Raw genomic sequence first — 55510 nt, 5'->3', positions numbered from 1 at the left:
TTTTTGCCCCACTGTAGGTAAACTTTGAGCACTTCTTATCACCTGAATGTTTTGGCATTCCGGTCCAAAAAGTCACTTTCTGACCACTTCTACCAAGAGCAAACATGTTTGGAAGGCTTCGTTCATTTGCAAAGGGGAGTAGTCAGAAAGTGATTGAATTCATATGGAACGACCAAGTTGTGAAGTATCCCTGCTATTCACAAACGGGGGGAAATGGAAAACCAACAATTTCTCTGCATAATTAATGTCAGAATGCTATTTCCTGCATGCTGCTGCTTCTTTCACAGCTGTGGCTCTGAAGTTCTTAACATGTCATAAGTACTGTAATCTCTCATGCTGGCTGAGCCCTTGATTGAGGTGAAAGCAGTGCAGCCTCTCCCTGCCTTACAGGTGAGTAAACGTTGTGCAATGGACACTGGAAACTTTATCACAGCCAATGAGGACCGTCGATGTGGATGGGGGCGTGTTCTATATGCTGTGTCCAGAAGTCCACGATCAGCTCCTTTGTTTTGTTGACGTTGAGGGAGAGGTTATTTTCCTGGCACCACTCTGCCAGGGCCCTCACCTCCTCCCTGTAAGCTGTCGTTGCAAACTTGATGATTGAGTGTGAGACGTGCATGGCCATGTAGTCATGGGTGAACAGGGAGTACAGGAGGTGGCTGAGCGCGCAACCCCGTGCGGATTCATTGGGTTATTACTTACAGCTTTGTTGACCTGAGTATTAGATGGATCATATTTTGTACAGCTCTAAAACAGTATGTATTCAGTAGAATAATAAGCACAATACTGTAATATCAGAGAATTGTGCCAATTAATTAAAATGGAAAAACACAACCAGGCAAATAGTGACCAGACACAGGTGCTGCAGTTGAGGTATGAAAATAAAGACGTGAGCAGAGGACAGGTGGGTAAATGTTTACCAACAGGTAGTAGACTATGTCAGAGAACAAGACAAAAGTCAGGACAGGGAACACAGGTGTGGTATGTGAGCAGAGAAAGACTAGGTGAGTCAGAGGTGGGTTCCCTCTCAAAACGTTGTCAAGCAGGTGCATAGCGTGACAGGAATGATGCATGTCCAACTCTGAACGTATCCCCCTCTGACGTAGCAACAGCTCACACGTCAGAGGAGGCTGGTGGGAGGAGCTATAGGGGGACGGGCTCAGTGTAATGACTGGAATAAATGGAACGATATCAAACATATGGAAATCACGTTTGACTCCGGTCCATTTCTCCATTCCATTACAATGAACCCGTCCTCCTATAGCTCCCCCCACCAGCCTCCTCTGCCACACATATGTTCAACATCATACTAAACTTTATTTAAAGTGCATTTAAAGTTTGATTTGATTTAGTCCTATTCTTAAAATTGTATTTGTGGTTGAGATAGAGACGTGAATCCAACATATCAATTATTAATTTGTAGACAAACTGGATTTAAAGCAAGACTAAGTCAATGGCACAGATGGAACTATCCATGCAGTAGATGCGTCTTTTAAATGTGGATATTTGGTTGTGTTGTCAACCAAACACAATTCAATATTACTTTTGTAATATACAGTAAATTGCCTAAAGTTAAGTCTATCTTACAAACGTATGTAACGTTAAACTTTAAAACGAGTACCATATCCATGAACACATTTTGATTTTACTCTAACTATATACACTGCTCAAAAAAATAAAGGGAACACTTAAACAACACAATGTAACTCCAAGTCAATCACACTTCTGTGAAATCAAACTGTCCACCTAGGAAGCAACACTGATTGACAATAAATTTCACATGCTGTTGTGCAAATGGAATAGACAAAAGGTGGAAATTATAGGCAATTAGCAAGACACCCCCAAAAAAGGAGTGATTCTGCAGGTGGTGACCACAGACCACTTCTCAGTTCCTATGCTTCCTGGCTGATGTTTTGGTCAGTTTTGAATGCTGGCGGTGCTCTCACTCTAGTGGTAGCATGAGACGGAGTCTACAACCCACACAAGTGATTCAGGTAGTGCAGTTCATCCAGGATGGCACATCAATGCGAGCTGTGGCAAAAAGGTTTGCTGTGTCTGTCAGCGTAGTGTCCAGAGCATGGAGGCGCTACCAGGAGACAGGCCAGTACATCAGGAGACGTGGATGAGGCCGTAGGAGGGCAACAACCCAGCAGCAGGACTGCTACCTCCGCCTTTGTGCAAGGAGGTGCACTGCCAGAGCCCTGCAAAATGACCTCCAGCAGGCCACAAATGTGCATGTGTCAGCATATGGTCTCACAAAGGGTCTGAGGATCTCATCTCGGTACCTAATGGCAGTCAGGCTACCTCTGGCGAGCACATGGAGGGCTGTGCGGCCCCACAAAGAAATGCCACCCCACACCATGACTGACCCATCGCCAAACCGGTCATGCTGGAGGATGTTGCAGGCAGCAGAACGTTCTCCACGGCGTCTCCAGACTCTGTCACGTCTGTCACATGTGCTCATGTGCTCAGTGTGAACCTGCTTTCATCTGTGAAGAGCACAGGGCGCCAGTGGCGAATTTGCCAATCTTGGTGTTCTCTGGCAAATGCCAAACGTCCTGCACGGTGTTGGGCTGTAAGCACAACCCCCACCTGTGGACGTCGGGCCCTCATACCACCCTCATGGAGTCTGTTTCTGACCGTTTGAGCAGACACATGCACATTTGTGGCCTGCTGGAGGTCATTTTGCAGGGCGCTGGCAGTGCACCTCCTTGCACAAAGGCGGAGGTAGCGGTCCTGCTGCTGGGTTGTTGCCCTCCTACGGCCTCCTCCACGTCTCCTGATGTACTGGCCTGTCTCCTGGTAGCGCCTCCATGCTCTGGACACTACGCTGACAGACACAGCAAACCTTTTTGCCACAGCTCGCATTGATGTGCCATCCTGGATGAACTGCACTACCTGAATCACTTGTGTGGGTTGTAGACTCCGTCTCATGCTACCACTAGTGTGAGAGCACCGCCAGCATTCAAAACTGACCAAAACATCAGCCAGGAAGCATAGGAACTGAGAAGTGGTCTGTGGTCACCACCTGCAGAATCACTCCTTTTTTGGGGGTGTCTTGCTAATTGCCTATAATTTCCACCTTTTGTCTATTCCATTTGCACAACAGCATGTGAAATTTATTGTCAATCAGTGTTGCTTCCTAAGTGGACAGTTTGATTTCACAGAAGTGTGATTGACTTGGAGTTACATTGTGTTGTTTAAGTGTTCCCTTTATTTTTTTGAGCAGTGTATGTCACGGCCATCGTCGGAAGGAGACCAAGGTGCAGCGTGGTGAGCGTACATTTTCTTTTCTTTTTGTCAATGTCGGCAACAAAACAAGAAACAAAGAAACAACTGTGAAGCTTAACAGGGCTAGAGTGCCACTAACAAAGATAACTACACACCACCAATATCACCAATGGAAAAAAGGCTGGCTAAGTCTGATTCCCAATCAGAGACAACGATAGACAGCTGTCCCTGATTGAGAACCATATCTGGCCAAAACATAGAAATACAAAACATAGAAATAAAGAAACTAGAATGCCCACCCTAGTCACACCCTGGCCTAACCAAAATAGAGAAAAAAAGCCTCTATGGCCAGGGCGTGACAATATAATCCTTATTACTTAATCATATAAAGAATGCATGTTTAAGATGACATGCCTAGGTTGTCCCAGGTCTGTGGAGATTTTCACAATTGCTGTAATAATCTGTACAGAATCTGAAACGGCATTGATCACTTGCACAATGTACTTTTTAATGTAATCTCAACTACAATCCAGGTCATTTGATTCTGCTATTAGATGAAGCACGGTGATAACGCGTCATTAATCGGTTGTATACATCAAACAAAACATCTGACCTTGTATTCCAATTTGAACTTTACTGTGCTTTTAAATGGTTGAAAATTCAACAAATTTTTGGCTGTCTTTTTGAGTGGGTGATAATAGGTTATCTCATTGATCAATGTCTCAACCAAATATTACCCAATTATCCACGCTGAAATTACATGGTGTGCCCAGTGAGTTGGGTCTAACTCTACATTACTTAGATCCTGTACTTACTTTCAACTCCATTAATATAGAAATAAAATTGAACACCATATAATATTCAAGTTTAACAGGCTAGTTAGTAATATAAGAACTGAAGAGACGTTAAGGGCCAGATTCACTGAGCAGTTACAACCTGCAAACTTTAACACCTGTTATATTCCAGAAAGAATTACACATATAAGTTAAAACAATATCATAAAAAGTTGAAAAAAGTAAGCAGATTGACAATATGTAGGCTAACTTTTCTTTCTTAAAAGTTTTGTTTGTGTCTTAGTCAGGTACATATTTCAGAACAGGCTTTGACGTTTTAGGGGCGTGTCCCACCTGCCACCTAACGATGGTGAGAAAGTCACAGAAACTTCACGTTGGCTCAACAGCCTGCACATTTTTCTCAATAACAGTTGGGAAACATTTGTGATATTATTTGTGCTGTATATGCTTATTTAAGGACCATTGTTGATATTATATTGGCCTGAAAGGGGAAGGACAATCATAAACTTGCTTTATTTAATTATTCTCTCAGGGGGGTCAGTGCTGAAAGTAGCTTAAATCTGGATTGTTGAATTGCCGATGAGAAACAAATGTTTTATGGAGATGAGGACAATCCCGACAAGGTTCCAGCTATGCGGTGTGGTGGAGTACGCTGTGTCCGTATGCGATGCTTTACCAGGTAAAATCTATTCCTCACAGAATCTTTCTCTTCTGTTCAGAACATAGACCTACAGTAGGCTACCTATAAGTCCAGGGGTCATTGACTTGATGTTGACTGTTCAATTAACATTGAGAGTGAATAGCTTTTCTTGTTGTCCTTTATGGCAGTTTTTTTATAAGGATAATTAAATGTGGATATCAAAATTATATTAGGTTGAGGTAGCCAGGATGAGATTACAGTGTTGTTCGTTTTTTCTATCACTTTGGTGCAATTTCCACAACTTATATGGTACATTTTCACAACTGTAAGCACAACAATCAAAACAGATCATCAAAATGGTTTGAAAACTCTAAGCACATTTTCAATTGACTGAGTCCAACAAATCAAATCACTAAGTAACTTGTTTACTGCACTAAATCACTCTTTCAATTTGGATACATATTCAATATGCTTTTCAAAATGCAATATTCACTTTACATTTGATATGATTTTCTTGTCATTTGTTAACAATACAATGAAATATCACTTATTCAAACTGCTCAAAACAGATAACCACTGAACCAAAATGATGTAGTGCCTCGTTAACTGCTCAAAACTGTATATTTCTATATTTATGCCTCATAAATGTATCCTTTTGACAAATTTATGTTGGAAGGTTAAACCAAATAATGTATGGATGTGGCTGTAAAAACTACATCATTCTCCTTCAGCTAGTGTGATTCAATAGGAAAATGTGGTAAAATTCACTCTAAATGCCACCACTTGGAATTATAGTATAGTCTACAATTCACTGCTGAAATACCTGGGTTCTATTTAAAAATATATTCCACTCATTATTTGTATTTCATTGATACACTGTAAGCTGAAGAATTTCAAGCACAGACACAGGCGATACTGTATCAGTTGACAAGTCACGTAGAAAAGGTCATCTTGTACAATATTTCATGGGGCAGAAATGGCATCCAGCATCATGCTGTGCTTTTACAGTAGCCATCTGCTTTAAAATACCCATATTTCTGATTATTTGTCTTATGTACTGTATAAAGAAAATGAAAGGCTAGGAGTTTTTCCTAGCCACCGTGCTTCTACACGGTGGGGTTTTAGGCTGGGTTTCTGTACAGCACTTTGTGACATCAGCTGATGTAAGAAGGGCTTTATAAATATATTTGATTTGATTTGAAACTGTACTGTATAAAGATAATGAAACTGTAAGACGGACATATTTCTCAAATAAAATAAATGTTGCATGTCAAGTTATAGTCAAATAATTTATGGAAAATTATGTTCAGCACTTCAAAAAGAACAGTGTTGAAATGTGTATCTTGTATATTTTGCTATTGGGTTAAATGGTAGTTAAAATGACTAAATGGTGAGCTTATTATTTAGCAACAAAACCGACGCGTGCGCAACTATGAGGCAATACAGACTGAGTTGGCTTAGACTTGACATGTAAAATGTTGTTAGTCTTCTAATGTTTATTGAAAACATAAATACATTTGCACAATGAGCACTTGTCTCTCAAATATATAGTTACAGTTGTTGGTTAGCTAGCTAGCAAATGTTTTGCCATATTAGCATAGACATGGCATCAGTCAAAACACTTAACAACAAGAAATGGTATCAATAACAAGAAACAACAATCTGAAACGAGTCACCTACGATTACCCACAAGGCAGCTTGTCATTGCTGCTAGCCATCTGACCATTCAGAATCATAACCAACGCATCATTTGTGACGTTGTCAGCCAACCCGTCTATAGTTGACTAACAAAATCTCCGAAAATATACAATGCCAGGGAAAAGAGAACGACAATTACCAGGAACTAATATAATTGTACAAATGCATTGTAGATTTGAATGTGTGCTTGCGTATATGTGAGAGATTGTGTGATCAGAGTAATTGTATCATTGTTTCGGGACACTTTTGATAGTGTAAATTCAGGTGTGTCAGAACAGGCAAACAGTAATGCGTTTGCTTTAGAATTATTTACGACTTACTTGTGTTACATAACACATTAGATTAAGGCTTCCCCTATTGTGTTAAATATCCATTTGTAACTGACACAGAAATAGCTACAAAGATAGCACAGGTATTAAAAACAACATTTGTTTATTGTTTGAGAGATCCTGTCACAGTTTAGTGTGAACCCCTTTTAACTCCACCCAACACAGGATTTAATGTTCTCCAGCACACAAACCCAACACAGAAGACCAGGACAGGTAAGTATACTCAAGTAACCTCCCCTCAGGTAGGTTACCCTCCCTGACTACCTCAGGTAAATAGCGGGCAAAAGTGACACTGTATTATTCGGATACAGCACTGCAACAAGATAGTTATTCTAAGGGAAGGCACTTCAAACAATATGGTTAAAGGCACTACAATCTCGCTCTGGTGCTGCACACAACATGGGACCCACCCTTGGCCCTGCTCTACTCTACTCTACTCTGCCAACCCCTCTAATGGATTCTACTGCTATGGGACAAAATAGGGATGGGGAAAGACAGACGAGACAACATATCCAGAAAGGGTGGGGATAGGTTTTTGATTTCTAGGGCCCGACGAGAACCATATCCCCACAAAATACAATAAACGTCTCTGTTTGGCGTTATCCAGATCCGCACAGCTCCCTGTCCTGGAATTCACCCGGTCTGAGACTGCTTGGTGACGTCAACGATGGACCCGGCTCCGCTGAAAAATGAGGGGAAGACAGGTGGCAGGGAATCCTGCCAACAATAGTGGCTTTCAGTTGTGTTGCAAAACGGCCCAGAAAGAGAAAGAGTGGTGTAAGGGGGACACAGGAAGAATCATGTCCCTTACTTGGCGGAGCTAAAGCTCCTTGATGTGTGTTGTACCAATGCCTCTCTCGGTCCTCTGCTCTTGGATTACCACTCAGCTCCACAGCCCCAGTTCATCATCAGCGCAGCTACCCTCTTCCTCACTCGAATTTGCAAATAAGACTTTTCGTCCTGTAAACAATGGTCCAGTGCGATCACAGCAAACAACCAAACAGACAAGACATGGAAACTTGCGTAGGAGACCGATCCCCACAGAGAGAAATTCTCTGCTCAACTCCCAGCCCCAAATGCCACAAAACACAGGGCTTTGAAAGAAAATTACAGCAAATCTCCAGCTACCTGTCTGGTAAGCCAACTCGCTAAAGGTGAGTCTGATCCCCCAAGCCCAACCACAGGTCTGTGGAGTTGCATCTGGGCACGGTCTGAAGATCGGGTAGGGGCAAGGCCGCACATGGTTCCGATGAATTGTCCGCATTGGTCCCCCTTCCTCTGGTCGGATATGAATGACTGGCAGGCAGTCCAGGCCGAAGGTGTCCTAGAATGACAAAAGGCTGTCGTTGCTATCGGGTGGCTAGTTTACTCTGATCACGTTGTCAGAAGTTCCCCAGTAACACCCGTTCACTAGCCATCAATGGAAGGTCCTTTGCCCGCTTGTCGTACCGCTATTTGTCTTGCCCCTGCGAGTCCTTGCCTCAACCTGACTGTAGGCCTGTCATAGCTGTTCATGATGGTGCCTCACCCATCCATCTAGGTCAATCCACAGCATCGGGGCCTCCACACCTGAAATCACATCAACAGGAAGATGGGCATACCTGCCACACATTACAACGGATGGGGAAAGTCCGGTGCGACTATGTTCAGTGTTGTTGTATGCCTGCAGAAGCATGGGTAACTGCTCTGGCCAACGCATCTGCTCATCTTGCCCCAGGGACCCAAGGAGAGATAACAATGTTTGATTAAACCCCTCACATGCCCCAGTGCCCTGAGGGTGGTACATAATGGTTCAGATCTCCTTGATGCAGGGGAGAGGATATGCATTCTTGTGGGTCAGGGCGTTGAGTCGGTGGTAATCTACACAGAACCTTCAGGTCCCATCCTTTTTCTTCACCAGTACCACTGGTGCAGCCCAGAGACTTGAGCTTTCTGGGATTACCCCAGAATAGCATCCCTGCCATTAGGAGTCTCCGCGTACAGGCTTGGTGCAATTGGTCGGTGTCACACTCGGCTATGGATGGCAGTACCTGTGGGAATGTGATGTAGGACCGAATCAGACTTACCAAAATCTTCCTCATGGGCAGAGAACACACTTGACCACCAATGGGCTAGGAGTGCATTGAGCCTTTGTTGCAGTGTTGGCTCCAGTCCCTCTACCAGTGGGATGTTTACAGGGGGTTGGCCACCAGGCTGTAGCTGGACTGTCTGCACATCCACCTCAATATTACCTGGTGTCTGGGTGTGTAGCACCAGGTCTCGCTCTCCACAGATCTGAGATGGCTCCAAGAGGGTCACTGTGGCCAGTGGGGGTCACCTTGGTATCTCAAGGGGGTAAGGTTTTAAGTTCAGCAGTCGCAAGGGTAGCCTTCCTCCTTGCACTCAATACTGTGCGAGCAATTCGCCTCTCAACTCCATCACCAGGTTCCTCCACCAAGGCATGACAGTCTTTGGAGGAGCTCCCTCCAACAACTCTGGCCCACAGCAACTTCTCACTGCTAGCTGGAATCCCATTGGGGTCCCCATTGGACAGGCGTTCAGTAAATGGTCCCCCCTCAGGCTCAATGGTCTGCATGACTCGTATGCATGACTCATCTGCAGACAGCAAAAGCATTCTGCCACTCTTTCCTGGCAACTGCCCCCAAGGGGGTGTTGAACCCAGTGATGCCCTGGGAGATTCCTTGGAACAACTCCTTCCAGTATTGGGCTATAACATTCATCCCAATGATTCCTTAGTCTACCCCCAAGACAGTCATCCTTGACAATCATAACCCCCTTGGCTGGAACTTGCACTCTTCCCACAACAAAATCATTGACCACATAGCTGACATAAGGGATGTGTAGGCCATTGACTGCCTTCAACATGAGCCAGCGGAGGTCTGACAAATCCTGCATGGAGAGATGTCCAAGCCACTTCTGAAAAGAAACTGAGACTGAACATTGTTACTTGGGACTCCGTATCCAACATACATGGTATTTTTATTCTGCTTACCTCCACTTCCACATGAGGGCAGTTTCCCAGTAGACTTCTTTCCCAGCAGACTTTTTTCCCAGCAGACTTCTTTCCCAACAGACCTCGCAGGGCTTTCCTCTTGCCTGGTGGCTGCAGCACTGACCGCTCGCCCTACAGCGGCCGGGGGATTCCTGTTTAAAAGGGCCTGTTCATCTCTCTGGGTGGAGCAGAAGCATTGGATGTGGCCAGGCTGTCCACACCCCAAACAGATGGGTCTGCCCTTCCGGTCCCACTGGAATGGGGCTCTCCTTCCATTAGAGCAGGGGTGTCAAACTCAAATACCCAGTGGGCCAAAATGTAAAACCTGAACAAAGTCGCGGGCCAACATTGAACAAATTAACCTTTTAATATGGACCCAAACAAGTTTTGCTTTAACATTGAATATGGAACAAGCATCGCTTATTACCATACAATATATAATTTAATAGTGGAGACATGCAAAATCGAATTTCAAATGAAAAAACACATCAATGGCATTCATTTATTAAATAAATGAAATGTAAATAAAAATCGTATGCCTCTTTTCTATTTGCAGCCTTCTGATTTAAATACCAAAATATTTTTTTTTACAAATAAAATGATAATAAATCAATCAACCATTCAAGCCCATGCCTTGTAGCAAGAAAAAGTGCACAAAGAAAACGTTAATTATTGCACACTGATCTAATCTGATGTGCCCAAGCCAGATACCTGGCATCTCTTCTTGGATGCTAGTTCATCAATGTCTGGGCTCAGGCTCTGAGCTGAAGAAATCCTCAGTATCGAGCGAAGGTGTTCATCAGTCAGACGTCTCCTGTGAGTTGTTTTGGTCATCTTCATCGAGGAGAAAAGTTGCTCGCATAGATAAGTGCTGCCGAACATGGAGAGCATCTGAGCAGCTTGGGTGCGGAGCTGAGGCATTGTGTCAGGGATGAACCGTGGAAACTGTGCGGCGCCCACAGCATCATACTTTGACTTCAGCGTGTCGTTGCACTGGAGTTCAATCAGCTCCATTTGGATGTTGGTTGGTGCATTTTCCACATCAACTGCGAAGGGATTACTAAGCAGTTCAAACCTACATTTCTGGACATCGAAGTCGGCAAATCGCCGGCTAAACTCAGCGGCGAGAACACTGAGTTTTTCAGCAAACTGTGCGCATGGGAACACGGCGGTAGAGATCTGCGCTTTTATGGTTTGGCAGCAGGGAAAATGACAATGGTTTCCTTGCAGCATCTGATTCTCCCACAGGCACAGTTTAGTTTTAAAGGCCCTCACTGCAGCGTACATGTCTGTGATGATGCGCCCCCGCCCCTGAAGCTGCAGGTTCAGCGCATCGAGATGGCTCGAGATGTCACAGAGAAAGATATTCTGCCTCCCACTTGTCCAGAAAGCTCCTGTTTTCTGCCTTTCTTTTCGCCATTTTTGGGAAGGGATAGCGCGCTGACAGTTGTAGCGTCTATGTTGCTATGACTACTGTCACAGAGGAGAGGGCGTTTCTGGGTCCTGTCCTGATTGGCGCGCGAAAACAACAGCAGAGCATTATGGGATTCGTAGTATTAGCGGTGAATGCGCTGTATAATACCGGCGGGCCAGCTCTAGTAGTAATTTGGTATTGTCTCGCGGGCCAAATATAATTACCCCGCGGCCAAATTTGGCCCGCGGGCCAGAGTTTGACACCCATGCATTAGAGAAAGGAACATGTTGCTCGTCTGTACATGCCCCCTTGGCTCCTCCCTCGGCCGTGGCGGCGCAGCTGAATGAGTCTTCTGACGTCTGATTTCTCTCACTAGGGTCTCTGCCAGGGTGCTCAGCTGCTCCTTCATCTTCTGCAGTAGCTCAGCACGCATGTTTTCCTTCCATTGCTCCTAGTCTGCATTGGTCACAGCGCCTGGGGCGCCACCTGTAGGGGGAACAGTATGGCAAACCTGGCAGTCCTTTCCCACCATCTCTCTGGCCAGCGACTCAGACTCCTGACTAACCTGAGTGAATGCCATCCCTTACTGTTGCCGCGCATACTTTTGGAGCTCCTGTTTTAGAGGGCCCTCCTTTAGACCTTTAACGAATTGGTTCCCGAAGAGTTGATTCATCCTTGGCAGATCCATCCGGTTCTGATTGGAGCCATCGGCTAAACAGCTCTCGTGTGTGCAGGAGGTAGTCTCCCATAGGCTCATCTCCCCTCTGGTTACAGCCAAAGAGCGGCACAGGAGAGTGATTGTAGGGGTGAGGCTGCCCACGAAGAAGGTGAGATCCTCTGGGCTTGACTAAACATGGTTTGTCTTTGCACTGCCGTCTAGAAGCCCCAATGATGAAATCAACGTGCTGCTATTCTGCCAGTCCTTGCGAACTCAATATGTCTTCGATTTGTGCCCCTCACTCCCAAAATCCAACTCCATTACTCTCAGACGAACTTTTGGGAACCTAGTGTGAACACATGAACCATGGCATGAGTATACTGAGGTAGTGAGCCTGCCCCTGAAGGACTAGAGCCTTCTGCCCCCTGTGCTCCATCTCCTAGCTGATCCATAGCCCCCTGTGCAAGAGAAGTGCGCTTGGAGAAATCCTGATGACAACAGCACTTAAAGAGGTGTCACAGTTTAGTGTGAGCCCCTTTTTACTCCACCCAACACAATATTTAATGTTCTCCAACACAGAAGACCAGGACAGGTAGTAAGTGTGCTCAAGGTAAGTTGTATTTTAAATTCATGGGTTAACATGGATTGGATCGCATTTTCTGACCTCCCACAGCAGACTGTACGATTTCCCCAGACTGTGTCGACACAATAGCCTCTCCTCAGGTAGGTTACCCTCCCTCAGTTAAATAAGCGGGCATGCAGAATTTACACTGAAATATTCTGATATGGCACTGCAACAATATGGTAAAAGGCACTACAAATCTCACTCCACTGCACACTGAATTATTCTATGGCACTGCAACAAGATAGAATTGGTGGGTCCCCCATGTGACGGTTGAGCTAATGTAGGCTAATGGGATTAGCATGAGGTAAGTAACAAGAACGTTTCCCAGGACATAGACATATCTGCTATTGGCAGAAAGCTTACATTCTTGTTAATCTAACGGCACTGGCCAATTTACAGTAGCTATTACAGTGAAATAATACCATGCTATTGTTTGAGGAGAGTGCACAGTTATGAACTTGAACATGTATTAATAAACCAATTAGGCACATTTGTGCAGTCAACACAATTTGGAACATAAATGCAATGGTTCATTGGATCAGTCTTAAACTTTGCACGTACATTGCTCAAAATTGCGCCTGGGCTGGAATAATACAGTATGGCCTTTCTCTTGCATTTCAAAGATGGTACAAAATAAATACATGTTTTTTTCTTTGTATTATCTTTTACCAGATCTAATGTATTATATTCTCCTACAATAATTTAACATTTCCACAAACTTCAAAGTGTTTCCTTTTAAATGGTATCAAGAATATGCATATCCTTGCTTCAGGTCCTGAGCTACAGGCAGTTAGATTTGGGTATGTCATTTTAGGAAAAAATTGAAAAAAAAGGGCAGATCCTTAAGAGGTTGGGAAGGCACTGCAAGCAATGTGGTGAAAGGCACAATGGTACAATGCCTCTCTCGGTCTTCTGCCCTCAGATCACCACTCAGCTCCACAGGCCCAGTTCGTTGTCAGCACATCTTATCAGTCAGTTTGGTTTCACCACACCACCACTATCTCAGTAGTGCAGAGTCAAAGTAGTGTGATCAAACTCTAAGTATTTTCTTTCATTTGTGGTAAACGATTGTCTCATCAGAGTTAATACAGAGTTTCTTTAACAATGAAGCCTCTGTATTGCACGCTTGATTTATGAGTTGTTAACATTGATTCTGTGATCTGTCGTTTTACAGAAAGATGACCAGAGCCACAGATCTCCTACACATGGGAACTAGGACACATCCAAGGCTCCTCCGAGTGTCCTTCCTAGTCCTTCTTCTTCATGCAACCATAGGTGAGGTCTTATTATAGGGTAAATCCGTTAGAATTCAATCACATTTTGACAGCATCCCTTTTGATTTAAACTAAAGTTTTCCAAACATGTCTGCCCATTGAAAAAGTGGCCAGAAAGTGACTTTTTGGACCTGAAGTTGGACCCAATTTGCATACCCCCTCATACCATGATACATCCATCACTGGAAAAGATAAATGGTTAAGTTTGATATAATTTAAAAGCTTACAGTGTTAAACTATTTTATAATTTATTTGATCAAAAAATACGCAAACTCCGATTATTATTATTTTTTGCTTATGTTGTAGCTTAAACCCTATTTCACATAATCTGAGGTTTTTCTGTTGTGCCCGCCATTGGTTGAGTCACAATATGCTCTTGAATACGGTGGTGTCATTTCCAAAATCAATATAGAATTCATATCCCTTCAGACCACTGCAATTTAGCTGGTACACCATTGACATTTTAATTGAATTTACATTTGAAATTCCAATTACGAACACCAAGATGACCGCTGGTCCACCCACTGTCGAATTTGAACTTCAATGGTCATGTCTATTCTATTAGCTATATTTATATGATTTCAAAAGGTTGCCTTTGGAGGATTGACAGTATAATTTAAAACAACAGATATTCACATTCAAGTCAACATTCTCTGATGTGTGGACCTCCAACCATCTTTGTGGTACCATTTGTAAGTTTACATTTAAATTGTATTCCCATTTTAGTACATATATCAGCCAAAACAAGACACCCACCCTGTATTCAAGAACATGCTGTGGCTCAACTGATGGTGCGCACAACACAAAAACCTCAGATCATGTCAAATGCAGGTTAAGCTACAACCTATGCAATATTTTTTTTAAATCTACGTTTACAAGTTTTTAGATAATTAATGTTAAAATACATTTTAAAAAAGAAGACGTTTTTTTTCAGAAATTGTAAAATCGTTTGACAACCCTGTTTGTAAGCTTTTAAATTATATCAATCTCAACCGTTTATCTTTTCCACTGATGAAGACATGGATGTCTCATGGTATGGTGGGGTATACAAAATGGGTCAACTTTCAGCACCTTTATCTCCTGAATGATTTGGCATTCAGGTCCAAAAAGTCCCATTCTGAGCACTTCTAGTAGCATAGTTTCTTATGTTGTCATTCGGTTTCATGCTGAGAGATGTTGAATGATCTGTTTCTGTTGTCAGGACATTCATTTGCACAAAGTCTTCCATCTTCACCCTCTCCGCCATCATTAACACATCCTTCGCTCTCTGCAGCCTCTGCCCCACCTCCTCCACCCTCTGCCCCAACCCCTTCCCTATCTGCCCCACCATCTTTGTCCTCACCGCCACCAAATGCACAGCTTAAAACAACAACCATACCAACTACACCAAATACTACCATATCAACTAAAACTACCGCACCTTCTACACCAAATACAACCACAACAATTACTTCAACCACAACAACTACACCAACTACATCCACACCAACCACAACCATGTCAGCTACAACAACCACATCTACTACAACATCTACCACCCAAAGTACTGTGGCATCAACCATGTCACATACTAACACAGCAACTACACCCTATCCAACCACATCAGCTACAACCACCACACCTGCAGCTCCATCCACCATACCATCCACAGCTACGTTAACCACCACTTACATTCCTTCATCTAACACTCTAAACACATCAACAGTCGCGGTGCCCATGTCGAATGCAGCAGCACCAAATGCATCCACCACCCCACCCCCCACATCACATACAACCCCTCACCCATCACCACTGCACACTCCCTCATCCAACATGACTAGTGGACCAATGGCGTCCACTCTGCCATCTCCATCCACTACCTCTACGCTGCACTCAACCTCACCCATCATGCTGTGCACTGCTAACAGTAAGTTAGGTCATTCTTACTACAGTAGCCTATGTTAAAATCTGATCTTTCAGTTACACGCGTTGTATTGTACAGACTCAGCAAGCTAATCGGCTCCTGGCTCTCCATTTCAGTGACCTCTAGAAATGACACATTTCCGGGACACTCCACGCCTTTACCAACAACAGTCACCTCTAACGTCACCACAGGTAAGTCAACAGCCTGAGTAATGGTGTGGAGGGGTGTATCACAATGAGCAATCATGTGATTTATGTCAGATGATGTCTTAGTATAATAGAGGGGTTTGTGTGGAGCTACAGTGCTTTCAGAAAGTATTCACACCTTTTGAATTATTCCACATGTTGTTGTGTTACAGCCTGAATTCAAAATGGATTCAATAGATTTTTTTCTAACCCATCTACACACAATACCTGTAATGACAGTGAAAACATGTTTTTAGACATATTTGAAAATATATAAAAAATTAAATACAGAAATATCACACATTGAGTCACTCCTGAGTCAATACTTTTGTTGATGCACCTTTGGCAGTGATTACAGCTGTGAGTCTTTCTGCGTAAGTCTATAAGAGCTTTAGACACCTGGATTGCGCAACACTTGCCCATTATTCTTTTCAGAATTATTCAAGCTCTGTCAAATTGGTTGTTGACTGTGCTTAATTTGAGCCGGATCTTGCCATAACAGGATCCGGCACCTCTCAGATTTGACTTTTGTTTGTTCCGGCACCTATTTTCCCAGACCCGGTACCTCTTGTAGCAGTAGGTAGCCTAGTGGTTAGAGCGTTGGGCCAGTAACCGAAAGGTTGCTGAATCGAATCCCTGAGCTGACAAGGTGAAAATCTGTCGTTCTGCCCCTGAACAAGGCAGGTAACCCACTGTTCCCCGGTAGGCTGTCATTATAAATAAGAATTTGTTCCTACCAGGCTTACCTAGTTAAATAAAAAAGCTATTGCGCCTTCATTTATTATGATTTATTAATTGTTTCACTGTTTATTCTAATAAAAGCGATCAGTGTTAAATGAAGTTGCCTCCTCGTTATTTCTCCCGCCCCCCAAAAAGACCATCACTTAAAAGTGTGGTGATCCTTCTGCGTAATCATCCTATCCTGCCACACTGATTCCAGACCTGCTCTCTTACATGTACATAGACGTTATGGGGAGGGCCAGTGGGGTAAGTAACTGATCTTGACACAGGTCTTGGTAGTGGTGGTCAGCGAGTGAAGAGGTCCCTACGTAATCATGCCATGTAGCCTAGGCTAGTCATCTCCCTACTGAATTTGAAACGTGGGAAAGCCAAATCAAAAATGTATAAGAAAAAGCTATTTTTCTTATACAAAAAAAATAGTCCAGAGAAAGATTGTGAATCGTGTTCCGATATTATGATATGTGTTCTACTGCTACATTGTTGTCTAGAAAATTAGGCTATAATAAATTCGGACTTAGCCCCAAAGCTATACTCAAGTATGTGGGCATACTGCAGTAACATCTAAAATGCTTTGAATGAATCAGCACCTTGGAGAGTGCTGTCAGTTTCTCCACCATAGATTGTAGGCTACTTGCATTGGAAAACCTCCCTGGTCTTTTTGGTTGAATCTGTATTTGAAATTCACTGCTCGACTGAGGGACCTTACAGATAATTGTATGTGTAGGGTACAGAGATAAGGTCGTCATTAAAAAATAATTGTTAACACTATTATTACACACAGAGAGAGTCCATGCAACTTATTATGTGACTGGTTAAGCACATTTTGACTACTGAACTTATTTGGGCTTGCCATAACAAAGGGTTGAATACTTATTGACTCAAGACATTTCAGCTTTACATTTTTTATTAAGTTGTAAAAATGTAAAAAACAACATAATTTTACTTTGACATTATGGGGTATTGTGTGTGGTGTCTCCCGGGTGGCGCAGTGGTCTAGGGCACTGCATCGCAGTGCTAGCTGCGCCACCAGAGTCTCTGGGTTCGCGCCCAGGCTGGGCTGGGTTCGCGCCCAGGCTCTGTCGCAGCCGGCCGCAACCGGGAGATCCGTGGGGCGACGCACAATTGGCATAGCGTCGTCCGGGTTAGGGAGGGTTTGGCCAGTAGGGAGGGTTTGGCCGGTAGGGATACCCTTGTCTCAGTATGTAAAAATGTAATAAAATGTATGCACTCTACTGTAAGTCGCTCTGGATAAGAGCGTCTGCTCTTGGCCGGTAGGGATATCCTTGTCTCAGTATGTACATTTTTTAAATAAAATGTATGCACTCTACTGTAAGTCGCTCTGGATAAGAGCGTCTGCTAAATGACTAAAATGTAATGTAAATGTAGGCCAGTGACAAAAATGTAAATCGAATCCATTTAAAATTCAGTCCGTGACACAATGTTTTGGGGGGAAAGTCAAGGGTTGTGAAGACTTTCTGAAGGCACTGTAAAAGTTGTATCATGGTTATGCACTGATCCTCACCTATCTCCTCTCCCATCTCTGTTTCAGAGCCAGCAAAGGTGCATTGCAACTTCTCACAGCTCTGTGCCAATCAGTGTAAGTTTAATGAATCCTGCTTATAATATGAATATATGATATTGCTGCAATAGTCTCTCATGTCCACTGTTATTTTACTCTTTTTAAATGTTTTAATTTATCTCTTCATTTTAATATTGTCTATCTAAATGTTTTATTTGTCTAGAAAAGTGTTTTCTTCTTTGCATTTTTTTTGTAAGAAATGTGCTATATAAATATTGTTTGATTGATTATACACCGAACACAAATCTAAACTGTCACATACGATGACGCTGGAAAAACGAAGCAGGTACGGGGAGTCAAACATTTTATAAGGAATGGACATGGAACGAGACCGGAACAGTGTCAGCAAACGAGTAACACAGACAAAAACAATCAATGTAGCAGTGGGGAACAGAGCTGGGGAACTGAAAAATATAGGGGAGGTAATAGACAGGTGATGAGTGAGTCCAGCCTGGCGCCCTCAAGCACCGGGGGGGGTGGGGGGGGGGGCATTTCATGAGCTGTAATAAAAGATCCCAAAAATGTTCCATACGTACAAAAACATTTCTCCTTTGCCAACATAATCCATCCACCTGACAGGTGTGGCATATCATGAAGCTGATTGAACAGCATGATCATTACACAGGTGCACCTTGTGCTGGAGAAGTGTGCTCTTCACGGATGAGTCCCGGTTTCAACTGTACCGGGTAGATAGCAGACCGCGTGTATGGCATCGAGTGGGTGAGCGGTTTGCTGATGTCAACGTTGTGAACAGAGTGTCCTATGGTGGTGGTGGGGTTATGGTATGGGCAGGCAGAAGCTACAGACAATGAACAAAATTGCATTTTATTGATGGCAATTTGAACTCACAGAGATACCGTGACAATTTCATGAGGCCCATTGTTGTGCCATTCATCCACCACCATCACCTCATGTTTCAGCATGATAATGCACTGCCCCATGTCGCAAGGATCTGTACACAATTCCTGGAAGCTGAAAATGTCCCAGTTCTTCATGGCCTGCATACTTACCAGACATGTCACCGTTGAGCATGTTTGGGATGCTCTGGATCAACGTGTACGATAGCGTGTTCCAGTTCTAGCAACTTCGCACAGCCATTGAAGAGGAGTGGGACAACATTCCACAGGCCACATTCAACAGCCAGATCAACTCTATGCGAAGGAGATGTGTCGCGCTGCATGAGGCAAATGGTGGTCACACCAGATACTGACTGATTTTCTGATCCACACCCCTACTTTTTTTTTGGTATCTGTGACTAACAGATGCATATCTGTAAATACATAGATTAGGGCCTAATTCATTTTTTTCAATTGACTGATTTCCTTATATGAACTGTTACTCACTAAAATCTTTGAAATTGTTGTATGTTGCTTTGATATTCAGTGTATAAGAATTTGACATGCGCTATAACCTAATGGAATGTGTTTGTCTTACAGCTGTTTACTACTGGATGGTCCTTGCTGTGGACGTGACTGGAGACCTGAAGAGTGAAACGGACATCAGTGACTGGGTCGGTCACAGGATTGTGAATGATTCTTGACTGACTGATGTGTGATGAATTGTGTTGAAACTGTACATTTGCTTAGTAATACAACAAAAGTGACAGCACTGTTTTCCTTTTCCAGCTGTGGGATCTATTTCATACTCACTTGGACACCTGCGAGCCCTACAAACCTGAACAATCAAATGGCACAAACTCGACAGACACACTGCGAACCACCTCAGTCAGTCCAGCATATCCCACCCCCTACAACATGACAACACGGTTATACAACTTCACCACAGCAACACCATCCCAGAACTTCACCACGACAACACAAACGCTGAACTACAGCTCGACCCCCTCGCACAACTTCAGCATGACGGCCTTGACAACAAACATGTCAACCATGCTTTACAATCACAGTATTACTACTCCTTCACACAACCATGGCATGACTACCACACTCTACAACCATAGCATGACTACACCGTCACACAACTACAGCACGACAACTCATTCTCCCAGTTGTACCATGTCTGCCACCACTAGGTAAAGTACTCAGTCACGTGTCATTATTGTTCATTAATATCTATATAAAGTAGATATATATATATATATATATACAGTAGATATATTCAGTAGATGTGCAGAATATGAACTAACATCTCTGTTCTAAGCTAACTCTGTTCATTAATTGTCTGTGCTGCAGTAAAGAGCACGAAGGTGGAAATATGACTGCCGCCAGCCTGTTTCAAGTAAGACTACATCTCTCTCCAGACAAACCTGCCTTAATGTGCATGTGAACCTAAGGGGGTACTTTTTCTTTTTCTGTGAAAGCATGTGAGTTGAATCAAAAGTCGTATCTTTACAGGACATTGAAGTGACATGCGTCAATAAAACGAGGATCAGGTTAGTTGAATACTAATTTCAATACTACAGTTCAGCATCCTCTGTCTCGCTCCACGTCTTAATACTGCCCCCTTATTCCTCCAGGAGGACTAACTGCACTGTGCTGCTGAAGCTGAGGAAGCCCACACCTCCCTGCTGTGTTCAGCGGGCCATTTGGTTGGCTGCGGAGAACAGCCCCATACGAGCCTATATTGTGGGAAATAGAGTGGGTGAGTGACACTGACCCGAATGTAAATCTGAAATCTCTCACAGAAATGTAAATATCCTTATCAGAGCCTCACGTCTGTTGCTTGTTGATTGTAGGTAAGGGTCTGTCTCATTGCGCAGGCCAACTGCCTCCATGTAATGGTTCTGCGAAGTGCAATGGCTCCCTCAATGGGACCCTCCCTCTCCCAAACACTTGTCAATCTCCAGGGCCTGTTAATATCTCATGGTAAGCTGGACAAGTACATACTATGCTGTTGTTTCTGTGTTTGTAGAATTTATATAGAATAAATAGGGTATCCATCTTCTCATACGAACATGTTTTATCTTACAGTGGACATTGCGGGACTGTTTATGTTCCTCTTGGGAATCAAACCCAAATGGACGATGGCAAGCCCCCTAAACCCCCCATCGGTATAAACGGTTTTATTTACCCATGTGATAATACTCATTATCCACATTTACACTGGCAAACAAATTAATTTGCCGTTTCAACCTTCGGTGGGTTTTTAAAACACATATGTGTCTGTATCTTGATAAGTACCGTATTCCTGCTTTTCAGAGGCGAAGATTTTCTGCAACTGCTCTGCTTATTCCGATGGTACAGGTAAGTGAAATATAAAAAAATCAACTGATGAGTTCGCTGATACTGCGACGGACCCACTTTTTCATCTCCCACCATGTGATAACTCTCTCTCCCTCCCTCTCTTTTTAGCTGCATGCTACACCTTGGACGTACAGATCACAGATTCTGCTATGCACATTTCAAACATCTTCTCTCTGGTGAGTTATGCAAATACAGGTAACTGCCAAAATAATGGAAACACTTGAGTAAATGAGGGATACAAAGTATATTGAAAGTGGGTGCTGCCACACACTGAGTTAATTAAGGAATCAACATCCCATCATGCTTAGGGTCATGTATAAAAATGCTGGGCAGGCCATTATTTTGGCTACCATGGCTATGCCCCCATAGGATGACAATGTTCCCATTCACAGGGCACAAGTGGTCACAGAATCTTTGTCGAGCATGAAAACGTAGCCATCTGTCACCAGATCTCAACCCAATTGAACACTCATGGGAGATTCTGGAGTGGTGCCTGAGACAGTGTTTTCCACCACCATCAACAAAACACCAAATTATGGAATTTCTTGTTGGAAGAATGGTGTCATATCCCTCCAATATTGTTCCAGACACTTGTGAAACCTATACCAAGGTCCATTGAAGCTGTGCTGGCTCGTGGTGGCCCAATGCCCTATTAAGACACTATGATGCTATTTCCTTTATTTTAGCAGTTACCTGTATGTGTATATATATATATGTGTGTGTGTGTGTGTGTGTGTGTGTGTGTGTGTGTGTGTGTGTGTGTGTGTGTGTGTGTGTGTGTGTGTGTGTGTGTGTGTGTGTGTGTGTGTGTGTGTGTGTGTGTGTGTGTGTGTGCTTGCGCACTGTCTGTGTGCATGCATATACACTGAGTGTACAAAACATTAGGAACACCTGCCTAATATTGAGTTGCACCCCATTTTGCCCTCAAGAACAGCCTCAATTCGTTGGGGCGTGTCTTCTACAATATGTTGAAAGCATTCCACAGGGAAGCTGACTCATATTGACTCCAATGCTTCCCACAGTTGTGTCAAGTTGGCTGGATATTCTTTAGGTTGTGGACCATTCTTACTTAACACACACAGGAAACTATTTTTGAGTGAAAAACCCAGCAGCGTTGCAGTTCTTGACACACTCAAACTGGTGCGCCTGGCACCTGCTACCATACCCCCTTCAACGGCACTTAATTCTTTTGTCTTATCCATTTACCCTCTGAATGGCACACCTACACAATCCATGCCTCAATTGTCTAAAGGTTAAAAAATCCTTCTTTAACCTGTCTCCTCCCCTTCATCTAGACTGATTGAAGTGGATTTAACAAGTGACATCGATAAGGGCTCATAGCTTTAACCTGGATTCACCTGGTCAGTCTTTGTCATGGAAAGAGCAGCTGTCCCTAATGTTTTGTCCACTCAGTGTATATATGTGTGTGTGTTTAAAACCTACCAGCCTGTATTAATTACTTCTTCATTCATACCTTCCCCAGGTTAAACAGCTAAGACATCCACCACCCTGTCACAACACCTCAGCGACAGAGTATGTCCTAATTTCTTCATTCGTTTTAATACAGTTTTCTCTCTGCTTAACGTCAAATATTCTCACACTTTCTAATTCGATCATTACAGCCTTAATGAACCCCAACAGTACCTATAGCACCATACCTCCCACACCACGTTTGATATTTTCCTGACATAATTCTCTGTTACAGTCCCCCTTGTCCTCTGCTCATCATATCGACTATCTTTCAGGTAATTTTGCATTGGGATAATAACCTAACACTACAATGAACTCTCATTGTTTTATGTTGCTCTGTAAATAAACCATATGCTAACTTATTGTCACACACTCTTGGTGTGACATCATTTGTGACCTTAAGACCTGTTCTGTGTTCTTTTCACACAGTATGCTAATGTGAAATGCTTTAGCACGGAGACAAAGTGAGTTCCCATAAATCCTTGCAGGCCCAACACCTTTACAGTACATTCAAGACAGCTGCCCTCGATGTGCAGTGACGCTGGTCTTAATACTTATTAATAACTATACTGTTACTGTTTTCTTACCAGTCTCCAAAGCTGCAGGGTTATCGTGGGCCTTGGCCATTCAGTGCCTATAAGTGCAGTCAGTACTGCATTGATGACTGTGTTCAGTGATGAGCATGGCATTGACTATGACGGAAAGGTGACACGAGCAGGTGAGTAGCCCTACCATGGAAAGTGGAGGCAGAGAGCATCTGTGTATTTGTTCATATACATTATACAGTATGTGTCTGGCTGCTTGTTTGTGTCCATATATCTAACACAGGAATTTGTAGCTGGCCAGGATCCAGTGGAGATCTATTGAATTCGACCTTCAGCTCGGCGGAGAGCAGCCTCAACCACTCGGAGTTCTGGACGACTGTAGAGGAGAGCCATGGCACATTTGTCTGGTCAGTCCAATCTGGCGTTGAGTGCTTCAAAGATGGCAAAACCCTTGTTACACATTTTGTAATCATGTAAAACACTGTAAATGATGGAGAGTAAGCACGTTGCACATTGTTATTTGTACATTTAAGTTGTAACACTTCATCAATTACTGTATATGCACTAAAGATGTACATTTATCTGTTCTTTTCTTTTTTTAGCAAACAAGGAGAAATTGTGTGTGTGCTCCCGAATGAAATGTGTGACAGATACCCCACACCTCCTCTCACTTCACCCAGCCCAATAGCCAACATTACTTTACCTGCAACAACAACACTGCCTCCTCCACCCAACACCACTCTACAACAAAACACCACCTCCCTCCCACTGAACACAACATTACCTCCACCAAACAGCACCTCTACAGCGCCAAATACTCCAACATCAGCTCCAAATACTACATCAGCAGCTCCAAATACTACATCAGCAGCTCCAAATACTACAACATCAGCTCCAAATACTCCAACATCAGCTCCAAATACTACATCAGCAGCTCCAAATACTACATCAGCAGCTCCAAATACTACATCAGCAGCTCCAAATACTACAACATCAGCTCCTAATACTACAACATCAGCTCCAAATACTACATCAGCAGCTCCAAATACTACAACATCAGCTCCTAATACTACAACATCAGCTCCAAATACTACATCAGCAGCTCCAAATACTACAACATCAGCTCCAAATACTACAACATCAGCTCCAAATACTACAACCTCAGCTCCAAATACTACAACATCAGCTCCTAGCACCATTGTCACAACACAAACTAACACAACGACAACCACCCACCCCATTCGTCCATCGCTAAACACCTCCACAACCAGGACCATTGCCACAACTATCCTGGGTAATACCACTGCAAACTCATCAACACCCGTCCTTCCTGTAAACACCGCAACAGCCTACCCAACAGCCTCCACCACGACAGCCGTGATAACAACCACCGCAGGTAACCACTGGGATCCTAACCCACTCTGACCTTTGATCTATACTTGTCATAGCTGCTGCTGTTACATTCATTTCCATTGAACATTTAGACCCATAGCCAAAGTTTCCCTCTGATAACATACTTGTTTTTTTTATGTATCCTTTTTCCCACAGCACAAAACACCACAGAAGCCAGTAGTGAAGAGCAGGTCAACCAGTTGCTGGATCTGACAAGTGACGTGTCCAAGCTCAACTCCTCCCAGGTGGACCAGCTGGTGTCCCAGCTAGAGGCCCTGCTGGCTGGGCCCAACGTCAGCCTGGCTCTGGGGAAAACCTCTGTCACGATTGTTAGCAACCTGCTGGGTGCCTCCTCTGACACCCTGGCCTCCTCCTCCACCAAGTGAGCTGACTGGAGCTAAACAATGTACAGTTGTTCAGGTGTGCTGCCTGTTGTGCTGCCTGTTGTGCTGCCTGTTGAGCTGCCTGTTGAGCTAACTGTTGAGCTAACTGTTGAGCTGCCTGTTGTGCTGCCTGTAGTGCTGCCTGTTGAGGTGTACCTGAAATGATTACTTATACAGAGCCTGTAAAGAGACTGTGGCTACATTTTCTAGAAACTGAAAGTTAACTTAGCAATGGCTTTGCTTGGCTGCACATCAGTAACAGTTAATTTTTCTACCAGGATCATTGGGATTGTTGATACTGTGGGCCTGAAGCTGGTCGTTCAGGAAGAGGCTACGATTTTAACCGAATCGGTCGCTCTCGCCGTCAAAACGGTGGACGGCACTAATTTCCAGCGAACATCTTTCTCCATCCGAGACCCCAACAGTGTGCAGGTATGACCTAAACCTTCTAGTAAGGAAACACTGAATAGGAAATACTGTAACCTTGGTTGCCCTCAAAATGCATGCAAATCTAATGTAAAACATCCTTCACTCTGCATGTATTATCTTTGCACAGTACAGTATGATCTGGTATGGTCTGGTAGGTCAACTCATAACCCCTGTTTATTGCTATGTTTTAACCATAGAGAAATGTGTCCCCTTGTAGATCCGTGGAGACAACAGAGCCAGGAGGAGTGTGAGAGCAGAGGCGTCCTCGCTCCCTCAGGGGTCTGTCACGTTCCCCTCTTCCCTCACAGCGAACCTCTCCCCTGAGCAGCAGCTACAGGCCTCCAGACTCCAGTTCAACTTCTACCAGAAGACCACTGTGTTCCAGGTACCCCAAACCATACCATATTCCACTGTACGATCTGCTAGAGTAGAATTGAACCCTGGCATAGTTGAAAAACCCCTACACCCCAGAGGACTAGTGTAGTAATTGTCAGATTCTTTCCATACTGTTTCTCAGGACCGAGCCCTGGGAGACAGCAAGCTGAATAGTGGAATCCTGGGGGCCAGTGTGGCCAACCTGTCAATCAAGTCTCTGCAGGAGGACGTGGTCATCACCCTGAGAAACACTGAACCTGTCTCAGTGAGTCAAGCAAACACACACTGTACATTTGAGTCAAAACCGTATTACCTACGTCCTGAATGTGGCATCTTTGAGAAAAGCATTTCATGTCTGTCACCTTGTTATCTCAATGAATCCTTGACACACTGTCTTCTATGGATCATTTGTCCACACAGGCACATTTCGTGGTGTCATGTGTTTTCTGGGACTTTGGCATGAATGGTAAGTGTTCCGCTTGTGTCTAATCAAAATCAGATGTTACGGTGAACGGCAGCTGGAGACTGACAGTGAAACGCTTACTTGCGTGGTCCTTTTCCACCAACGCAGAGCTAAAGATACAACATATAAAATAGAAATAGTGAGACGTGAAACAAATACACAGTGAATAACAATAAAGATTTAAAATGACATGGCTATGTACAGGGCGTACCAGTTGGTACCGAGTCGATGTGCAGGGGTACAAGGTGATTGAGGTAGCTATGTACATATAGGTAGGGGTAAAGTGACTGGGCAACAGGATTAGATAATAGACTGAGTTGTAGCATCAGCATATGTGGTGAGTGTGAAAGTGTATATGTGTGTGAGTGTGTGTGTGTGTGTGGCGTCAGTATGCATGTGCGCGCATGTTATGGGTGTGCGAGTGTATGTGTGTGTTGGTGTGTGTGTGTGTGTGTTTGGGTGTTAGTGTAAGTATGTGTGAGCGTGTGGGTAGACGCCAGTGTTGGTGCATAGAGTCAGTTCAAGAGAGTTAGTTAAAAAAAGGGTCAATGCAGGTAGTCCGGGTTGCCATATTATTAGCTATTTAGCTGCCTTGTTTAGAAGTCTCATGGCTTGGGGGTAGAAGCTGTTCAGGGTCCTGTTGGTTCCAAACTTGATGCACTAGTACCGCTTATCTTGCGGTAGCAGAGAGAACAGTATGACTTGGGTGACTGGAGTCTTTGCAAATGTTTTGGCCTTCCTCTGACACCGCCTGGTATAGAGGTCCTGGACGGCAGGGAGCTCGGACCCAGTGATGCATGAAACGAAGATTACCTCTTAAAATTAATAGAATTGTTTTAAAAAATCTCTGATAGGAGGCTCAGGAGGCTGGAACCGAGATGGCTGCTCTGTCAGGAACAGCACAGATAATGAGACTGTCTGTGCCTGCAACCATCTCACCTGCTTTGGTGTTCTACTGGTGAGTCCATTCTGAGATAGGGTTGTAATGGGATCTCTCCCATTCAGTCTTTGTCAACAGAATGATTTCATGTGTATAACATGTTTTTGGTGTTTCTTCTCACAGGACATGTCCAGAACGGGCATAACCAGTTGTCTCCAGGCCACAATCCTCACCTACATCACCTACATTGGCTGTGGTATCTCCGCCATCTTCCTCTCCATCACTCTGCTCACCTACCTGGCATTTGGGTGAGTCTGAGTGCAGGATATCCATGATGACACCCACCTGGAGGGCTGCTCTAAATACAAAGACATATAAACAAGCTCGAATCAATGAAATATCAATCTTAATACGTTTCGATGTGTTCCTGTAGGAAACTGCGTAAGGACATCCCATCTAAGATCCTGATCCAGCTGTGTGTGGCTCTGTTGTTTTTGAACCTGGTGTTCTTGGTGGATGGTTGGCTGGCCCTCTACCCTGACGCTGTGGGCCTCTGCATCTCCACCGCCTGGTTCCTGCATTACTTCCTGCTAGCTTCCTTCACCTGGATGGGTCTGGAGGCCGTCCACATGTACCTGGCCCTCGTCAAGGTCTTCAACACATACATACCACGTTACATGCTCAAGTTCTCGCTCCTTGGCTGGGGTAGGTGAAAAAATGATTCTGTCTTTTTTAAATTCTCATTAAAGTGAAGAACAGCCACCGTGTGCAAGTAAAAGTACCAGTTTCTTACAGTTCAATGTAGTCTGTTGTCTCTCAACCTAGGAACTCCACTCCTTGTGGTCATTGTAGTTATTGCCGTTGATAAGGACAACTACGGACTAGTTGGCTACGGAAAGTACATAGATGGCTCCCGCACAGATGACTTGTGAGTCCCATGCATTTTGTTCACTATTTAACAGTCTTTGTATGAATCGCGTGTATGTGCATCATGAAATGCATACTCACATTTGCGTAATAGGATAGCTGATACGTCTACACCTTATTATCCATATATATATATGATTTATACATGTTATATATATATGTTATATCTATGTTATACTGTATTGTAAGCCATATATCTTCTCTCCATTCTTCTCCCACAGCTGCTGGCTGAAGAACGATATTGCCTTCTACGTAACCGTTGTGGCTTATTTCTGTGTCATCTTCCTGATGAACCTCGTCATGTTTGTGGTAGTGATGGTTCAGCTGTGTCGGATAAAGAGGCAGAACCCCGACAACAAGAGGCACCGTGACGGGCTGCAGAACCTGCGCAGTGTGGTTGGAGTCACAGTACTCCTGGGTCTCACCTGGGGCTTTGCCTTCTTCGCCTGGGGGCCCGTCAACCTGCCCTTCATGTACCTCTTTTGCATCTTCAACTCCTTTCAAGGTGAGATTTAGAGCTCCTTCAGATTTGCCTAAATGCTGTATTCTCAGAGAGGACAAACGGCGTGTGGGGTTTCATGGGGAAGTGTGTAACCAGTTGGTACTTCATCTGGAGCTTGTGTCCTCTTGCAGGGTTCTTCATCTTTGTGTTCCACTGCGCTGTGAAGGAGAACGTGAGGAGGCAGTGGAGGACTTCTCTCTGCTGTGGTAGACTGAGACTGGTAGAGAACTCAGGTAAGACCTGTTGACCTACACCTTGCAAATAAACATGTGGTTTATTTATGAAATCACAGTGCTCTAGGTTAAAAGAGCAGAACGTTTCATCTCATTCTTCTTTTCTCATCACAGAGTGGAGCCGCACCGCAACACAGAAGACAGGGAAGAAGTCATTGCCAGTGACCAGAGCCACGTCCCTCCACTCCGACAACTCCTTCCAGTTCAACAATTCCTCCATCTTCTCCTTCTTGTCCAATGACTCCTCAGAGCGACCCAGTGGAGGAATAGGTAGGCATTGGGAACCAGGGAGGGGGAATCAGGGTTTGTTAACAACCAATATGAGTCAGAAAACAGTGAAGAAATATTTATTTTTTTACATGCTGATCTACTCTTGTGTCATGTCATCGTATTAAAACCATTGTATGCAGAGCTGGGGATGGTTAGCAAGCCTTCATCTCCATATCACTAATTACCTATGTAACCTCTAAACTCTGTGACGGGCTCTGAGATGACCTTTTCCCTTTGACATCCTTTTACCCAGAATTGGAGCTAGCTATCTGGTTCGAGCTCTGGCTACAGCTATAGAAGCTCAGTTCTTTTAGCCTCTTACTGATGGTGCACAGTGTCTGGTGTGTGTTTGAATGTTTCCGTATCCGTGCAAGGTTGCGTGTCTATGTGTGTGTGTGGCGTACTCTACAGCAGTGGTGTAAAGTACTTAGGTAAAAATACTTTAAGGTACTACTTAAGTAGTTTTTGGGGTATTTGTACTTTACTTTACTATTTATATTTTGACAACTTTTACTTTTAATTCACTACATTCCTGAGAAAATAAGGTACTTTTTACTCCATACATTTTCTTTGACACCCAAAAGTACAATTTGAATGCTTAGGAGTACAGGACAATGGTTCAATTCACGCACTTGTCAAGAGAACGTCCATAGTCATCCCTATTGCTTCTGATCTAGCAGATTCACTAAACACAAATACTTAGTTTGTAAATGATATCTGAGTGTTGGAGTGTGCCCCTGGCTGTCAAGAAATAATAACAATAAGGAAATAGTGCCGTCTCATTTGCTTAATATAAGGAATTTGATGTATAGCATGTATTTATGACAATTGACTACTTTTTCTACCACTGTACTTAGGTACATTTAAAACCAGATACTTTTAGACTTTTACTCAAGTAGTATTTTACTGGGTGACTTTCACTTTTACTTGAGGTATCTTTACTTTTACTCAATTATGACAAACGAGTACTTTTTCTACCTCTGCTCTACAGTAGGATTAGTCAGCTGAACCAAGCCAATCAAATGGTTACTGCATCTAACTGCACCCCCACCAATACCTCTGGCTTAGTTGCGGCTTCCCTGATTCCATCGGTCATATGTGACACTGCTCCCTTGTTGCTTGTTTTCTTTTCTTCATGAAAAATGCCTGTCATCGGTTCTGCTGCCAGACATTGGAAAGGATGTCATACATTTAGTTATAAACAGTGAATCACCAGAATCAATTGGCCCTTGAATATAGGACACTGGAAGTCTATCCACCATAACTAACTGACTTTATATGTGGTCCTTCAACGCAGAGGAGTTCATCTCAGAAATACATGACCAGAGGTATGTGGACACCTGCTCGTCGAAATCTCATTCCAAAGTCATGGGCATTAATATGGAGTTGGTCCCCCCTTTGCTGCTATAACAGCCTCCACTCTTCTGGGAAGGCTTTCCGCTCGAACATTGCTGCGGGGACTTGCCACCATTCAGCCACAAGAGCATTAGGTTGGCCACTGATGTTGGGCGATTAGGCCTGACTCGAAGTTGGTATTCCAATTCATCCCAAAGGTGTTTGATGGGGTTGAGGTCAGGGCTCTGTGCAGGAACTCTGTCAAGTTCTTCCACACCGATCTCAACAAACCATTTCTGTATGGACCTCGCTTTGTCATGCTGAAACAGGAAAGGGCCCTCCCTAAACTATTGCTAAAAAGTTGGAAGCACAGAATTGTCTAGAATGTCATTGTATGCTGTAGTGATAAGATTTCCCTTCACTGGAACTAAGGTGCCTAGCACGAACCATAAAAAACAGCCCCAGACCATTATTCCTCCTCCACCAAACTTTACAGTTAGCACTATGCATTCGGGGAGGTAGCGTTCTCCTGGCATCCGCCAAACCCATATTCGTCCGTCGGACTGCCAGATGGTGAAGCGTGATTTAACACTCCAGAGAATGCGTTTCCACTGCTCCAAAGTCCAATGGTGGCGAGCTTTACACCACTCCAATCAACGCTTGGCATTGCACATGGTGAGCTTAGGCTTGTGTGCGGTTGCTTGGCCATGGAAACCCATTTCATGAAGCTCCCGACTAACCGTTCTTGTGCTGACATTGCTTCCATAGGCAGTTTGGAACTCGATAGTGAGTGTTGTAACCAAGGACAGACAATTTTTATACGCTTCAGCACTCGGCGGTCCGTTCTGTGAGCTTGTGTATGCCTACCACTTTGCGGCCGAGCCGTTGTTGCTTGTAGACGTTTACGCTTCACAATAACAGCACTTACAGTTGACCGGGGCAGCTCTAGCAGGGCAGAACTTTTACGAACTGACTTGTTGTAAAGGTGGCATCCTTTGACGGTGCCACATTGGCCTTACTGAAGAGCTCAGTGACTTTCATTCTACTGACAATGTTTGTCTATGGAGATTGCATGGCTGTGTGCTCAATTTTATACACCTGTCAGCAACAGGTGCGGCTGAAATAGCCGACTCCATGAATTTGAAGGAGTGTCCACATCCTTTTGTATATATATATATATAGTGTCCCTCTAATGATTTGGATACAGTAACTTGTGTGCAGGATAAGCTGTAACTCTGATGTGTCCTATTGCAGGTAGTCCATTTGATGACAGATCCATCACTGCCCTGGAAGAGCCCAACGCAGACGTGGTTCTCAACGAGATAAACAGCCAGTTTAGGAGTCAGAGTTCGAGAGCACCCTGACACCTGTGAAAAACTAGTGGCTCTATTCGAATTTGTATCACTGAAGGTCACGTTGCAGATTGCGCAATAGAAATATCAAGGTCATTTCCGATTGCGCCGACATATGCAGCGTTTACCGTGAATGCCGTCTTGGCTAACGCGGGAACGTTGCCTTTAAATTTCAATCACGCTGTAACGCTGAACTTCTGCGATGCGGATTGAATAGAGGCCTCCAGGTAGGCTGGTGGGGGAAGGGACTTACGTGACACGGTGTGTTTCATAATAGTTTTGAAGAATATATGAAATAGTTGCATGTTAGTGTTGCATTTTGTAGTTTAACGGAAAGGTGTGACAGATCACACTGAAGAGATGGGACATCACCAAAGAGCTAGCATGCTCATGGATTCCATCTGGTTGACCTGGCAATACTATCATGAACTCGCCTGGGCTGGTACCTATGATTGTGAATAATGCATGTACTGAAAGGGTATCTAGCACAGAGAAAACCCCCACTCATAGATCCCGATGAGGTGCATCCTTTGACCGCATTCTACATACTTCATTGTTTTTCTCTGCATTCTTCAGACACGTAAGTTAACTGAAGGTTAAATAAAAAAATATACAAAAATAAGCTAATACCAACACTGTGTCACTATCTGTTTTCATTTTTAAGATTTAGCTCTTTTATACTCTATTCAGAATCAAGATATTTTCATGAGATGTACAGTACCAGTCAAAGCTTGGACACACACATTCCAGGTGACTACCGTATGAAGCTGGTTGAGAGAATGCCAAGAGTGTGCAAAGCTGTCATCAAGGCAAAGGGTGGCAACTTTGAAGAATCTGAAATATAAAATATATTTTGATTTTGTTTAACACTTTTTTGGTTATTACATGATTCCATATGTGTTATTTCATAGTGTTGATGTCTTCACTATTATTCTACAATGTAGAAAATAGTAAAAATAAAGAAAAACCTTTGAATGAGTAGGTGTGTCTAAACCTTTGACTGGTACTGTATGTTCATTTTTTAAAGAGTCATCACAATAATGAATGTATAATTTCACCAATAACAAATGTATAAATTAAAATAAATGTTTTATTTTAAGCTAATATGATATAGTATATTTTACTTATATTCACTGATTTGACAGACACATGCATGTATACATTCATTTTCATGCACATTTAAATTCATACTACTCACATTAACTAAATGTATAAACCAGTGGACAAAAAACAACTGTCCATTACAGTTAGGGTTGCAAACGGAGAGTATATTACTGGAAACTTTCAAAGTTGACCTTTAAACTACCAGAATTTTTGTAGTAACTTTTTAAAGGATTAAATGTAATTTATCGCAAGACATCTGGTGGCCCTTTTGGGTACTTCAGATTACCACAGGTGTCTGTCATTATCTCTGGCCATCTGTGTGGCCTTATCACATGTAAAACATTTAAAATACTAAAATAAGATGATTCTAACATTATACAAATCTGTAAAACATTATCCTAAATATAAACCAGCAACTTAATGAATACCATTGGTGTTTAATATGAGAGTTTCAGCATCAAATAACCTTTATATTTTCTTTACACACTTTTATTTATTTTACTATTTCAATATGTACTTGTACATTTTTTGGAGCCAAACTGGTTGCAGTTGTGAAAAAGTCAATAGTTGGAAGAGTTGCAGAGTTTCAGAGTTAATTGAAAATAATGTCATTGGTTGATTAGATGCTTTTTTAAATTAAATTAGGCGATTTTCTCTCGAACCATAGTCTATCTACTAGAAATTCATGGACAATATGGACACATATATAAAAAAATATTACTACATATGAATAAACTTTTTCCAAAGTTATTCAAGTATAAATTACCAAAGTTACCATTGCCATAGATTACCTGTTAATTAATCTGGCAATTTTGGTAAATTACCAGTATGCAACCCTAATTACAATAGAAACACTCCCATGAACAGTACCACCAACTTCCCACCTGAACCCAGATTTCTAATAAAAAGCAGGTTTACTCAATAGTCTCTTTTCTTCAGTTGGGCTTGACTGTCCAAAACTCCCACGATACACTCTGGTAGACACCAATGGTTAAGGTCATTATCCAATGGGTGGCAGAATACAACGGCTAGATGATGATGCTGTTGTCAGTGTGAATAACCTATTAGATGATGTATGGTAGTATAATTCTGCAGTATAATTCTGCAATATAGTTCTGTAGTATAGCTATGTAGTGTAGTTATGCAGTGTAGTTCTGTAGTATAGTTCTGTAGTATAGGTTTCTAGTATAGTTATGCAGTGTAGTTCTGTAGTATAGTTCTGTAGTATAGCTATGTAGTGTAGTTACGCAGTGTAGTTATGTAGTATAGCTATGTAGTGTAGGTGTGCAGTGTAGTTCTGTAGTATAGTTACATAGTATAGTTTTCTAGTATAGTTATGCAGTGTAGTTCTGTAGTATAGTTCTGTAGTGTAGTTATCTAGTATGGTTATGGAATATAGTTCTCTAGTATGGTTCTCTAGTATGGTTATGTAGTATGGTTCTGTAGTATGGTTTTCTAGTATGGTTTTTCAGAGTAGTTCTGCAGTGTAGTTCTGCAGTATAGTTCTCTAGTGTAGTTCTGCAGTGTAGTACTGCAGTGTAGTTCTGTCCATCTTTATTAGTAGAGTACACACTCATGAGTACAGGCTCCAGTAGATGATGTTGAACATCAGGTAAGTCATGGGGAAGACGACTCTGGAGTAGGAGTCAATCATGTAGCTGTTACTCATGATGAAGCTGAGGTTGTGTTTGATGGATTTTTTGCGTCGTAGCCTGGTGCCCTCTGTGGGTGGGGGCTCTGCAGCAGAGTTCCTGGACGTGGCTGTCCGACTCCGCTCTGTGTTGGGGGTGCTGAGGAGCTCTGGGAAGGGTGTCAGGTCAATGTCATTGTCATGGTAACATCCGTCAAAAGCCATAGTTTGAGTGGCATTGAAATCTGCAGGGATCTGTGGAGAGAGGAGGGAGTTTATGGTACATGATTTTCTGACTGTGGAACACATTAAGACCAGTAGGGGGAGATACAGACATAGTTAGTGTCACAGCCTAATTTGGTGCCATTATTGTGGCTCTGACATTGTGGTAGCATGGGTATATTCCATATTTTATAATACACCACTTTACAAGAACCCAACTGTGACTTATTTGACCCCATACTCTATAAGTTTCAGTGACCTTTCCCCCCTTGAGCTTCTTCATCTCCTCCACCGTGGTGAAGTAGTTGACAGCGGCGTACTCAATGACGGACAGGAAGACGAACAGAAAGCTGGCCCACAGGTAGATGTCCACAGCTTTTACATAAGACACCTGAGGCATGGAGGCTGACACGCCTGTGATGATGGTGGACATGGTCAGAACTGTTGTGATACCTGGATGGGGGGAGAAAGAAAAGGGAGATTAGTTGATTATTAAGTTGATAAGGTATACATTTTTAAAGCCTTCTTTAACCACCCAACCTTTCGGCCTTTGATGATGAAAAGAGGGTGGGGCAAATGCATGGAAAATAATTAGCTGTGTGGGGGTTTAGCATAGATGGATGGAAAGTCAAACAAGGGCTAGAGAAAACCGTATAGCAGCTACATCCCACTGGGCACAAACTGGTTGAATAAACGCTGTTCCAACGTCATTTGTAAATGTATCGTGACGTGGAATCTACGTTAAATATACATTGGATTGGAAAAAAAGGCATCAACTTTTGTTTTGAGGCTGATATTTAAAAATACAGGACTATGTCAACATAGACAAACCTTGTATAATATAGGTTGAATTTGTATCTTTGAAACAACGTCAGACCTTTAACGTTAAATCCACTATAAAAAAATACATAAGCTGGGAGAATTGATCTATATCTACAGCAAACTTTTTCTCCACAATTTCGTGATATCCAATTGATAGTTACAGTCTTGTCCCATCACTGCAAATCCCGTATGGACTTGGGAGAGGCGAAGGTCGAGAACCATGCGTCCTCCGAAACACGACCCTGCCAAGCTGCACTGTTTCTTGACACACTGCTCGCTTAACCCGGAAGCCAGCCGCACCAAAGTGTTGGAGGAAACACCATACAACTGGCGACCGAATTCAGCTTGCAGGCACCTGGCACGCCACAAGGAGTCGCTAGAGCTTAATGGGACAAGGACATCCCGGCTGGCCAAACCCTCCCCTAACCCAGACGACGCTGGGCCAATCATGGGTCTCCTGGTCACGGCTGGCTCAGATGGAACTATCCAAGTAGTAGACACATGTAAATGTTGATATTTGGTTGTGGTGTCAACCAAAGACAATTCAATATTACTTTTCTAATAAAGAAAAGAGCCTAAAGTTAAGGCTATCTTACAAGCAAATAATTGTATTTATTGAACCTTTATTTAACCAGGCAAGTCAATTAAGAACAAAACTAATGTGACATTCAACCTTAAAATATGTTTTTGTGGACTGTAGTATACTGTAGTATTTACTGTAGTGTTTTTGTGTTATTATCTTTGCCATAGAAGTGTGGACTTTCTCCTTGAGGAAACCTACTAGAAAAATACTGAAAGAGCACATTTTCCAAAACCTGTAGGTAGGATTGGAGTCTGAACGAATAGTTCAGCGCTTCTGCTCTTTTCTATAACGTGTATGGAACACAATCTATGGTCTATACTTGGCATGTACTTATGGGTGGCACAAATTGTGATATGGCGGAGGGGAATAGGCAGGGTATATGCAAATTCAATATTGTAGTACTGACTTTAGTTAAAGAAGTGTAGTGTTTTTTGGGGGGGGATAATACTGTAGTATTTACAATAGTATTCTACTACAACATTATATAGTAAGTACTACACATGATCGAAGGATACTACAGTATGTAGTATAGTATTTTACACTATACTACAGTTTACTACATAATTCTACAGCAAGTACTGTAGTATTGAGTGTTGCAGAGTGAAATAAGGCCAGCCTTTGTTACGGCATCATGATCCTCCAGCGACCTGCCGTACTCCCAGCACACTCCACGCCACCCCCCCACCCCCCACCCCACCCCCCTCACACACACACACACCCTGCTGCATTAGCAAAGTCAACATCTATTCACAAATCTGAGTGCAGCATTTACTCTCTCCTTTTATCTCGCTCTCTCTTGCTCTTCCCCCGCCCTCCCCTTTTCTCTTTCTTTCCTACACAAATACACAAACAAGCTCTGACACACATGCACACACAGGGACCACGCAAGGTACAGGTGACTTTAGTCATGCGCAGAACTGAAACGCTTTGTCACTGTGCTCAGTTTCAGTTGTCCTCTCTCTGGGTTAATGAGTCTCTGTCAAAGCAGCAGGCTCACATTCACTCGCCCACATAAAAGGAACACAACAGGAAATTGTTGCACAACCCCCCCCCCCCCCCCCTTTCACCTTACAGTAACAGACATGGCTGAGAAAGGTAAAGCCTCACCACCCACTTTACTTTCTGGAGATGAATCAAGTATGTTGTACAGAAAATGATGGCTTTGTGATCTGTCTCTGCTCAGTCTTTAAGCTTTGATTATTTTATGGAGATCCCCCTCAAAACTCCACATACTAGTGAGAGTATCAGTACTGTACCCAGTGACACTCTGGCAGGCACAGCCCTCCTGTCAATCCAGAAGGACACCCAGGAGAGCATCACCATCAGCATGGTGGGAAAATAGGTCTGCAGCATGAAGAAGAAGATGTGCCTCCTGAGGATGAAGTTTATGTAGAGCCTGTTATACCAACCTGAGAGAGAGAGAGCAAGAGAGAGCGAGAGAGAGAGAGCGAGAGAGAGCGAGAGAAGGGCTCTGATATCTCGTTTTTGGTGGAACAGTTTACTCACCATCCTTCTGGGTAATCAGAGGTCATGATGAAACACAGGAGGGTATCTAGTCAAAATTATAGTCACATGGGACATCACATGGCTATGATGTAATGGACACTAGAACTACTGAGAGTTGGGCAGGATTCCACACTGACACTCTGTGGAGGAAAATCTCCTAACCTCTCCCTGTCCTCAGACTGTCAGAGTGGAATCAGAAGCAGGAGGGTTTGGGGTGTTGGCTTTGGATCTTACAGAGACGTTTTACGTAATAATAAGGAGGAGTTGGACTGCGGAGTAGGACAGAGAAACAGCACTGTAGGCCACTATGCACCAGGCTAGAAAACAAGCACACATACCCGTGCTGCTGTAGAAGGCAAGCCCGTAGGAAGGGTGGAATTCTTCAATAAAAAACTGCGAGAGAACGATCTCGTCAGTCCTTAATGAATCGTTCCCGTTCTTCCAGTAGAGCATGAGGTCGTTCTCATTGTACGCGTCTTCAAGAGAGGAGAGAACAGGGGAGAAGGTGACTCCTTCATGAGGCCTCTCTTAGAAGAATCATGGGCTAGGTCCCTCAGAGGAGAGGAGACACTGAGATTCACTACTACCACCTCTCGTCTGAGACCAGACCCATGCTTTCTGTGTGTGTGTGTTTGCGTGTGTGTGTGTGCGTGCGTGTTCGTTTGCCGATCATTTGTGTGTGTCTGTCTGTTTGTCTGTGTGTCTGTGTTCTAATCTGGGTAAGGTGCACTGCCTCCTGAGGTTGGGTTTTAACACAATCATGACAATTGCAACATCAGTGTGATAGAATGTCTCTGATGAGCAACGACCGACTTCAATTTAACTGTAGCTGCTGCTCCTTATCAGGAGCTTATACATCCTTATAAATCCTGCATCAAAAAGACATGCATTAGAGACACAAACTGACCTGACCCCGACTTTTGTATGTTGTTTAACCTATATGAAAAGAGGAGGGTCAATGCTACCATATTACGTGCTTATTGTGTTGTACGTAGACATATGTTCGGTATATGTGAGGACGTACATGGCATTACACCCAGGGCAACCACATAGCCTTATTGTATTATACTCACAGCTCTCCAGTTCCAGAGAGCATTTCTGTGTGTCCAAAGGAAAGCTACTGAAGTCCATGGCGCAAAGAGCAGTCACAGTGATCCTGAAACACAGGGCCTAGTTAATGATACAGCAGTTGCAGAAAACATAACGTGGTCTGCAGAGAGATCAGAACTCTCTGTGATAGGCGACGCACTTCCTCTTTTCTTGTTGATATTGTAGGCTGGAAGACACAAGATGGTCTACTCCCCCGTGTTTCTTATGTGTACAAAGCACCAATGCTATAGAATAGTACATGCTAAAGGCCTTATGGTCCCTGTGTTAAAGGAGGGCCATCCTCCGTGTACCTGACACTGTAGAGAATGTTGCCGTCAGGGTACACCCTCAACATGATGTTCTCCATGGTCGTGTCATGGATGAAGGAGCGTTTGGAGTGGACAAAGAACACATCCGGCACCCAGATCTTCTTCACCAGCCGAGCGTCAAATGTCCGGCTCTTTTTGCTGCTGGAAGGAAAGGCCAGCCGATCGTCCTGCCAGTAGTGTCTCAGGTACAGAGTCATGGTGAAGTCCTGCACAAACACACCAAAGCTCAGGTCCAATGGACAAACGATCACATAATCAAAACGTGTGTAATTGCGCAATGACAGCAGTAAGACTCAATAATGGTTCACCCAGATTCTTTGTATATAGGGTGACGAGCGACAGGATCATGCAGGTTAATAGTGTTTACAGTGCTAGTGTTAATTGTGACCAGAACATCAATGATCCATTAAAGTTAGAGTCTAGAACATCGTGGAAACAATAACATAACAATAAAGGGGTCATCCTGCCTCTGTTTTGGTAAAAAGCTGAGGGAGGGGCGTGGAGAAATGTGACCACTCTGAAAGGGACGCAAGGACTGACCATCCATGATATCAAAATTATAGTTTGAAACGTGTTTGGAGGCTATATAGTGTTTGTTTACATTTACATTGTTTACAAACATTGGAGTAAAACAACGTATTATTCTGGGTTCTGACGGGGTATGACAGTATGACTAAGCTTATGAGGCATTTATAAGTTATATTCTTCAAGAATTAACAGGTATAAAAGAAATTTGTAGCAACTAAGTATTCTAGCTTCAAAATCAATATATGTTTTGATTGTTACCCCCCGACATTACATTGGGGCCAATAGAGTGGAACGGGGTTCCAGTATGAAAAAGAGCATGAGAAGTTGTCTCACTGTGTGGGAGAAAGAGAGTGAATGGCAGTGTGTTAGTCACGTACACACACACACCGTTTAAGATCCTTGTAGACACTTACCATGTTGACTTCAGATATACTGTCAATGCTTTCCACCTGCACGTCTATGCCCACAGGAATAGCTGCCCCTACAGGGGTGAAGAAACAGCCCGAATCAGTAAACAGCTTGAGATTTCATACGTCAACCCTGACAGGGCAAGCACATTGAATGTTAGGCTTTAGGCGTGTCATAGTCATATGGTAGTCATGAAGCAAGGCCTTAGAATGTCTGACTCAGCCGGGAAACGATCTTTTATGACCTCACTGGTTTTGATTAGCCTAAGACCTATCACCCATATATCATCTCATCTGTCTGCATGTGGTCTTACTTACACCAGGTTTCATTTAAATTTAAATATCCTCTTTAAGACCTAAATATTTGTAAATCAACCCAAACACTATAAAGTTAAGACAAACAGATAGTCAATAAGAGAAAACCCCAAACAATGGTTTCACAGAGGATCTTGGCGCTATGCTGGGTCTCAAAGGACATCCTGAAACCCTGTGGTCCCACTGGAGGCTGTGGTGTTGAAGGACTACATCAACTAAGCCCTATGTTGTGATAATCCTGTCCATTTCCATGTAGATGCAGGGTCATGACATCACTCTTCATGCTAAACACAGCTGCAGGCTAATGGGATCCCACACAACGTCAAAGACACACCAGTAGTCCCACACCTCCCCTCCAGACAGACACAGCCTTCTCCTCACTCAGGGACGCAAGAGATGCCGTGTCACCAATCTCATGAATGCCTTTTCTCTCCTTATCTCCTTTCCTTCATAAATCCTAATCGTATAATACCTATTGCATTAATCTACAATCAAGTCACAGCCATCTGTAATCACAGCCTTGGTCAGGAGGATTTCCTGATCATGTGACCAGTCCAGAAATAGCTAAAAAAAGGGTTCTTCAGCTGTCCTTAATTTCAATTCCACCAAATCTACCGTTGTCTGTGACCTGCCCAATTTAATTTCAATGTTGCAGGGATTATCTTCCTCAATCAACCCCACGACGCTTAGACCACACAGACACAAACACAGACAACGCACATGGATAGTTCGGAATAGAAAACGTTCAAATGGAAACACAAATGGACAGAAATCCATAACATGCCATCACACTAGATTTACAAATATGTACCTAAACAGTCATTAGTACTGCCTACGACGTAGAATGTTATGTAAATACATGTTTCAATGACAGTTGATTTACAGTGGGACCCCACACACTGACACACATGCAAGCATTCATAAACGTGATCAATAGTTCATTATACACTGGGTGGTTTGAGCCCTGAACGCTGATTGGCTGAAAGCCATGGTATATCAGACTGTATACCACAGGTATGACGAAACATTCCTTTTTACTGCTCTAATTACGTTGGTAACCAGTTTATAATAGCAATAAGGCACCTTGGGGTCTGTGGTAATATACCACAGCTAAGGGCTGTATCCAGTAGAGTAGTGGCCTGAGGGAACACACTTCATGTGTTGTGAAAAGGGTTATGAAATGAAATCTCACGGAATATTTTGAATTGTATATAACTGCCATAATGCTGCCTTGGCAGCATCTAATGGGGATCCTTAATAAATACAAATACAAAATCCAGGCACTCCGCGTTGCGTTGTGCATAAGAACAGCCCTTAGCCGTGTTATATTGGCCATATACCACACCCCATCGGGCCTTATTGCTTAAATCTAAAACTGTCTGATCATCACCCAATGAACACACTGCTGTAGTACTATATGCATGGAACTCTTTGCTGTCCTGGACTTTCCAATAAGATGCAGCATTTGGTATTGTTTCAGAAAGCGTGGCCCATAATCCAGATTACTCTAGTTCTAAAAACATCTGTGTACTCGGCCGCAGGCTGTCATTGTCTGCTAGGCTCTGCAGACAATCTGGGTCAGTGACTTTTTGGGGGGGATGGGGTGTTATCAAAGATGACACTATAACCTACATTCTGTTCCAGGAGAGAGAATATAAGTTAGCGTCAAATGCTGCCTCTTACAGAACCTAAACTCTGTGGCACGTTATGGACTATCTATAATTCTATATCTGTAACAAATGATGGTAGGTAGAGCTCTATTACTCCCCCCTCTCTTTCCTCTTCCCTCTCTCTGATAATGACCCTTGATTTTCCCCATTCAGGCTTAATTAATGAGTCCAACCCAACACGTGGTGGGAAAAAGCACACACACACCCAGTCACATCCAAACCGCACATTATCATAGTTCAACCACATGAAAATATGTCGATTGCCCACCAGGCCAAAGGATATTGGGTGGGTGGTCTTACCTCCAAAGCCAGGCCGCATTGCAAAGTCATGGTCCTCGATACGGAGCAGCTGTTCAGATTTAATTAGCAGGGACTTGGTGCTGTCAGACTTTTTCATCTTGAAGTCTATTCGTCTGCGGCGCAAAGAGGACACAGATCAGCATATCAGATGTTTTATTTCCTAAGAAATACACACTCACACCAAATGGCACTCGCACGTGCACACACGCGCACACACACACACACTAAAGGAAGCAACATCTGCTCTGGGGTTTTTGCTGTTGAGAATAATTAACTGCACTTTAACCATCTGATTAAAACCAAAAGTAAGAGTATACGTGACGTGAGAGCTCTTCGCTAATGATTTAGCAGCAAACTGAGTCAGTGCTATGATGGTTCAATAATTGGTCCTGGGAGATTATATAGACTTCCCAAAGCTCGCACATAACAGTTAGTCTGGGTCAAAGGACATAATGAATACCTCCAATTTGGTTGACAACACACTCTGCATCATCACTCGCAAAGTTTCTAAATAGCCTCATACGATAAACTTCCGTAAACTGATATTCTCATTTTCATAAGACATAAACATGTCTGCTCTAACAAATCATTCCCATACCACCCAAACACAATCATCTTCCCTATTATTGCAAATGATACTCAAGTGTACAGTCCAACCCCTTATTAACACAACTCCCCCCTATCATTACCCACAAACTACTGCTTTTCTCTTACGGGGTGCCCCCACCAAAACACAGCTTCCCTGACATTACCTCTAAGCCCCTGTGGTCACCTCACCTGCCCTTTATCCAGAATGCACTGCTGTAATGTCATCCGTCCCAGCACACATTGGAGATCACGCATGCCACCATGGTAAATTCACCATCAATATTCAATTTTTTTCTTGAATTCATAAAGATTAGATTAATACCAACAATCCATGAATAGTACTATGTGATGAACAATACATCTCTCCAAAATAACCTTTGAACCATATCAATCAGAAAACAGATCAACAGAACAGTAACATCCTGTGGTGTGTGTATTACCAAATGTAACTTTCTACCAGAACTAAACACAAACCAGTTTCAAACCAAACAGAACAGATAAGCAAACTGATCCCTTGACAAGAACATAACACAACTCCAGTGGGACCGCACCCCTAAACTCTGGCTCACCCTCCATGTTGGTTCTTGCTGTTCTCCCCAAGGTACACGTCCTTGTGCCTCCTCTTGTTGGGTTGGTGGCTGCCGTTGAGTAGTGTGACAGGCCACAGCCAGGCCAGGCACATCAGCCTGAAGGCCAGGAGCACCAGGTTCATGTCTGAGGCTGGAAGAGCAGAAGCAACCAGGAGGTGCTCCCACTGCGTCTTGAGTCTATCTCCCAGAAATCCTCCAGGTCAGTGGGACGCCACGACTGTCCCCGTCCGGCGGCCCATCCATATCCCAGCAGCAACCATATACACCTCACCAAAAACACATGCAGAGCTCTGAAAGATCTGTGTTATCCAACCCTCTGTTACACGCTGCACGTTGATCCAAGCATCCAATGATCGGCTCCAGTGCCACAAAACGTTCCCCCAGCTTGTGTTTTCGCCTGCCCGTGCCCTAGTGCCAGTTCCCCTGACTCGTGTTTCTATGCTACTCAGGGCACATCCTGTTGTTCCTGCCCTCCTCTCTCCACTCCCTCTGATTAAAATCAAATATCAATATATTCATATAATGACAAAGGAATGACGTTAATTCCTCTGTAATCTTCTTATCTGTGGTCGCTGAAATCTTTCAGTAACCTACAAACTGGAGCCAGGGGAGGGCGGGGTGTGGATAATACAACCAACAGTTTCTAATCATGATTTTTTCCCCCCCAGATAAAAATAAAAAGCTTGTAGCCCACATTCAGTGTATGCATCAAGGGTTTTCCATGGAATTGCATGAGGATTGTGATGGCAACAGGAATAGATTTCAACACACAGTGATCTTCAGAAGTATTGGGACAGTGACACATTTTTGTTGTTGTTTTGGCTCTGTACTCCAGCAGTTTGGATTTTAACTGATACCAAAAGTATTGGGACAAATTCACTTATAGGTGTATAACCTTCTTTGGTATAGGGGGCAGCATTTTCACTTTTGGATGAATTTCGTGCCCATAGTGAACTGCCTCCTTCTCTGTCCCACATGCAAATATATGCATATTATTATTACTATTGGATAGAAAACACTCTGAAGTTTCTAAAACTGTTTGAATGATGTCTGTGAGTATAACAGAACTCATATGGCAGGCAAAAACCTGAAAAAAAAATAATAATAACCAAACAGGAAGTGAAGATTCTGAGAGTGGTCGTTGTTAAAGTCATCGCCTATTCAATTCCCTGTAATATATGGATCTGTTTGCACTTCATACGCCTTCCACTAGATGTCAACAGTCAGTAGAACGTGGAATGAAGCTTATGCTGTGTTGTGGGACCGGATGGGAGGGGAATGAGTCAGTGGTCTGGCAGATTGCCAGTTCTTGGTCACGCGCTTTCCTCATTATATCGTCTTGCGTTCCATTACTTATAGAGACTGAAAATAATTCTCCGGTTGGAACCTTATTGGATATAAATGATAACAACATCCTGAAGATTGATTCTCTACTAAGTTTGACCAGTTTATTCGACCTGGAATATAACTTTTTGAAGTTTTCGTCCGACGTTTGCCTGCAACTGCGCGAGCGTTTGGACACGTGTACTACACATGCTAGCAAAATTAGCTAATTGGACATAAGTAATGGACAATATCGAACAAAACAATGATTTATTGTGGAACTAGGATTCCTGGCACTGCATTCTGATGAAGATAATCAAAGGTAAGGGAATATTTATGATGTAATTTCGTATCTGTTGACTCCAACATGGCGGAGAAATGTTGTTACATCTGAGCGCCGTCTCAGATTATTGCATGGTGTGCTTTTTACGTAAAGTGGTTGCGGTTGCATTAGGAACAAGTGTATCTTTAATTATATGTAAAACATGTATCTTTCATCAAAGTTTATGATGAGTATTTCTGTTATTTGACGTGGCTCTCTCTAATTACTCCGGATATTTTGGAGGCATTTCTGAACATGGCGCCAATGTAAACCGAGATTTGTGGATATAAATATGCACATTATCGAACAAAACATAAATGTATTGTGTAACATGATGTCATATGAGTGTCATCTGATGAAGATGTTCAAAGGTTAGTGATTCATTTTATCTCTATTTCTGGTTTTTGTTACTACTATCTGTTGCTGGGAAAATGGCTGTGTTTTTCTGTGGCTATGTACTGAGCTAACATAATTGTTTGGTGTGCTTTCCCCGTAAATCCTTTTTGAACACACAACATGTGTAGCTTTAATTTGGTGTCTTTCATGTGTGATTTCATGAAAGATAGATTTTTATAGTAATATATTTGAATTTGGCGCGCTACATTTTTTCTGGATTTTGGCCAAGTGGGACGCTGCTGTCCCACCTATCCTAGAGAGGTTAAACTAGTCAAAAGTTTAGCATTTGGTCCCATATTCCTAGCATGTAATGATTACATCAAGCTTGTGACTCTACAAACTTGTTTCTACGTTAATGTTGACTCTACAATGATTACTGATAGTCCTGAATTAATTGTGAATGATGATGAGTGAGAAAGTTACAGACACACAAATATCATTGTCACGCCCTGACCTTAGAGAGCCTTTTTATGTCTCTATTTTGGTTTGGTCAGGGTATGATGTGGGTGGGCATTCTATGTTCTTTATTTCTAGGTTTTGTATTTCTTTGTTTCTGGCCGAGTGTGGTTCCCAATCAGAGGCAGCTGTCTATTGTTGTCTCTGATTGGAGATCATACTTAGGCAGCCCTTTTCCCTCCTTCTGTGTGGGATCTTGTTCTTTGTTTGTGTGCAGGTAGTTTGCACATCGAAGCTGTTCGGTCGTTGTATTCTTTATTGTTTTGTCCTTTCAAAGTTTCACTTCGTTATTAAATTATGTGGAACTCAAAGAACGCTGTGCCTTGGTCTCTTCCTTCCTTCCGACACCCGTTACAGAAGATCCCACCACAAAAAGACCAAGCAGCGTTTCTTGGAGGAGTGGACATGGGAGGAGATAATGGAAGGCAAGGGACCCTGGGCACAGGCGGGAGAATATCGCCGTCCTAAGGAGGAGCTGGAAGCAGCTAAGGCGGAACGGCGACGCTACGAGGAGTTGGCTCAACGAGGAGTGCACGAGAGGCAGCCCCAGAATGTTTTTTGGGGGGGCACACGGGGAGATTGACGGAGTCAGGTTATAGACCTGAGCCAACTCCCCGTGCTTGCCGTGGGGAGAGAGTGACCGGGCAGGCACCGTGTTATGCGGTAAAGCGCACGGTGTCTCCAGGGCGCACTCATAGCCCGGTGCGCTATATTCCAGCTCCCCGCATCGGCCGGGCTAGAGTGGGCATCCAGCCAGGACGGATGGTGCCAGCTCAGTGCTCCTGGCCTCCAGTGCGTCTCTTCGGCCCAGGTTATCCTGCGCCAGCTCTACACACGGTGTCCCTGGTTTGCCAGCACAGCCCAGTGCGGCCTGTTCCAGCTCCCGCACTTGCCGGGCTACAGGGGGTATCCAGCCAGGACGAGTTGTGCTAGCTCTGCGCTCCAGACCTCCGGTGCGCCTCCACGGTCCAGTGTATCCTGCGCCGGTTCTGCGCAAGGTGTCTCCAATGCGCCTGCACAGCCCAGTGCGTCCTGTGTCAGCGCCTCGAACGTGCCGGGCTGAAGTGGGTATCCAGCCAGCACGGGTTGTGCCTGCTCCACGAACCATGCCTCCTGTGTGTCTCTCCAGTCCATCGATGATCCATGGCACGAAGCCTCCAGTGGTGATCCATGGCACGAAGCCTCCAGTGGTGATCCATGGCACGAAGCCTCCAGTGGTGATCCATGGCACGAAGCCTCCAGTGGTGATCCATGGCACGAAGCCTCCAGTGGTGATCCATGGCACGAAGCCTCCAGTGATGATCCATGGCACGAAGCCTCCAGTGATGATCCATGGCACGAAGCCTCCAGTGATGAGTCATGGCACGAAGCCTCCAACAACGGCCTCCAGTCCGGGGCCCGCGGAGAAGGTCCCCAGTCCGGGGTCGGCGACGAGGGTCCCCGCACCAGAGGCGCCACCAAAGTGGGGTGAGCCAGAGGTGGAGCTGGGTCTACTTCCCGCACCAGAGCCGCCACCGCGGATAGATGCCCACCCAGACCCTCCCCTATAGGTTCAGGTTTTGCGGCCAGAGTCCGCACCTTTGGGGGGGGGTACTGTCACGCCCTGACCTTAGAGAGCCTTTTTATGTCTCTATTTTGGTTTGGTCAGGGTGTGATGTGGGTGGGCATTCTATGTTCTTTATTTCTAGGTTTTGTATTTCTTTGTTTCTGGCCGAGTGTGGTTCCCAATCAGAGGCAGCTGTCTATCGTTGTCTCTGATTGGGGATCATACTTAGGCAGCCCTTTTCCCTCCTTCTGTGTGGGATCTTGTTCTTTGTTTGTGTGCAGGTAGTTTGCACATCGAAGCTGTTCGGTCGTTGTATTCTTTATTGTTTTGTCCTTTCAAAGTTTCACTTCGTTATTAAATTATGTGGAACTCAACGAACGCTGCGCCTTGGTCTCTTCCTTCCGACGACACCCGTTACAATCATACCATGTTTAGAAACAAATTCTATTGTTATTTACAATAAAAGTGATTCCAAAATGACACAATACATTATTTACCATTAATTTCTATTGGGCACAAAATAAAAGAATCTGTAACACAACCAAAACAAACAGAAAATGCATCCAACAAGTGTGTAGAGTCACAATCTTGATGTAATCATTGCGTGTGTCACGTCCTGACCTTAGTTCTTATGTGTGTTGCTTGTTTTAGTGTTGGTCAGGACGTGAGCTGGGTGGGCATTCTATGTTGTGTGTCTAGTTTGTCTGTTTCTGTGTTTAGCCTAATATGGTTCCCAATCAGAGGCAGCTGTCAATCGTTGTCCCTGATTGAGAATCATATATAGGTGGCTTGTTTTGTGTTGGGGATTGTGGGTGGTTGTCTTCTGTCTTTGTGTTCTGCACCAGATAGGACTGTTTTCGGTTTTCACATTTATTGTTTTGTTGTTTGTAGTGTTCTCATATTCTTTATTAAATTATGTTGAACACTAGCCGCGCTGCATTTTGGTCCTCTCCTTCATCCCAGGAAGAAAACCGTTACAGCGTGCTAGGAATATGGGACCAAATAGTACACTTTTGACTACTTTAATACACCTAGAAGTGAATTTGTCCCAAAACTTTTGCTCCTCTAAAATGGGGGGACTATGTACAAGAAGTGCTGTAATTTAACAACGGTTCACCCAATATGGATACAAATATCCTCAAATTGAATCTCACAGTCTGCACTTTAACCCCATAGTCCAAAGTGCTGGAGTAAAGCGACAATACAATGTGTCACTGTCCCAATACTTTTGGAGTTCACTGTATGTCTGTTCCACATGCTTATTCTGAACTAATTTGTATAAAAGCTGCTATGGATTTATTTAAACCATTGATCATAAAAGAGGTTTAAATATGCCAATATTTTCAGTTGCTTTTCTGTCTGCACAACAAAACTATTCATTGTACTCCTGTAAACCAACCCTATTTTCCAGTGTCTCCCAAATGCCAGTGATTTAAACCTCATGCAATCTGCTAACCCCAAATATTTACATCATATCACTTCATCCTCCTAGATCCTCCTCTTAACATCTGCAAAGCATCAACATCCAGCTAATCTGGAAGAATGGGGATAGATTGCCAAATACCAACCATCGAATGTTGAGCATCTGTGAGCCAAAATGAGGTGAGGGAGAGATAGAGGAGCTATATTTGAGATAATGAGCACGGATAATGAAAGAGGAACAGAGACCTCCAAATTGGTGGATTATTACAGGAATGTTAATAGTAATAAGTAATAGTGTTTACAGGGGCATAGGCACGGGCCCATCCACTGGGGAGCCAGGCCCACCCAATCAGATCTTTTTTTCTCTACTTGACAGTGTTCCAAATGAGACATAATTAGCATTTTTACCTAAACACAGTACTTTACTTGGGCAGGAACTCACTGGAGCTGATTACCAGCACCTAAAATGTTCTTCTGCTTGAGTTCCTGCACCTCCTATAGAATATTAGCTCAAAAGTATTGAGGAGTCCCTGTGCCCAAGAACGCCAAGGTAACCTGCCTAAATGACTACCGCCCCGGAGCACTCATGTCTGTAGCCATGAAGTGCTTTGAAAGGCTGGTCATGGCTAAAATCAACACCATCATCCTGAAAACCCTAGACCCACTCCCATTCACAAGCCCTTTCCAAACCTGGGCAAAAGGAACACCTATGTGAGAATGATGTTCATTGACTACAGCTCAGCGTTCAACACCCCAGTGCCCACAAAGCTCATCACTAAGCTAAGGACCTTGGAACTAAACACCTCCCTCTGAAACTGGATACTGGACTTCCTGATGGGCCGCCCCCAGGTGGTAAGGGTAGGCAACAACACATCTGCCACACTGATCCTCAACACGGGGCCCCTCACCCCTCAGGGGTGAGTGCTCAGTGCACTCCTGTACTCCCTGTTCGCTCATGACAACAACATCTCCCTTAACGTGATCAAGTAAAAGGAGATGATTGTGGACTACAGGAAAAGGAGGACTGAGCACGCCCCCATTCTCATCGACAGGGCTGCAGTGGAGTAGGTTGAGAGCTTCAAGTTCCTTGGTGTCCACATCACCAACAAACTAGCATGGTCCAAACACACTAAGGCAGTCATGGAGAGGGCACGACAAAGCCTATTCCCCCCCAGGAGACTGAAAAGATTTGGCATAGGTCCTCAGATCCTCAAAAGTTTATACAGCTGCACCATCGAGAGCATCCTGACTGGTTGCATCACTGCCTAGTATAGCAACTGCTCGGCCGCTGACCACAATGCACTACAGAGGGTAGTGTGTACGGCCAAGTACATCACTGGGGCCCAGCTTCCTGCCATCCAGGACCTCTATACCAGGCGGTGTCAGAGGAAGGCCATAAAAATTGTCAAAGACTCCAGCCACCCTAGTCATGGACTGTTCTCTCTGCTACTTCACGGCAAGCGGTACCGGAGCACCAAGTCTAGGTCCAAAAGGCTTCAGATTCTACCTCAAGCCATAAGACTCCTGAACAGCTAATCATAGGGCTACCCAGACCACTCTTTTACGCTGCTGTTACTCTCTGTTTATTATCTATGCATAGTCACTTTAACTCTATAGTCTTGGTGGTTCCAAACTTCTTCCTTTTAAGAATGATGGAGGGCACTGTGTTCTTGGGGACCTTCAATTCTGAAGACATTTTTTGGTACCCTTCCCCAGATCTGTGCCTCAACACAATCCTGTATCGGAGCTCTACAGACAATTCCTTCGACCTATTGGCTTGGTTTTTGCTCTGACATGCACTGTCAACTGTGGGACCTTATATAGATAGGTGTGTGCCTTTCCAAATCATGTCCAATCAATTGAATTTACCACAGGTGGACTCCCATCAAGTTGTAGAAACATCTAATGGAAACAGGATGCACCTGAGTTAAATAACGAGTCTCATAGCAAAGGGTCTGAATACATATGTAAATAAGGTATTACTGTTTTTTATTTTTTATAAATGAGCAAAAATGTCTAAAAAACAGTTTTTACTTTGTCATTATATGGTATTGTGTGTAGATTGATGAGGGGGAAAAACAATTTAATCCATTTTAGAATAAGGCTGTAATGTAACAAAATGTTGAAAAAGTAATGTTAGGCGGAGCGACACAGGGGAACCCAAAGAGCAGACTCAGATGAGGAAACAGGGATGAATGAACCAATATATGTATTGTAACACAGGGAGATATGGAGTGCAGATCCAGGGAAGCTCGGATGAGTTGTAGAAAACCAGATGTGGAGACTGAGGTTGAAATGAGCTGGGTAGAACCGGGTAAACAGGTCCGGAGTGGAATCCAAGGTAGTGGTGGTGAGCTAAATCCAGAACAGGGTAGTAGGGTGGTGAGATGTGGAACGGGAGACAGGAGCCAGAGACAGAGCGGTAAACTGCAATGAGAGGATAAACAGCGTCAGGCAGGGAAACAGGCACAGCAGAGTTACAGGATCTTGAATAATCATAAATAGCTAGAAGCATGAACTGACTGAGCAGAGATTACGATCTGGCAGAGTGGAAGTGGCAGGACTGAGTATTTGTAGATGTCTTGATTATGGAACTAGTTGCAGCTGGTAGGGATCTGCTCTGACTCCAGCACACCTGTCTCCAACCACACAATCACACAGAGAGGGAGAGAGAGAGTGTGTACTGGGGGAGTAACTGCAGGTCAATAAGACACCGGATGAACACAAGAGGGCGTAGCAGGAGCAGATGTGACAAGTCAAGGGGTCTGAATACTTTCCGAATGTACTGTATATACACTACCGTTCAAAAGTTTGGGGTCACTTAGAAATGTCCTTGTTTTTGAAAGAAAAGCACATTTTATGTCCATTAACTTCTTTGGGAACGGGGGGCAGTATTGAGTAGCTTGGATGAATAAGGTGCCCAGAGTAAACTGCCTGCTACTCAGGCCCAGAAGCTAGAATATAATTAGTAGATTTGGATAGAAAACACTCTAAAGTTTCCAAAACTGTTCAAATTATGTCTGTGAGTATAACAGAACTCATATGGCAGGCAGAAACCTGAGAAGAATCCAACCAGGTAGTGGGAAATCTGAGGTTTGTAGTTTTTTTTAAGTGATTGCCTATCCAATATACAGTGTCTATGGGGTCAGATTGCACTTCCTAAGGCTTCCACTAGATGTCAACAGTCTTTAGAACATTGTTTCAGGCTTCTACTATGAAAGGGGAGCGAATAAGAGCTGTTTGAACCAGGGGTCTGGCTAAAAGCCTTTAGCTAAGTTTCACGCACGGCCGTGAGCGCGAGCTCCGTTCCCTTTCATTTCTAAAGACAAAGGAATTGTCCGGTTGGAGTATTATTGAAGATGTATGATTAAAAACCTCCTAAAGATTGATTATATACATCGTTTGACATGTTTCTACGAACTGTAATGGAACTTTTTGACTTTTCGTCTGGACTTAGTGCCTGGCCTTGTGCATTTGGATTACTGAACTATACGAGCGAACAAAAAGGAGGTATTTGGACATAAAGATGAACTTTATCGAACAAAACGAACATTTATTGTCTAACATGGAGACCTGGGAGTGCTATCAGATGAAGATCATCAAAGGTTAGTGATTCATTTTAACGCTATTTCTGACTTTTGTGACACCTCTCCTTCTTTGGAAAATGGCTGTATGGTTTTCTGTCGCTAGGCGCTGACCTAACATAATCGCGAAGTGTGCTTTCGCCATAAAGCCTTTTTGAAATCAGACACTGTGGCTGGATTAACAAGAAGTTTATCTTTAAAATGTTGTATATTACTTGTATGTTTGAGGAATTTTAATTATGAGATTTCTGTTGTTTGAATTTGGAGCCCTGCAATTTCACTGGCAGTTGGCGAGGTGGGACGCTACCGTCCCACATATCCCAGAGAGGTTTTAAAATAACATCAAATTGATCAGAAATACAGTGCAGACATTTATAAATGACTATTGTCGCTGGAAACGGCAGATTTGTTATGGAATATGACAACAGTTTTCAGCTGTGCTAACATAATTGCAAAATGATCAATTCTAATGATCAATTAGCCTTTTAAAATGATCAACTTGGATTAACTAACACAACTTGCCATTGGAACACAGGAGTGATGGTTGCGGATAATGGGCCTCCAAACGCCTATGTTGATATTCCATAAAAAATCTGCCGTTTCCAGCTACAATAGTCATTTTAAACATTAACAATGTCTACACTCTATTTCTGATCAATTTCATGTTATTGTAATGGACAAAAATGTGCTTTTCATTCAAAAACAAGGAAATCTCTAAGTGTTCCCAAACTTTTGAAAGGTAGTGTATATTATTCATTTATTTTTAATTAAGCATAATGATAATGGCACTAAATTGCAGGGGAAAGCTGTTTCAGGCTTTTGAAAATGCAAAATTCTCCAACTTCCAGACGGGGGCTTGTGGTACAGGGTAGCCTAACTTAATAATGGCCCTGCTGGCCCTGCCATCAATGGATTTCTGCCCATGCCACTGAATAGTATAGTAATAGTACTATGATCATGATCATTCATAGAATACACCCGTGAATATATCCATGAAGGGAACAGAAATGTGCATGTACTCTACATGTTTCTGCATTGGTTGTGTGGATTATAAAGTTGACTAAAATAGTGGTGTCATAGCTGCTTTTATATTATTAGATATTGGCTATGCAATGTCTATAGTTCAAGGCTATCAGTGCATGTTTTCCAGTTATTTAAAACAATGATTTACTTTACTGACTATTGTAGGCCAGTCATGAATGTCAGGCCAGTTAAATGTTGGCTCTTATCAACCAGAGAGTCTGCTAATGTCACCACAAGGGGTTTGGATTACTGCTGGTAATATTCATAGGTATAATTGCCTGGGAATGGATGGAAACAAGGTTTAGTCACTGGAATATAACCAGAATTAAACCATATTACACAGAGAGAGAAAAAATACATTATCACTACATTATAGTGATGACTAAACACACATTATTAGAAAATAAAATAATAAATCAAATCAAATTTTATTTGTCACATACACATGGTTAGCAGATGTTAATGTGAGTGTAGCGAAATGCTTGTGCTTCGAGTTCCAACAATGCAGTAATAACCAACGAGTAATCTAACCTAACTATTCCACAACTACTACCTTATACACACAAGTGTAAAGGGATAAAGAATATGTACATAAAGATATATGAATGAGTGATGGTACAGAACGGCATAGGCAAGATGCAGTAGATGGTATCGAGTACAGTATATACATATGAGATGAGTAATGTAGGGTATGTAAACATAAAAGTGCATAGTTTAAAGTGGCTAGTGATACATGTATTACATAAAGATGGCAAGATGCAGTAGATGATATAGGGTACAGTATATGCATGTACATTATATTAAGTGGCATTGTTTAAAGTGGCTAGTGATACCAGAGGAAGTATAAACGTGAGTCAGGAAGAGACCGGTAGAGAATCAATGATCAAATGAATGCGCCCACAGCATAATCTCAGTCCAGTGGCATGCTCCTTTAATCTGGGATTAGCGTTGATTGAGGGCAGAGATGAGTGCTGCCATCTTTAAGAGGCATTGACGTGGAGCTGGGGTTTCCCTTCACACGCGCCTCCTAAGGACCGTAAAGGAGAGGTGTAGCTACACATCATGGAGTAAATACATGATCATCTCTCAATCACACACTTTAGTACTCGCTGTTGGTTAATCATGGCAACAGAGTGAGGCCTCCACACTAAAACATGTTTGCTATGATAGACAGATACTCTGGCGTATTAAAACCCCAACCACTCATTATTGACACACATTTCTGCTTTGAAATGATTGTGCGTTTCCTCTGTGCTCATCTCTGTTTATCAGCTACTATGGGATAAATAGGACATTTATCATTAGTGACTCATCATAATGTGACATTGTTATGGTTTTATTTCACCCCTTGGAGGCCAATGACACTGAACACAAGGAACTAACGTGAGAAAACATGTTGCATCATCCGACGCGAGGGCAAACTTCCTGAAAGGTTCCTGAACGTTAGGTGCCGTCAGCCACAACAATAAATAGATTAGGATTCAGGTTTAGTGTGGTCTGTGATCGTGTGTGTATAACACAGTGGCAGTAGTGCCCAGTGGGAGGCAGACAGAAACAACAGTGACTGAATAGGTTCCACATTGAACTATAATTGACCTTGTGGTTCACCTCATGCCTGCCTGCTAGTGGCAGGGCACTTTGACATCCCACGTTTACTGTCCAAACCAGTTCTCTATGATTAATGAAGGCATTGAAGGCTTGAGACATAAAAAACATGCCTTTCATGGAACTAGAAGATACAAGAAAATATACTGTTTCAGTGGAAACTACAATATGAAAAGAGCAGTATACCTTGTCTACCGTGTGCACAGTTATTACTCGGAGAAGGCGTGAGATGTAAAAGTGGTGACATACAGAGTGACATGGAAAGAAATCAATCAGATGACAAGAGGTTCTATGAGGCACTGAGTGTGAGGGGTGGGGAAGGGGTGGG

At 43.3% G+C, this 55510-nt stretch overlaps 2 protein-coding genes and 1 non-coding gene across 4 annotated transcripts; 1 reads left to right on the top strand and 2 right to left on the bottom strand.

Annotated features, from left to right (window-relative positions):
- Positions 1-20547: 20547 nt before the first annotated feature.
- On the top strand, positions 20548-32455 carry LOC139537024 (adhesion G-protein coupled receptor G2-like). Its single transcript, XM_071337829.1, has 24 exons — positions 20548-20664; positions 20759-20888; positions 20994-21073; positions 21222-21266; positions 21375-21442; positions 22750-22799; positions 22972-23011; positions 23166-23200; positions 23327-23454; positions 23565-23688; positions 23884-24677; positions 24830-25055; positions 25335-25488; positions 25703-25870; positions 26003-26125; positions 26281-26326; positions 27178-27281; positions 27387-27511; positions 27637-27908; positions 28029-28131; positions 28352-28635; positions 28764-28865; positions 28980-29135; positions 31725-32455. The coding sequence occupies exons 3-24, from the start codon at positions 21040-21042 to the stop codon at positions 31832-31834; spliced, it is 3291 nt and encodes a 1096-aa protein (XP_071193930.1). The 5' UTR covers positions 20548-20664; positions 20759-20888; positions 20994-21039; the 3' UTR covers positions 31835-32455.
- Positions 32456-32894: 439 nt separating this feature from the next.
- On the bottom strand, positions 32895-43985 carry LOC139537023 (gamma-aminobutyric acid receptor subunit rho-3-like). 2 transcript variants are annotated; one of them, XM_071337826.1, is made up of 9 exons: positions 43485-43985; positions 42328-42440; positions 40049-40116; positions 39090-39313; positions 38763-38845; positions 38028-38165; positions 37440-37592; positions 35038-35231; positions 32895-34811 (listed from the first exon to the last, which is right to left on the bottom strand). In XM_071337826.1, the coding sequence occupies exons 1-9, from the start codon at positions 43625-43627 to the stop codon at positions 34500-34502; spliced, it is 1428 nt and encodes a 475-aa protein (XP_071193927.1). In that variant the 5' UTR covers positions 43628-43985; the 3' UTR covers positions 32895-34499. The 2 variants fall into 2 exon arrangements, with proteins under 2 accessions (XP_071193927.1, XP_071193928.1); XM_071337827.1 differs by lacking the exon at positions 43485-43985 and adding an exon at positions 43105-43478.
- Positions 36355-36407, bottom strand: LOC139538089 (U7 small nuclear RNA). Its single transcript, XR_011667662.1, has one exon. It is a non-coding gene; the product is annotated as a U7 small nuclear RNA (small nuclear RNA).
- Positions 43986-55510: the final 11525 nt, after the last annotated feature.

The sequence above is a fragment of the Salvelinus alpinus genome, chromosome 13, assembly GCF_045679555.1.
Source record: "Salvelinus alpinus chromosome 13, SLU_Salpinus.1, whole genome shotgun sequence".
Classification (NCBI taxonomy): Eukaryota; Metazoa; Chordata; class Actinopteri; order Salmoniformes; family Salmonidae; genus Salvelinus; species Salvelinus alpinus.
This window is presented reverse-complemented; position numbering and strand designations above follow the sequence as displayed.

Excerpts from the sequence above, each read along its gene's own strand:
- LOC139537024 (XM_071337829.1), top strand. The coding sequence starts at position 21,040 with ATGGACGATGGCAAGCCCCCTAAACCCCCCATCG. Across the intron at positions 21,267-21,374 it reads TGCTTATTCCGATGGTACAG|CTGCATGCTACACCTTGGAC; the intron begins GTAAGTGAAATA and ends CTCTCTTTTTAG. Across the intron at positions 27,282-27,386 it reads CCTGCTTTGGTGTTCTACTG|GACATGTCCAGAACGGGCAT; the intron begins GTGAGTCCATTC and ends TTCTTCTCACAG.
- LOC139537023 (XM_071337826.1), bottom strand. The coding sequence starts at position 43,627 with ATGAACCTGGTGCTCCTGGCCTTCAGGCTGATGTGCCTGGCCTGGCTG. Across the intron at positions 38,846-39,089 it reads AACATTCTCTACAGTGTCAG|GATCACTGTGACTGCTCTTT; the intron begins GTACACGGAGGA and ends CCTGTGTTTCAG. Across the intron at positions 35,232-37,439 it reads GCCTGCCAGAGTGTCACTGG|GTATCACAACAGTTCTGACC; the intron begins GTACAGTACTGA and ends CCCCCCATCCAG.